The sequence below is a fragment of the Arachis ipaensis genome, chromosome B7 (genome assembly GCF_059453495.1).
Source record: "Arachis ipaensis isolate K30076 ecotype BB chromosome B7, ASM5945349v1, whole genome shotgun sequence".
In the NCBI taxonomy this organism is placed as follows: domain Eukaryota; kingdom Viridiplantae; phylum Streptophyta; class Magnoliopsida; order Fabales; family Fabaceae; genus Arachis; species Arachis ipaensis.
This window is the reverse complement of record NC_142442.1, coordinates 117,689,654-117,748,730: the sequence shown is the minus strand read 5'-3', so window position 1 is coordinate 117,748,730 and position 59,077 is coordinate 117,689,654. Positions and strand designations below refer to the sequence as shown.

At 37.4% G+C, this 59,077-nt stretch overlaps 4 protein-coding genes, 1 non-coding gene and 1 pseudogene across 5 annotated transcripts; 4 read left to right on the top strand and 2 right to left on the bottom strand.

The window, feature by feature from the left end:
- Window positions 1-6,521: 6,521 nt before the first annotated feature.
- LOC148553859 (uncharacterized) lies at window positions 6,522-7,730 on the bottom strand (annotated as a pseudogene).
- Window positions 7,731-13,130: 5,400 nt separating this feature from the next.
- On the top strand, window positions 13,131-13,238 carry LOC148553858 (small nucleolar RNA R71). The gene has a single exon (XR_015893572.1). It is a non-coding gene; the product is annotated as a small nucleolar RNA R71 (small nucleolar RNA).
- Window positions 13,239-27,365: 14,127 nt separating this feature from the next.
- LOC107609881 (uncharacterized) lies at window positions 27,366-28,396 on the top strand. Its single transcript, XM_016311935.3, has one exon. The coding sequence runs from the start codon at window positions 27,510-27,512 to the stop codon at window positions 28,137-28,139; it is 630 nt and encodes a 209-aa protein (XP_016167421.1). The 5' UTR covers window positions 27,366-27,509; the 3' UTR covers window positions 28,140-28,396.
- Window positions 28,397-29,064: 668 nt separating this feature from the next.
- Window positions 29,065-31,497, bottom strand: LOC107609880 (DNA ligase-like protein). The gene is made up of 3 exons (XM_016311934.3): window positions 31,221-31,497; window positions 29,861-30,200; window positions 29,065-29,766 (listed from the first exon to the last, which is right to left on the bottom strand). The coding sequence occupies exons 1-3, from the start codon at window positions 31,299-31,301 to the stop codon at window positions 29,279-29,281; spliced, it is 909 nt and encodes a 302-aa protein (XP_016167420.1). The 5' UTR covers window positions 31,302-31,497; the 3' UTR covers window positions 29,065-29,278.
- A 153-nt stretch (window positions 31,498-31,650) lies between these two features.
- LOC107609879 (uncharacterized) lies at window positions 31,651-33,889 on the top strand. Its single transcript, XM_016311933.3, has 6 exons — window positions 31,651-32,099; window positions 32,215-32,349; window positions 32,462-32,537; window positions 32,693-32,787; window positions 33,191-33,358; window positions 33,449-33,889. Exons 1-6 carry the CDS (start codon window positions 31,757-31,759, stop codon window positions 33,613-33,615), a joined length of 984 nt encoding a protein of 327 aa, XP_016167419.1. The 5' UTR covers window positions 31,651-31,756; the 3' UTR covers window positions 33,616-33,889.
- A 14,712-nt stretch (window positions 33,890-48,601) lies between these two features.
- Window positions 48,602-52,793, top strand: LOC107609878 (RING/FYVE/PHD zinc finger superfamily protein). The gene is made up of 10 exons (XM_016311932.3): window positions 48,602-49,810; window positions 50,230-50,316; window positions 50,415-50,546; window positions 50,964-51,098; window positions 51,424-51,489; window positions 51,575-51,685; window positions 51,870-51,959; window positions 52,089-52,119; window positions 52,250-52,320; window positions 52,412-52,793. Exons 1-10 carry the CDS (start codon window positions 48,803-48,805, stop codon window positions 52,487-52,489), a joined length of 1,809 nt encoding a protein of 602 aa, XP_016167418.1. The 5' UTR covers window positions 48,602-48,802; the 3' UTR covers window positions 52,490-52,793.
- The last annotated feature ends 6,284 nt before the right edge of the window (window positions 52,794-59,077 follow it).

Below are 59,077 nucleotides of genomic sequence, written 5' to 3'. Positions count from 1 at the left end.
TCCACATTTGGCCCCTCCATGGTTTATATAGGCAGTCCCGTTCAGACATACTAAACATAAACTGCTATAGGCTCCAGCAGTTTATGCACGAAAACCAACACACATAAACCACTACTGGCAGTAGCGGTTTATGACCAAGCCAGTTCAAACAGAAACTGTGGCAGGTACTAGCGGTTTCTGTGCATCCAAGTTTGCTCCTAATCCGCGGCAGGTACTAGTGGTTTCTGTTCACTTGTAAACCGCTACTGGCAGTAGCGGTTTATATAGATACATGAAACAATATATTTATGTCTTCATTTTAGAAACAATGTATTTACGTAATTTTGAGGGTGAAACAATGTATTTAAGTAAATTGCCCTAAAAAATGTATAGAAGAGTAAAAACAAATATTGATTCAAAAGAAGGCAAAAATAATAAAAGGACAAGAAAGATAAAAATTAAAACTTGTTTTTTGTTTTTTATTTTTTTAATATATATATATATATATATATATATATATATATATTATTTATTTATTTATTTATTTATTTTTTTGGAGGGTATATATATATAAGAAAGGGGGGTTCGCGGATGGGAAGGGTTGGGGTCACGGTTTTATATATATTTATTAGGGGGTGGGGGATGTTGGTTTGGAGAGGGGAAGTATATATAGATATAAGGAATGAGAGAGGGGTTACATGTGGGGGTGAATGGTATGGAAGGGGGTTCTTTAATCAAAGGTTATTTTGGGAGAGAATATATGGGGAAGGAAAAAAGTATGGATGGGATTGGGGGAATCAAATATTTGGTGAAGGGGGGCCGAATCAATGAGATTTGGTTCAGGAGATGTATGATGCTAATGTTGAATGGGGACAAAAGGAGAAAGTTGGTGTCTAACTTTGTAAATATGGAGTTAGGCGCCATATGCCCCGTAATGAAATGCTTTATTGGCGCCTAACTTGGTGTAGCCCAAGTTAGGCGCTACCTACTCCATTTTTTTTATTATTAAGGGTTGATGCCTAACTTTAGAATGATCAAGTTAGGCGTCACTCTATCAGTATCAAATGGCCAAAAGAAGCTTTATTGGTGGCGCCTAACTCCATGGAGTCAAGTTAGGCGCCACCCACCTAGTGACAACTTCAATTTGTACACACAAATGGCGTCTAACTTCAGAAAATTAAGTTAGGCGCCACTTAATCCGAATCTAACTCCTTTAGAGTGTCTGAAATTCTATATGATTTTACCTGTTTCGTTTTTAAACATTCTGCATGATCAAAATACACATAAAATAAAAGGAAAAATTGTAGAAACTCATATAAAACTAAATAAAACTAAAGCATAAATCAAAATTAAGGATACGAAACATCGGGTTGCCTCCCGACAAGCGCTTCTTTACTGTCACTAACTTGACGGTCAGCTCCACTAGGGAGGAGCGTGATCATAGGGGATTAGCTCTTCACCCCCTCACTGTGAACTTCTTTCCTGTGCTCTCATGGATCAAATCTACATGCTCAAGAGACAGGATCCTATTCACTGTATGAGACAGGATTGGGCTCGTAGTAAATACCACCTTCATTCCTGGAGAGAAGTCTTCAGTGGGAATCTTTTTGTTTCTCCATCCTCAGGGTACTTTCTTCTTTTTGGGAACCTCCTCCTTGGTGGATGATGCATTTTCGACACCAAACTTAGATTTGATGTCAGGAGGAATTTTGTTGATTGTCACCAAAGGAGGTTTGAGCTGCAGATTTTATGGTGCATCATCAGGGGGTGCTTGAAGGTTTGGATCAATAAGCTCAGTCTATATACACCTCTCCTCTTCAGCTGTTGAATGCATATCTTTGAAGACATGAAAGATCAGTTGCTCATCATGCACTCTAAGCACTCATTCACCTTCTTACACATCAATCAAAGCTCTCCCAGTGGCTAGGAATGGTCTTCCTAGGATTATAGAGGCATTTTCATCCTCCACCATGTCAAGAATCACAAAATATGCTGGGAGAAAGAACTTACCCATCTTGACCAAAATGTTCTCCACTATTCCATGTGCATGCTTCAAAGATTTGTCTGCCATTTGTAATGCTATCCTTGTTGGTTGTTCCTCTTTAATTTGTAACTTCTTCATCACAGACAAGGGCATTAAATTAATGCTTGCTCCCAGATCACACAAGGCTTTCTTAAAGGTGGTGCTTCCAATAGTACATGAAATTCGAAAGCTCCCTAGATCTGGCATCTTTCTTGGCAAGTTATTCTGAAATATGGCACTATCTCCCTTTAAAGGCTTCTTCTTTGACAACAACTCCTTCAAGAATTTAACATAGAGAGGCATTTGCTCCAAAACCTCAGCAAAAGGAATATTAATTTGTAACTTTCTGAAAACTTTCAAGAAATTTGAAAACTGCTTGTCCTTGGTCTCCTTTTGAAGTCTCTGAGGATATGGCATCTTAGGCTTGTATTCAGAAGCTTTAGGTAATGTTGGATGCGTGTCAAGAGTGATTGGAAAAGGATTGTCTGCACGCCTAGGTGGGGCGTGTTCAACCTCCTCCTTTTTCTCCTCTAGAACTTCTTTTTCAACTGACTCCTTAGTAACTTGTGCTTCCATACTTGCTACTTGTCCACTTATCAAGGTGATAGCCTTGCACTCTTCCCTTAGATTTGGAATTGTGTTACTAGGAAGGCTATTAGTGATCCTCTGATCAATTTCAACAACTTTTGGGCTATTTGACCCATATGAACTTCCAAGTTCTTGAGTGTTGAGTAAGCATATTGATCTGTTGAGTCATAACCTTGTTCTGAGCAAGAATAGCATCGAAGGTATCCACTTCCAAAACTCCTTTCTTCTGAGGAGCCCCAGAGTTCATAAGATTCCTATCAGAGGAGTAAAGATATTGGTTGTTAGCAACCAACTCAATAAGCTTAGCAGTCTTTTCAGGCGTTTTCTTCATGTACAATGAACCACCTGAAGAGTTGTCTAAACACATTTTGGTCATTTCACAAAGGCCATCATAAAAGATCTCCAGCTTGGTCTATTCAAAAAACATGTCAGGAGGGCATTTCCTGGTTATTAGCTTGTACCTCTCCCAGGCTTCATAGAGGGTCTCATCATCTCTCTGCCTGAAGGTCTGGACATCCACCCTTAGCTTAGTCAGCTTCTGTGGTGGGAAGAATTTGGACAAAAGTCCATTGACTACCTTATTCCAAGTGTTCAGGCTCTTTGATGAGCAGATATTTTATATGCTTTTTGGCATTATTTTCATGGCGTTTTAGTAATGTTTTGTTGAGTTTTAATATGTTTTAGTAGGTTTTAGTGAAAAAATCACTTTTTAGATGCCATTTTGAGTCTTTGTGCTTTTTCTATGATTTTAGGTGATTTTTGGGTAATTCTGGCAAGTTTTGGAAAAGTCTAATTCAGAGACAGAGAAAGGACTGCAGATGTTGTCAAATTCTGACCTCCATGCATTCAAACAAGCATTTCTGGAGCTACAGAGGTTCAAATGATGCTATCTTAACGGCGTTAGCTTTCCAGCAATATATAATAGTCTATACTTATCGTTGGAAATTATGGCCCAAAACGGGCGTTGAACGCCCAAAACACCCCCTTTCTGGCGTTCAATGCCCTAAAGGGAGCAAGCTGGTATTTGGACGCCCACAAGGGATCAAACTCAGCGTCCAATGCCCCAAGAGGAGCACTAGGACGTGGATTCACAAAAAGTTCGGCCCAAACACTCACCAAGTGGGCCCGGAAGTGGATTTTTGCACCCTTTAGGTTAGTTTATCACATTTTTGTAATTTTTAATTAATAGTAACATCTTTTAGGTCTAGTTTTTTTATGATAAATAAGAAACTTCCTTCCTCCTGAGGATCATGCCTCCCAAGAGGGGAGAAGCACATACACATTACTACTATTATTTTCTGTAAGCTATGAGCAACTAAACCTCCTAAATTAGGGTTAGGAGTTTTGCTGATTCTCATGGATTAATAATATTACTGTTTCTATTTCAATATGTCTAATTCTATTCTCTTATGCATTCTCATTCTTCAATCTCAATGAATTGGGGGTGAACCGTGATATTCATCCTTGTTCTACATGGGTTCCGTGCGAGTCCTGACCCGGATAGCATTGAATTAAAGCTAGAGAATGCATTGCGGATTCCAAGAGAGTACCTGGGCAACTTTGGATACGTGACATGAAATCCCATTGACCGTGGCTTACTGAGGTCTGTGTGGCGCTAAGGCTAGAGTCAGAGAAGCAGCACTCTCTGATCCGGAAGAACCGACCTTGTCTGTGGCATTTTGAGTAGGATCGCGAAGGGGAGTGGATTGCTTAGAGCTTCATCTTTGGCTGCAGTGAGAAGCCATGAGTCAACTTGATGAGAGGACATGAGTTACTCAGATATGGTGTACTACTGTGGTTTAGAAGAGATTAACTTGATGAGAGGACATGAGTTAGTCACTTACGGCTGCCATTGAATGAATCATTCGTTATTGAAGTAGACAGTAAGAAAAATTAATCTGGAAAGAAAGAGCATCTCTAAAGCCTTAACTGAATCTTTATCACTGTTTTCATATCAATCTGGTATTTCATTCTTTACTATTTCGTTTATGCTTTCAAACAAACAACCATCTTTTCTAATTGCCTGACTAAGATTTATAAGATAACTATTGCTTGCTCAATCCGACAATCTCTGTAGGATTCGACCCTTACACACCTAAGGTATTACTTGGACGACCCGGTGCACTTGCCGGTTCATCTGTGCGAAGTTTGCGGAGTTCAATTTCGCGCACCAAGTTTTTGGCGTCATTGCTGGAGATTGTTCAAGATTGACAAACTACCGGACTATCTTGTTGCTTAGATTAGGTACTTTTTGAGGTTTTATTTATCTTTTACTTGTGTTTCTTGTTTTCTTTGTCAAAAACTTTTTCAAAACCCTTTCTTTTCTTTATCTTTTGTTTAAGCCTTATGTCAATCTTTAAGTTTGGTGTCTTTTTGGTGTTTCTTGGTATTTTCTTTCCTTTATTTTTTTGAAAAATTACCTTAATTGTTCTTTCTTTGTGTTTGAAATTGTTCTTGCTATTTCTATTTGTTTAATCTCAAAATCTTTAAGTTTTGTGTCTCTTTATGTTTTTCCTTTCCAAAATTTTGAAAATTATAGTCTTTGATTTCAAAATCTCTAAGTTTGGTGTCTTTCTGTGTTTGTCTTTGCAAATTTTTGAAAATTAATGCTTTGATTTCAAAAATTTCTAAGTTTGGTGTCAGTTTGGTTAGTATTCTTCTATCTTTTGGGCTTTAGCTGGTCTGTGTTTTCTTGAGTTTTTGAAAACTTGTTCTTGCTTTTCTTTTTTGGTATTTGAATTGTTCTTAGTGTTTTTCTTTGTTTGATTCCAAAATTTTTAAGTTTAGTGACTTTTAGTGTTTTTCCTTTTTCAAATTTTCGAAATTAGTGTCCTTGATCTTCAAAATTTTTAAGTTTGGTGTCTTTTTGTGTTTCTCCTTTGTTATTTTCGAATTTAATAGGTTTTGAATTTAAAATTTTTAAGTTTGGTGTCCAATTAGTTATCTTTTTGTTTATCTTGTTATCTTTTCAAATCTTTATCTTATCTTTCCTTTCTTTGAATTTCAGAATCTTGTTATCTTATCTTAATTCAAATTCAATTTTCAAAAGTTTAGTGTTTTCTTGACTTCTCTTTATTTCAAAATTAAATTTCAAATCATATCTTGCTTATCTTTCTTGGTCTTTAAATCTTTATCTTTATCATATCTTTTTCCTTAATTTTCAAAATTTTGTTATCTTATCTTATTTAATTTCAAATTTTAAAATCAAATTTTAAAAAGTTTAGTATCTTGTTAGTTTTTCTTTCTTTCAAAATTGAATTTCAAATCTTTAAAAATCTTTTCAAATCTTATCTTATCTTGTTTGACTTATTCTTTCAAAAGTGGTGCTCAAAGTCTTTGGCATACTTTGTTAAATGCATTTGATCTCGACTCTTGGTGCTCTGTCTCAAGGATTACTTGACACATTCGCACCACAAGCATATGACTAGGGAAAAAACTCTTTGAGCTTTTAATCATGTCTGACCTCCCTAGTCATTAATGCTCAGAGCCTTGGACCTTGCTTTTATTTTTCTTTTACTGTTTCTTTTGCTTCAAGGATTAAGCTTTTGTTTACTTAAGAGAATTCATAATAGTTCTCTAAATTCCTGTTCCTTATACATCAACATCCTTTGATTCAAATTCAAGCATGCACGATTCATGTCATGCATTCAGAATCACAAAGAATACCACCACATTAAGCAAACAAGACTACTCTTTGATATAACTCTATTTCTCATGCAATACATATTTTTCTTTTTCTTTTGAATTTAAGCTCAGTGAGTGATACATGAGACACTTTTCAAAATTAAAAGTAAATAACAGAATTAAAATAACAAGTCAAACTAGAACTTAGGAATTGAAATAACAAAGTATCATGCAGAAACTAAGACAAAACAGTAGAAATCGTGAACATAACATAGTAATGGCAAAATAATATAGGAAGTGAAAGAAACTAAGCCGCCTCAGTCTTCCTGGTGGGGATCTCTCTCCTCTGGTGTGATCCATATGGTCCTCTCAGGCGGCTATTATCCTGTCTCAGCTGGGAAACCTCCTGGCGCTGAGAGTCCTGAGCAGCTCTCATCTGATCGAGGGTGGTGGAGAGATACTCCCAACGGTTGTTTTATGTCGCCCTCATCTTCTCAATAGACGCAGTGTACTGCTGCCAGCGGCTATCCTTCGTGATCCTCATCTGCTTAATGGAGGAAGTGAGCTGCTGTCAGTATTCCTGAGGTGGGAAGTAGTGTCCCTGAGGCAATGGTGGCTAGTCCTGTTGAGCTTCCTCCTCAACTTGCTCTTCCCTGAGGGCACTGTGCTGTTCCCTATGAGCCTCCATGGTCTTCTCGGTAATTGGTCTCTCAACAGGAATGGGAAAGTCATTCTCCACCTTTACCTCTGCTGCTTCACACAAGCGGTAAATCAGATGTGAAAAACCAAGCCTAGCCTTTTTAAGAGGATGGGAGGCAATGCTATATATCTATTTTGGAATGATGTCCTCCACCTCAACTACTTCTCCCTTCATGATACAGTAAATCATGACAGCCCGGTCCACAGTGCATTCGGACCAGTTGCTAGTTGGCATGATAGACCTTCGGATGAAGTCTAACCATCCTCTAGCTAAAGGACGAAGATCAGTGCTCTTTAGTTGGTTTGGCGTCCCCTCTGCACCTATCCTCCACTGAGAACCCGGGATGCATATCTCTTCAATAACTAAATCTAGTTCCTGGTCTTTATGTATCCTCTCATTGTAACAGGCAGATATATGATCTGGACCTGGCAGATGGAGGGCCTGTCGGACGCTTCTTGGGCTGAAGTCAATGACCTTGCTTTTCACATAACTCTGATAATTCTTTTCATTGACCCCCTTAACATCTTTGTAAGTAACCCAGAGGTTTCCATAAAATTCTTGGACCATCAGTTGCTCAACCTCAGTGTTCGGGTTGCACAAAAATTGCCATCCTCTTCTATCAATTTGAAATTGAATTTCCAGATATTCATTCGGTTTCAGTGCAAATCTCACCTCTGGAGTCACAGCCTTCTTGTAAGTATAATCATAAAAGTGTTCTTCATGGAGCTTGGATCTAAACCTATATGCATCATAAGAACTGGTGGCTGGCTCTTTGCCTTTCCTTTTCTTTGAGGGTGCACTAGTTTTGGGTGCCATTACAGAAGACAGAGAAAACAAACAAGCAAAGCGACAACACCAAACTTAAAACTTTTGCTCGTCCCCAAGAAAATTAGAAGAATACAAAGGGAAAGACAGAGGAGAGTGAAAGAAGAAAGTGAAAAAGAAGAAAATAAAAATTAATGCTAAATTTTTTTTCTGTTCGTTTTTTTTTTAATTTGAAATAGAATAAAGACAGAAAAGGAATAATAGAAGAAGAGGAGAAGGGGGTACGGGTGAATATAGGAAAGGGGTTGGGGTTGTTGTGGTGGTTGCAAAGGGAATGGGGGGTAAAAGGAGGGATAAGGTTGTTGCTGGTTGAGAAGGGAAGGGGTTTTGGAGATTGTGTTTTTGGGATTTGTTGTGTGGCTAGAAAGGGGAAAGGGGGTAGAGGTTGGTTGTTCTTCGAAGAGAGGGTGAAGTGTGTTGAGGTGTGTGGGATGAAGGGGCTTATATAGAGGGATTGGGTAGGTCTCATTAGGGCAATGTTTGGTCATGGGGTGTTGGGAATGGACTTAGTTCACGGGTTGGTTGGGGATGGGATGGTATCACGGGCAAGCATTGGGGAGGGAAGAGGGTGTCACGGATTGGCTTGGGAAAAGGGTCTTTGAAAAAAGGGAGGTGATCCGGGAATTGATTGGAGAGGTTTTGATGAGAGTGGGAACCAAATCAAAGTGGATTTGCTTAACCAAATAAGGTGGTATGGTTTGGATTTGGTGAGCAATTCGAAGCTGGTGCCTAACTTGGATTAAAAGGCACCTAACTTGGGTGTATATGTATGGCCTGGCGCCTAACTTGAATGCATATGGTGCCTAACTTGATGTTCTCGAACCCTTCATGGGACCTAACTTTAGCAGAATAGTGCCTAACTTCCCTTGGCATATCCACCTGGTGCCTAACTTGAGTGCATATGGCGCCTAACTTCCCTTGCTTTCTTCACACCCGGTGCTTTACTTGAGGTTTGTGGAGTTGGGCACGGGGGTGGCAATGAGTGATTCCAAGTTTCATGCTTCATGTGGTGCCTAACTTGAGAAACTTCAATTTAGGCGCCACCCCTCCAGAGAGAAATCCCAAGTTGTACGCATCACTGGCGCCTAACTTCAAGCGGTGAAGTTAGGCGCCACCCCTCCAGCGAATATAAACCAAATTGAGCATATGTGTGGCGTCTAACTTGAGGTTTTGAAGTTAGGCGCCACCCAATCCAAACCAAGCTATTCCAGGGTGTCCGAAAATCTATCTTCAGGTACCTGTTTCTGTTCTAATTACTCTGCATGATCCACACACACGTAAAATAGAGGAAAAATAGTAGCAACTCAAATAAAACCAAACAAATAACAAAATCAAAGCAATAGAAATCAAACTAGGATACGAAAACATCGGGTTACCTCCCGACAAGCACTTCTTTAACGTCACCAGTTTGACAGTTAGTTCTGCTAGTTCAGCAGATGAGCGGACCTTTGGCGATCAATCTCGCCTCCAAGATAGTGCTTCAACTTCTGGCCATTAACTGTAAACTTTCTGTTAGAATTCTCCTCTTGAATTTCCACATGACCATACAGTGATGCTATGGTAACCACAAACGGTCCTGACCATCGGGATTTCAGCTTCCCGGGAAAGAGTTTGAGCCTTGAATTGAACAGAAGCACCCTCCGACCTGACTCAAAGACTCTGATGGCAATCTTCTTGTCATGCCATATCTTAGTTCTCTCCTTATATAGCTTGGCATTCTCATAGGCCAAATATCTGAATTAATCAAGGTCATTCAACTGAAGCATTCTCCTTATTCTTGCAGCTTGAGCATCAAAGTTTAGAAACTTGATTGCCCAGTAAGCTCTATGCTCCAGCACAACTGGCAAGTGACAAGCTTTACCATAGACCAACTGATAAGGGGACATGCCAATAGGAGTCTTGTATGCTGTCCAGTATGCCCAGAGAGCATTATCAAGCTTCCTAGACCAGTCCTTCCTTGAGATACTGACGGTCTTCTCCAGAATCCTCTTGAGTTCTCTGCTAGAAACCTCAACCTGTCCACTTGTCTGAGGGTGATAAGGGGTTGCCACTTTATGATGGACTCCATACCTCTGCAGATGTGAGTCCAGCTGTCTGTTATAGAAGTGACTTCCGCCATCACTAATGAGTGTCCTTGGGACACCAAACTGGCTAAAAATATATCTCTGAAGAAATCTCATCACCACTTTGGCATTATTGGTGGGTAGAGCCACAGCTTCCACCCACTTGGACATATAATCAACTGCCATCAAGATATAGTTGTTGGAATATGGGGGTGGAAAAGGTCCCATGAAGTCATTACCCCACACATCAAACAACTCAATCTCAAGAATCCCCTGCTGTGGCATTTCATGGTTGGTAAGAAGATTCTTAGCTCTTTCACATCTGTCACAGTTCTTCACAAATGCTCTTTAATTTCGGAAGAGGGTCGGCCAGTAAAAACTGCTCTGAAGGACCTTTGTAGCTGTTCTTTCACCACAAAGTGGCCTCCATAATCAGAGCCATGACAGTGCCAAAGAATCTGTTGTGTTTCCTCATCTGAAACACATCTCTGGATTATACCATCCGAGCATCTTCTAAAAAGGTATGGTTCCTCCCAAAAGTAGTACTTTGCATCAGTCAGTAGCTTCTTCACTTGTTGTTTACTGTACTCTTTTTGGAATGAAATTCATGGCTTTGTAGTTCACAATGTCCGCAAACCATGGAGCCTGCTGAATGACAAAAAGTTGCTCATCCAAAAATGTCTCAGTCACAGCTGTGGGTGGTTGCACACCTTCTTCAGGTTCAACCTTGGAAAGGTGGTCAGCTACTTGATTTTCTGACCCTTTCCTGTCTTTGATCTCAATATCAAATTCTTGAAGGAGTAGCACCCATCTGATTAATCTTGGTTTAGAATCCTGTTTGGTTAGAAGGTACTTCAAAGTAGCATGATCAGTATAAACAATAACCTTAGAACTAATTAAATAGGACCTAAACTTATCAATAGCATACACAATAGCTAATAATTCTTTTTCTGTAGTTGTGTAATTCTTTTGAGCATCATTTAACACACGACTAGCATAGTAAATGACATGCATAAGCTTGCCGTGCCTCTGTCCTAAAACAACTCCTATAGCATAATCACTAGCATCACACATCAATTCAAATGGCAAATCCTAGTCAGGGGGAGCTATGATGGGAGCAGAGGTAAGGTTTACTTTTAGAGTTTCAAAAGCATGCAGACATTCAGTATCAAATACAAAAGGAACATCAGCAACTAGTAGGTTGCTCAATGGCTTAGCAATTTTAGAAAAATCCTTTATAAATCTTCTATAAAATCCTACATGACCCAAGAAACTCCTGACTACCTTAACATTAGTCGGTGGTGATAATTTTTCAATTACCTCCACCTTGGCTCTATCAACCTCAATCCCCTTGCTTGAAATCCGGTGTCCAAGAACAATACCTTCTGTGACCATAAAGTGACATTTTTTCCAATTTAAAACAAGGTATGATTCTTGGCACCGTTTCAAGACCAAAGATAAATGCTTAAGGCAGGATTCAAAAGAATTACCAAAAATAGAAAAGTCATCCATAAATACCTCAATAAACTTTTCAACCATATCAAAAAAAATTAAAAGCATACACCTTAGAAAAGTTGCTGGGGCATTACAGAGTCCAAATTGCATTCTTCTGTAAGCAAATACTCCAAAAGGACATGTGAATGCCATCTTTTCTTGATCTTAAGTGTCCACTGTAACTTGGTTATATCCAGAATATCCATCTTGAAAACAATAAAAAGCATAACCAGCTAACCTCTCAAACTTCTGATCAATGAAAGGCAGGGGGAAGTGATCCTTCCTTGTAGCTAAAAGGGACTTCCAAGAATAATAGAGGACTTTTGATCCTCTTCCATATCCAATATGAAAAATTAGAAGAAAAAATAAATGGCCCCACCTTCACAAGTAAATCCTCAACAACCCCCCATAGAAAATTTAATAGAAAGATCAGCAACTCAGCAAGTTGAAAAGAAATACGAGTGGGTTTTACCTCCTCAATTTGGAGTTTTTTCATCACTAAAAGTGGCATGAGGTTGATGCTAGTCCCAAGATCACACAAAGCCCTCTGAATAGTGACATCTCCAATGGTGCAAGGAATTACAAAGCTTCCTGGATCCTGCATTTTCTCAGGAAGGTTATGTTGAATGATAGCACTACATTCCTTAGTTAACACCACTGTCTCTTTTTCCTTCCAATTCCTCTTGTTATTCAACAGTTCTTTCATGAATTTAGCATAAAGAGGCATTTGCTCAAGAATCTCAGCAAAAGGAATGTTGATTTGAAGCTTCTTGAAGACTTCTAAAAATCTAGAAAATTTCTTGTCTTTGGAAGCCTTCTGAAGTCTCTGAGGATATGGCATCTTAGGCTTATACTCAGGAGCCTTTGGCAATGTAGGATGAGTGTCAAGAGAGACTGGAAATGGGTTATCTGCATGCCTAGGAGGGACGTGCTCCACCTCTTCTTTCTTCTCCTCTGGAGCTTCTTTTTCAACTAGCTCCTCATTGACCTTAGTCTCAGAACCAGCTACTCTACCACTTCTCAATTGAATGGCCTTACAGTCTTCTCTTGGATTCACCATTGTATCACTAGGAAATGTACTTGGAGGCCTCTCAGGTACTTGCTTTCTCAACTGGCCTACTTGCACCTCCAAGTTTCTAAGGGAAGCTCTAGTTTCCTGCATAAAATTATTCAATAGTGCTTCCAAATCAGTGTTCTTCTGGGGCCGAGAATTTGCCTGTTGAGGTGGTTATTGTTGATGAGACTGAAACTGGCGGTTATTATAATTATTCTGCTGAAAACCACTCTGAGAATTATTGTTAAAATTCTGTGATCTCTGAGGTTGCTCTCTCCACCCCAAATTTGGGTGATTTCTCCATCCCTGATTATAGGTCTTAGCATATGGATCATTATTGGGGTTTCTAGGAGGATTTCCCATGTAATTGACCTGTTAAGAAGAAGATTGGGCATAATCATAATTCTCACCTTGCATAAAGCTACCAGTCATGTTATAAGGAGCCTCTTGAGGTGTGTTCTGAGTATTGACAGCTGAAACCTGCATCCCACTCAATTATTGAGTAATCAAATTCATCTGCTGAGACAAAATTTTGTTATGAGTAAGAAGAGCATCAAAAGCTTCTACTTCAAAAACGCCCTTCTTTTGAGGGGTCTCAGAGTTCACAGGATTCCTATTAGATATGTAGAGATATTGGTTGTTAGCAACCAACTCAATAAGCTCAGTAATCTCCTCTGGTGTCTTCTTCATGTACAATGAACCACCTGCAGAATTATCTAAACACATTTTGGACATTTTACATAAGCCCTCATAAAAGATATCCAGCTGAGCCCATTTAGAAAACATGTTCGGAGAGCATTGTCTGGTCAGTAGCTTGAATCTCTCCCAGGCCTCATAGAGGGTTTCACCATCTTTTTGCCTGAAGGTCTGAACCTCCACCCTTAGCTTAGTCAGCTTTTGTGGTGAGAAAAATTTAGTCAGAAATCCAGTGACCACCTTATCCTAAGTGTCCAGGCTCTCCTTGGGTTGAGAATCTAGCCACAACGTTGCTCTATCCCTCACAGCAAATGGGAAGAGCATGAGTTTGTAAACCTCAGGATTCACTCCATTCGTCTTCACAGTATCACAAATCTGCAAGAAATTAGAAATAAACTGATTTGGGTCTTCTTGAGGAAGTCTATGATACTGACAATTTTGTTGCACAAGAGTGACTAGCTGAGGCTTCAGTTCAAAGTTGTTTGCAGCTATAGAAGGCACCACAATACTTTTCCCATAAAGATCTAGATTGGGGGTAGTGTATGAGCCAAGCACTATTCTAGGTTGTTCATTCTCATTCAGATTTGCCACATTGGCATCGACAGCACGATTCTAATCCATGGTGGACTCTGCAACTTCCTTTTCAAAAGTATCACTCAGATTTTTACTAGCCTTGTAAAGTCTAGCTTGTTGCAAGCGCCGCCTCAAAGTCCTTTCAGGGCCAGGATCAAAATCTGTAAAAGGTTCCTTGTCTTTATTCCTGCTTATAAATAGACCAAAAATAAGAAAAGTGGGATTCCCTACGTCAGAGTGTAGAGAATTCTTAGTGAGGTAACATGTGTAAAGAACTAAAATAAAACACTAAACAATTAACACTAGGAATTTTTGAAAATTATAAATAAACTTAAGCTAAAAATTTGAAATTTATAAAGAAAATTAAGCAATAAAGTTAAAATAAAATTAACTAGGTAACACCAAACTTAATTTCAAAAATCAAGAAAAAATACTAAGTAAAATTTTCGAAAAGTAAGGAGCAACAAGTAAATAAAATTAAAACTAAAATGCCTAATCTAAGCAATCAGACAACTCGTAGTTGTGAATCATAGTCAATCCCCACGGCACCAAAAACTTGGTGCAGAATTTATAACCCACAAACTAACCGGGAAGTGCACCGGGTCGTACAAAGTAGTACCTCAAGTGAATGAGGGTCGATTCCACGAGGATTGATGGATTAAGCAACAATGGTTAAGTGATTTACTTAGTTAGACAAACAGAAAAGAGTGTTGAGAGTTCAATAGTATTAAACAGTAATTCAGAGAATCAGAAAGCGAACAGTAAATTGATGTGAATAATATATGGAAAAAACAGTTAAGGCTTCAGATATATCTATCTTCCGTATTGACTTTTCTTACTAACTATTTTAATCATACAATTCAGTTCATGGCAAACTATATGTGACTAAACCCTAATTTCTTAGATCTTTTTAGTCTACTCTAACCTTCATTAACCGCCAATTTCTTGGTCACTTAATTCCAATTAGAGGGTGAAGTTCAATTCTAGTGTATATGCCACAGAAATCCTAATTACCCAAATATAAGAGGATTATATGTCACGTATCCCGTTAAGTCCAGATAATTAGAAATTTAGGAGAAATTATTTTTAAGCTGTTGTTCAAGCAAAGAGCATTTTCAAGTTTTACAAGAACTCAATTAGAACAAGGGTCATACTTTCGTTGCACCCAAATTCATAAGATAAAGAACAAAAATAATTCTTGAAATAGAAATTAGTACATGAATTAAAATAGAAAAATAATACTATCAATCCATACAATAGACAGAGCTCCTAACCTTAACAGTGGAGGTTTAGTTGCTCATGGTTCAGAGAGAAAACAAGGATTCTGAAAAACTGTAAAAGTGCGGAATGAGGTAAGAGAGAAGAGAGGAGCCCGAAGGGCTGATTCTTTTCCCTTTTATATCTAATCGTAATTAATGTAAAATATATTTTCTAAAACTAAATAATATCTTTTCCTATTTTTAAATAAAATAAAGTTTAATCAGAATTAAAGATGATCTTCATGCAATAGCTTGATTGAGATGTGGGGACCATTGCCTTCCCTAAGAGTGGTGCCTAACTTGAGAAACCTCAAGTTAGACTTGGAGGAGGCAGCATGGATTGGGCAAGTTGCGTGTGCCTTGGCACCTAACTTCACCCACTTGGCGCCTAACTTGGGCATGGCATCAAGGAATGAGTGTTGTTGTTGTGTCTGGCGCCTAACTTGGAAGGGAGTGGCACCTAACTTCATGCTAGCCGAATCCCATTGTGTGTGCTTGTTGTGCATGGCACCTAACTTGAGAAACCTCAAGTTAGGCGCCACCTTGGAAGTAACCTTGGAGCCTTTTGCCTTGTCTTGGTGCCTAACTTGGTAAAACCCAAGTTAGGCGCCACCTATGCAGCCTTGGTTTGATGGATTAAGTTTGTCTTGGCGCCTAACTTGGAAAATCCCAAGTTAGGCGCCACCCTTGCCAAATTGCTGGAGAAGAAGTATGAAATATTATATATTGTTGGAAAGTTTTGGAAGTTAGCTTTCCAACACCACTGGAACCATGTCAATTGAATTTCTGTAGCTCGAGTTATTCATATTAGAATGCAGGGAGGTCATGGTTGACAGCATTCTTCGCTTTCTTCTCTTTTTCTACAGAAACTCCATCAAATCTATCCGAGTGCTACCTGAAATAAACAGAATTGCACGCGACTCAAAGTAGCATCCAGAGTGGCTAGAAGATAATTAATTCTTGATTAAACTCAACAGTTTGAATACAAAATCACTAGGAAAAGATAGGAAAGATGCTCATGCATCACATGCTAATGAAACTGTGGGGATGGACGTGCTTCTCACAAAAAGCCACAGTATCAAAGCCCTATTTATACACACTTCTTGACTTGGAAGTCTTATGTTTCTTAGACTTCGACTTGGAAAAAGGGGGCACGAGGGGAATTGTTTGGTTACCATGATGAAGAAGGAGCCAAGTTCGACTTGGAAATAAAGGGGAGGTCACCCGATTTACCGACCTCTTTCAGTTGAATAAGTCGGGCAACAACATTCTTTTTGTCTTGACGGAGAGTTTTCAGGGCGTCTGACCCATTAGTCATCCTTACTGCAAATCCAAACATCAAAAAATTGATAGAAACTATTGCCATTTTTTCACACAACCATTAAAATTGACGGTGCCAGAAACGCATTATCCAACAAACATACAAGGATATAGAAAATAAATGAGAAAATGACGGTACGCACACAGCAGAAAAACACACGAACATTCCAAGCACCTTCAAAGCACGAACGAAAAATTCCAAGTAGAAATTCAAGATAGAAAAATCTTGAAAAGAAAATGGGGGTACCTTGAGAGAGAATGAAAAACAAAAAGACTCAGAAGAAGAAGCAAAAAAGAAGAAAGAGAAAAGGGGTTCAGTATTTATAAGACCCAATAAAAAGGTAAGTTCACCCCCTCATTTATGACGTGTACATTTATTAAAGTAACCGTAGAGAAACGTGTAAATGACGAAAAGACGCAACGCTTCAGGTTCATAAAAAACATGTCGAGTACTCAACTTAACTCCTAGAAAGGAGGTGTCCGACATGATGAACCCACACCATAAAAGGTCAAGGCTGACCTACAAATGCTTAAGTCCAACCTAATGGAGCTCGATCTCAAGTAGGGGTACTGTTCATACCCTGACCCAAAAACACAGTTAAGCCCAAAATGAATAAAGTCCAATTAAGAGATATTTACCTGACCTCATAGAGATCGAACACGGCGACATGGGTCTAACCCTACTTATCTAAATAAGTAACTGACTCCTAAGATATCTCCTAATAATTTAGAAGGGAGATCTCAAAAACTTCCCTAACAAAATGAAACGGTTATCTATCATCAAAAGGTGGAACTACTCTAAAAGATGGTTATTGAATCTACTATAAATACACTGACACCCTCAGGTATATTCATAACCCATTTTACTAAAAAAACCTGCTTAAATCCTTGCTAACTTAAGCATCGGAATCCCTTACAGGTCCCACCCCCTCCCCACCTCTTCACGAGAAACTCAGACGGCGGCACCTTCTCATCAACAGAAGTCGGACGCTACCCGAAAAGAAGTCTATACCTCACATTCAGGCCCAAAAAAAACCCAGTTTCAGGTAACCCTTAGAATAGAAACCTAAATCGAATCCGTTCAGGATCTGACTCACCAATTTTTCGGTTGAATCAATTAGTTCGGTCCAAATTTGATAATTATTTCAGATGTTACGAAATGTGTATTAAATTATCTAAAAGTCACTATATTTTAAATATGAAGAAAAATAAAAAAATATATTAATTTCCAATTTTTTTAAATTCAAGACAAACAAATCTTTTCATCAAATTATTCTATTTTTTAGAAGTTATTTTATTTAACAGAGATGGCTTGCCGTTATCTGCCATTAGAATTTGTAGTTTTGTACACACTTACTTAGACAACATAGTGTAAAAAAAAATGGGGATGCGCTAGTAAGTAATAATTATTGTTGCCCATTGAAAACCTTTTTTATTTTTCTTTTAATGTGAGTGTTTATATGTATAAGTGATAAACCATTATTTCGTAGTTTATCTTATGCTCATTTGAGTGGTTTTTATCAACTCTTTACCCACTTATTCGTACTATTTGTATGGTTTTACATTTGCCTTCCTAATTATGTGCTTTGATTGAAAACATGCTTCTTTGGACTTATATTTGCTAATATTAATCCTCTCTTATTACCATTAGATGCCATGATATGTGTGTTAAGTGATTTTAGAGATTACAGGGCAGGAATGGCTCAGAGGATGGAAAGGAAGCATGCAAAAGTGGAAGGAATACAAGAAGTTGGAGAAATTGCTAAGCTGTCCAACCTGACCTCTTCGCACTCAAACGACTATAACTTTAGTTACAGAGGTCCAAATGACACGGTTCCAGTTGCGTTGGAAAGCTAACGTCTGGGGCTTCGATTTGATATATAATGTGCCATAGTTTCCCTGAAGCTAGGCGACGCGACCGCGTGCTCCATGCGGCCGCGTCGCAGTGACGGAAATTCAGCATGTTTGAATTCACAACCAGCGAATTCTGGGTTGTTTCTGACCCAGTTCTTGGCCCAGAAAATACAGATTAGAGGCTATAAAGTGGAAGAATGCATCCATTCATAATAAACTTTCACATTCACAATTTTAGGAGTAGATGTAGTTTTTAGAGAGAGAGGTTCTCTCCTCTCTCTTAGGATTTAGGATTAGGATTCCTCTTAAAGGAATTAGGATTTCTTCTTCTCAATTTCCAGGTTTAATATTCTTTTTATATTTTTATTCTACTGCTTTTATTCGTATCTATACTTTATGTTGCCAAATTAGCTTATGAACTCTTCATGTTAGATTATAATTTCTCTTATTAATGTTATTTGAGGTATTTCAGTTTATGATTGCTTTCTTTAATTTATGTTATTGTTGCTTTACATCTGAAGGCATTTTTATTCCAGCAAATTTACTTTTTCCCTTTTGGTCTTGGTTAAGAAAGCAGTAACTCAGGAGTTATCTTAGCTCAACATAATTGATAACTGTTATCTTTGCTAATTGAACTGAACTTCAATAATCCCAACCTTTTCTTAGGAAATAAATAGGATTCGAAGATCAAACTAATTAGTCCCTTGACTTTCCTTTGCTTTCATAAAGGTCAACTAAGTGGAATTAAGGTTCAACTTTCATTATTATTGATAAAGATAACTAAGTCTGGACTTCCAATTTCTCATACCTTGCCAAAAGTTTATTTTACAGTTATTTATTTAATTTTAATTGCTATTTAAATTATTTGTCATATTTGTTCCTCATTCTTGAAACCCCAAATTTACAATCTCCATAACCAATAATAAGAACATACCTCCCTGCAATTCCTTGAGAAGACGACCCGAGGTTTAAATACTTCGGTTATCAATTTTAAAAGGGGTTTGTTACTTGTGACAACCAAAACGTTTGTATGAAAGGACTTTTGAAGGTTTAGAAACTATACTTGCAACGAGGATTGATCTGCAAATTTCTAGACCACGCAAAAGTTCTCTCTTCAAAATGGCGCCGTTACCGGGGAATTGCAAATGTGTGCTTTATTATTGGTTATTGTAAATATTTGCTTTTTACTTGTTTATTTGTTTTTATTTTTGCTTTTTCATAAATTAAGAGGTTATTGGTTTTTATTTTAAAATTTTTTTATCTTATCTTATCTTATTTCAAAAATCAAATTTCAAAATTCAATATTTAAATTTCAATTTTCAAAATTTAATTTTCAAAATTTCAAAATTTAATTTTCAAATTTAAAAATTTAAATAACCTTTTAATTTAAAATTTTTTTTTGTTTTTAATTTTTATTTACTATCATGAGTTCTCACCCCATCGCTACGAGTCTGGTTACAATTATGTTGCAGGAAGAAGAAATTACAATGAGAACAGGCATCAAGGTTGGAACAATCAAAGATGGGAGAAGCCACAAGGATTTGATCAACCCTCTTGGCAACAACCACCTCCAATGGATTATCAACAACCACCACCATATGCCTATAAACTCTTTCCTCAACATGACTTTGAACCACCACACTCACAAGCCAACTACAACTATTCACCTCCATATGACCCTAACCCTCAACCACCATACCAACCACCTTATGAGTCATATGAACCATATATAGAACCACCCCAATTCCAACCCAATTACTCACAAGAACCACCACTTCAATATTCACCATCTCCATACCCCTCAATCCAAGAGCACTATAATCCTATTTATGAAAGTCGAGTGCATCACGAGACAAAGGATCGTTTCAAGGAAACAGTGGATCGATTTCAGGCAACCATTCGTCAATTAGAGCAAGCGATAAATCAATTAGCTTCCCGACGTTCGGACACTCAAAGAACCCCCATGGCTTCATGTGGACAATCTAATGAAGAGCGTAGCATGAAGGAGATACTAGAAACTCCAGTGGACAGTACGGAGCATGACTTTGTACTGGAACAAGTAGAGGAAGTCGGAATTATTGAAGAAGAAGAAGTGGTTGAAGAATTAGGAGATGCAGAACCTCCATGGGAAGGTCCAGTCATAGAACCCCCTTCCAAGACGTTTGAAATTGATGTTGAGGAGGGTGTACAACCTCCAAGGCATATCACAGTTGAAGACTTGAAAGAGGTTGATCAAGAGGTTGAAATTGAAGAAGCTTGCAAAGAAGTGGTAATTATCAGAGAAAAGCACAAGGGAGTGGAGCTTGCAATTTCATTAAAAATACCTCCCCCTAAGTTGACATCATCCTTCACAACATTTAAGTGGGTAAAATTCATATCCCTTAGCTTTCTAATTCCACTTGAACATGGGCTACTGGAGACGGATGGTCAACTTAGAGCTCTTTGTAACATTAAGAGTAAGAGGAAGATGATCAGTGGTAAGAATTGTCCTGCAAGGTTCATCATGGTTGGAAGCTTTAAGTTTAAACGCAAAGGTTGGTGTAGAGCTCAACTGAATAGGTCTAGGAAGTTGTTTGGCCGCTTTAGTGAGAATTCAGATTGCTTGCTACCCGGATGGAATCATGATGATCAACACAAAGATGGGTGTAAAAGTAAGATTTAGGATCCTGGAATCTGCTCTGACACTTGTTACCCCGGGAGCCTAAGAATCTGTTTGAAGCTTCTTAAGGGCTTTACATGCTTAGTTTGGGACCCCGGAGGTTACTGGAGATACAAACATTGGTGGAGATTCTTGGATGAGTTCAAACACAAGCCACCATAACAGGGAGCTCACCAAATGTCCAACTTAAGGACTTTAACTAAAAGTGCTAGGTGGGAGACAACCCACCATGGTATAATCATTCCTTTCTCAATTTTAATTTTATTTCGTTTTGTTTATTTTTTTTTATATTATTTTTTTATTCTATTTTTATTGAACCTGAAATTATTCATAACATCCATATCAGCACTGCATTTGCATCTGCATATTGCATAAAAAAAAAAGCACGCACGCGACGCGACAGCGTCGCTGACTCGTCCGCGTCGCAGGTGTGGGAGAGAATAATAAAATGAACAGAGAGTCACGCGAGAGCGTGGCTGGAGGCGTGCCAATGGCACAAATCGTCCCACGCGACCGTGTCATATGGGAATAATGGCCTCCCACGCGACTGCGTGCCCCACACGGCCGCGTGACCAGGATTTCGACGTAATAATGGTGCACAGCCGAAGGTTGTGCTAGAGTGGTGCTGGACTGGCGCTGGACGCGCAGTCCATCTCACACGACCGCGTGCCCCACGCGGCCGCGTCACATCCTACTAAGTGGCCACTCACGCGATCACATGCCCCATGCGATCGCGTCACCCAATATTTGGCAATTAATGATTTTTTTTTAACAGAGAGTTGTGTGAGAGCGAGGCTGCCCTCGCGCCAGTAGCATAAAACGGGTCACACGACCGCGTGACTGACGCGACTGCGTCAATCAGTTTAAGCGCAAGCCGCGCAACCGCGTGCCCACGCAACCGCGTCGCTTGCGCCGCACAGCTTATCCTAATTTACCAAATATCTTATCTTTTCTCCCCCAATCCTAATTTTTCCTCCCTCCTTTCTTACTTACTTCTTCTTCCCTTCTTTCCCTTCTCATTCTTCCTATCTTTTATTTTATTTTACTTAATTTATTTGCATATTTCATTCACTGCATCTTACTTTTATGCATATTTTTATTTTCTTTTCTAAATTAATTAATTTTTCTTTCTTTGGTGTTAAAATTTTCTTATTTAACTGTTGCATCTTCTCTTGAATTATTTTGGGTGCTTAGTGACTTGTTTTATTTTGGATAGGTAATATTATTTATATCAATGCCAATCTTTTATACCTATATTACTTTTGCATTAACATGAATTTATATTATCTCTCCTTACCCACACTCCTCCCCTATGTTGCATATTCTGCACCACTGGTATGCCATGGCTTCTATTGTTTTCTCACGTACATGTTGAAGCTTCCATGATGGCCACCTGAAAGGGAACCGGAAGACGTTTACATAGGGAGACAGGCAAGTCAATCTACACAATCTATAGAAAAAAGCATCAGTTGAAGCCACCCGTCCACCTGCACATCTCAGCATGCATCGAAGACGGTGAAGTCTTTAAGTGTGGGGAGGTCGATACCGATCTCCATGGGTTATTTATTCTCTTCTCAACACCAATATCTTATTTTCTTCATTAGTTCATTGTTGCATTGCATAATAGATTGCATGTGTAGTTGATTGTTTGCATTTAAATACTACTTGGTTGAAAAATAATAAGTTTCTTTTAAAGACCCTATTTTTGAAAATTTTCACTAATTTAAATTGAAAATTTTTATGTTAAAACTTGTTGAAGTTGTATTTGGAACATGGTTTTTGAGCCAAAGAACACACAACATGTGAGATTTAAGCTTATTTATATGGTTACATTATTTAACCATAAATTTTTATTCTTGTGTGTTTTCTTCCCTGATTGCAATCTTAGCTTTGTTCCATTCTATATGTCCATTATTTAGTGTATTTACATGCTTGCATATGATTGAGGCCATTACTTGTTTTAAGCTCACTTATCTCAAATAAGCCTACCCTTTAAATCATCCTTGTCAGCCACTTTGAGCCTTGTAAACCCCCATTTGTTCTATATTTTACCACATCACTAGCTTTAAGCGGAAAACAAATTAATTATCCCAATTGAATCTTTGGTTAACTTAAGATAGAGATTGTGCATCAACTAAGTGTGGAGAAACTGTGGGAACATGGGTTAATAAGGGAATGTAACATGTTTCTAATTTATTTGAATATTAGGAATTTGGGAACCTACTCATGAAAAACCAAAATAGAAAAATAATAGAAAATCCATGTGCATTGATAAGTTATGTTTATTTCTCTACACAAAAAAAAGAAAAAAATTATATATATATATATATATATATATATATATATATATATATATATATATATATATATATATTCAATAAGTAAATAAATAAGGGGACAAAATCACCCCAATGTTAAGTTAATGAAAAATCAATGCACATGTGATAAAAGTAAAGAAATATCAAAATTTTGGTACATGAGTATGGGAATCATACAAAAGTAAGAATTTTGGATAGCTAGGCATGATTCTAGAGTTATATAGAGTATATGTATATTAGGTGAGAGCTTAGGTTAGTCAAAGATTCAAAATTATAGCTCACTTAGCCATATATATATCCTTACCTTTACCTTAGCCCCATTACAACCCTGAAAAGACCTCATGATGTTTGCATTTGTATGCTAAATATTTGTTGATTGGTTAGATGAAGAACAAAGTTTTAAAAAGTATGACTAGAGAAGAGTAGAGTGATTGACCCTAGACACTTGAGAGTTAGAATGATATACACTACCAGTGAGGGTTCAGTGCTTAATTCTATGTTCCCTGCTTTCATGAGCTATCTTCTTACAAGTTTACTTGCTTTTTATTGTATGATTTAAATTAGTGGAATTTGAATTACTTTCGTCTTGAAAAACTTATTTACTCTTAACCAAGTAAAAGCATTTAGCATGTAGTTGCATTCATAGGTTGCATTTCATGCATTCTACCATTTCTCTTCATCTTTATAGCTTCTCTTGAACTTAACACGAGGACATGCTAATGTTTAAGTGTGGGGAGGTTGATAAACCACTATTTCATGTTTTATCTTGTGCTCATTTGAGTGGTTTTTATCAACTCTTTACCCACTTATTCATACTATTTGCATGGTTTTACATTTGCCTTCCTAATTATGTGCTTTGATTGAAAACATGCTTCTTTGGACTTATATTTGCTAATATTAATCCTCTCTTATTACCATTAGATGCCTTGATATGTGTGTTAAGTGATTTCAGAGATTACAGGACAGGAATGGCTCAGAGGATGGAAAGGAAGCATGCAAAAGTGGAAGGAATACAAGAAGTTGGAGAAATTGCTAAGCTGTCCAACCTGACCTCTTCGCACTCAAACGGCTATAACTTTAGTTACAGAGGTCCAAATGACGCGGTTCCAGTTGCGTTCGAAAGCTAACGTTCGGGGCTTCGATTTGATATATAATATACCATAGTTGCCTTGACGCTAGGTGACGCGACCGCGTGCTCCATGCGGCCGCGTCGCAGTGACGAAAATTCAGCATGTTTGAATTCGCAACCAGCGAATTCTGGGTTGTTTCTGACCCAGTTCTCAGCCCAGAAAATACATATTAGAGGCTATAAAGTGGAGGAATGCATCCATTCATAATAAGCTTTCACATTCACAATTTTAGGAGTAGATATAGTTTTTAGAGAAAGAGGTTCTCTCCTCTCTCTTAGGATTTAGGATTAGGATTCCTCTTAAAGGAATTAGGATTTCTTCTTCTCAATTTCCAGGTTTAATATTCCTTTTATATTTTTATTCTACTGCTTTTATTCGTATCTATACTTTATGTTACCGAATTGGCTTATGAACGCTTCATGTTAGATTATAATTTCTCTTATTAATGTTATTTGAGGTATTTCAGTTTATGATTGCTTTCTTTAATTTATGTTATTGTTGCTTTACATCTGAAGGCATTTTTATTCCAGCAAATTTACTTTTTTCCTTTTGGTCTTGGTTAAGAAAGCAGTAACTCAGGAGTTATCTTAGCTCAACATAATTGATAACTGTTATCTTTGCTAATTGAACTGAATTTCAATAATCCCAACCTTTTCTTAGGAAATAAATAGGATTCGAAGATCAAACTAATTAGTCCCTTGACTTTCCTTTGCTTTCGTAAAGGTCAACTAAGTGGAATTAAGGTTCAACTTTCATTATTATTGATAAAGATAACTAAGTATGGACTTCCAATTTTTCATACCTTGCCAAAAGTTTATTTTACAGTTATTTATTTAATTTTAATTGCTATTTAAATTATTTGTCATATTTGTTCCTCATTCTTGAAACCCCAAATTTACAATCTCCATAACCAATAATAAGAACATACCTCCCTGCAATTCCTTGAGAAGACGACCCGATATTTAAATACTTAGGTTATCAATTTTAAAAGGGGTTTGTTACTTGTGACAACCAAAACGTTTGTATGAAAGGACTTTTGAAAGTTTAAAAACTATACTTACAACGAAGATTTATCCACAAATTTTTAGACCACGCAAAAGTTCTCTCATCAATAAGCTCTTAAATTTTTGTTCATACAAAGTTTCTCTTTTGCGCTTCTAATATACAAGCACTTAACCCTTAAAAAATATCGTTTATTGTATGTCCCTATTCGAGAAGATCAATTTCTTCCTATATATATATGCCTTGCCTCACAAAATGTAGAGTGCTTGAGAGTGATGCCATAGGTCAAGGAACCAACCTCGCATCAAAAACCATTGAATCATTGATAGTAGACAAAGGATTGAAGCTTTCGTGTTTCATAAACTATGAGTGATTAAGACAGGCTCTCAGTTGTTGTTGTTGGTTTTTTTTTTTTTTTTTTTCAGTAGCCAGCAGAAGAAACGCAAGAAAGGAAGATAAACTTCAAATATAGTTTTATCTTCTTTTTTTTTTTGTGACTAAATATAGTTTTATCTTAAAACAATAAAATATGTCTATTTAAATTTATTTACTTCATATTTCAAATTGACAAATAATATTTTATGTTAGAAAAAATTATGGTGAATGCATTATGCAGGTGTGTTAAGAATAATATCATTATTGAGATATTACGTAAGAAAGGGACTACGAGTCTACGACTCATATTTTTCACGATTACTTATATTTACGGCGATTTATGAATTAATGTATTAAACAACGAAATATGACGTGCGAAGTTTTCAGATATTTATTCTAAGAATAATATTTAACAATCATGTTACATATTAAAATAAAAGTAATATTATATAACTAATAAATATTATTATTTTTAATCAATACTTAATTAATAATAATTTGTATTTATATTTATACAAATTTTATATACAATAAATATATAATTTATATTTATATTTGTCAAAATTTTATATATACATATAAATTAATACAGTTTATATTTATTTTTTAAAATTTATATACATAAATTAATAAAATTTTTTTATTAAAAATAATTTAATATTTATACTGACTAAATAATAACTAAAATTATTAAAAATTAGTGACTAAAAGAATTTTTTTTAAATAATACAACTGCTCAAATAAAATTATGAGGCTAATCAAGTTACAATATAAAGATGGGAAAAGATATGGTTTAGTAGGCAGAGTAGCGTGATATGCGATTGGAGTTTGGAGATTACTCACCTAAGCTTAAAAATAAAATAAGAACCACAAGTTGATTAAAAAATTAAAATAAAATAAAATTATGAAGCCCAAGGTTATTCCCAGTGCATGAGGTCACTGGACAATAAAAAAATATCGAAAGGTTGGGACCAACCAAAATGAAGACGTGTATGGCCAGGATTGTATTATTTTGTCTAACTCAGTCCAATTTCGAGCAACCCGATAAGGCAAATCTACGGTCACTTTCTTCTCAACGGCTATTTTATAAAGACAAAATCTAACGGTTCTCAATGCTTTGGCGGTTGCCGCCCTACAGTTAGTATTTCCACGGTGCCAAAAAATAACATGTATGGTAACCGACCAAAATGGTTGTCGGTAATTTACGAGTAATCGCGACATTATTGTTTTCTTAATAGTAATTACAAATTAAATATTTGCAATCATGACGTTATATTATAGGTAATTCTATCTTCTCCTTTAAATGGAAAACATATTGAATATTCTCATACATTGTTTAGATGAATTATGTCCTAATCAATAATAATTGAGTGATGTATTTGACAATATGAATATTTTTGTTGAGCGTCTAAGAATGAATTGTTTGATATATGAATAAATAATAATTTTACATATAATATAATAACTGAAGGAAGTATACACCCAAATGTTTTGAGGCAAAAAAAAAAAAAAACCTACAAAGATAGCCGTTGAGGGCATTGATCTTCATCTTGCTTTATATATAAAAAGGTGTACGAGCATCGACCCTTTGCACGCTAACAAATTAATGAAGGGGAAGAAAACCCATCTCTTTTGAAAAGCAGGGTCCCTTTGATCCATTATATTATAGTTCTAACTTATGATCCTTCTTCATCTTGTTACGTTTCATTGATAATTAAGTTAGTTAAAGTCTTGTTCTGCTGATCTGCTTATTTCATAAGATCACAATCAATCTAAGCTTAGTATATATCATCTTAGAGATTGTATCTTGTTCATTTCTTTAACTTCAATTACACCTTTGTTCATAATATTTGTATAAAATTTTCATCACAGGCAGCTACTGAGCTGTTTTATTTTTTGTATTGCACTCATCAACAATCCACACATATATTTTCTTTGTTTGATTACTGTTTGATCCTTCTTGATTTAATTTAATGGAAGCTTTCTGCCAACAATCATCATCACTACTTTCTCCAAACAAGAACAAGCAGATCAGAATAATCAAAACCGCCAGCAGCAGCAACAAGAGAATCGGAGGAGGAAGAGTAGGTAATCACGTTACTCCTCTTGACAATACATATGCGTATGCTGCTGCAGCTGCAGGTCTCTTGAATCCTCCGTCACGCGCCAACTCTTTAGTTCATTATCAACATCAACAACAACAACCACCGCTCCTTCCTCTGCCAAATGCTTCATCAATTCATAATCAACATCAACATCACCAGCCTTTGCTTTCTAGAAGCCAGAGCCTCATGATCTCATCTCCAAAGAAATCCAACAAAGCATCAACGAAGAAGAGATCCTCCTCTGAACATGATAATAGTAGCCACCGCCGGGGACCCGACCCAAAGGACCTTCCCAAACATCTTCCTCTTTCAAAAGTGTTGATGATGGGAGGGAATAATAATAAGGGGAACATGAAAGACATGATTATGTCTCCGCCGCCGAGCAGCTTGCCGCTGCCAAAGTTTTCTCTGAGGTCCAAACTCAGTTGCAACGCCGAAGCCGCCGGTGTTGACGACGGAGCAACAAACAATCTCCGCAGACTTCTACGCCTCCGATGAGGTTGTTCATTCCCGTTATCGTATATGCTTCGTTTGACGATGCGCGTTACGTTACTTAGTATCATTATGGTAGTCTAATGTTAAGATTATAATATAATTATATGTGTGAAAAAAGATCGGCGAGGGTAGATTGCCGATTGTAGAGACCGATGAATGTCTTTTGTTTTCATCTGGTTTTAACTTCTTTTCCTTTTTCTTTTCTGTGGTGGGGTGGTGTTCGCTTTGCTGAATTTTGTGTGTACCACTATGGTTTTTTTGAATGGGGTGCACACATACAAGCGTGGTTGTTCAGTGTGTATGTATAAGCCACCATTTGTTGTGAATGAGAATAGTTATCATGACAAGATGAATTTATATCAGATTTATGGTGGAAAGGAAGACATTGCAAGTTCTTACCCACACCCACACCTAAAAAGAAAAAAAAAAGGGAAGAAAATACCGAGCTACGAGTAAAAGCTAAAATGTTTCGCGGTGGCTAGCAGAATAGGAAGAAAACTAGGAGGTACTGTTAAAAGAGAGTTAAATTCATCTTATTGTACTATGCAGATAATTATTTAGGTTAGCATCTCTATGGAGAAAACCGAGGGAAAATCATAGAACCGTGACTTAAAATCAGTGTTACGAGAGTTATGACTTCATTTACAAGAAAATTGAGGTGGTGAGAGAAATTTCCTAAAGCTCGTAATCAGCAGCTAATACCACATTTATGAGAATAATAATCTTGGCTAGAAGAGAACTTTCAGATTGTTTTACTGTCATCGGGTTAAAATCTAGTACAACATAATGTCTTCATATTTTGGATGTTTGCCACCCTCTTTCCGTCCCCATGCAATTCCGCTTTACTTTTGTTACTTCACTAATACGATTCAGATGTTCTTACAAACTTTCACTTAGCATCGAAATGGGAATCAACAATACGAAAGAGTGAATAGAATCATTATATGTATGTATATGTTAAAAAAGAATAATACATAATCCGCTCCCTCTCTCGTTAGAGTGCCGTAGTTAAACTTCAAAAACCAAATACCGCACTCCGTGCTTTCAAATTTCTCAACAAGACAACTACCTAACAAAATTTATCTACAAGTTGTGTATTGAGATTCTCAGGCACCAAGACCACCAAACTTTCAGAATTCGAATCAAAACGGAACTGTGTAAGGCAATGCATATATTTCAACCTCTGGTACGTATTGAGCCCGAGGCCACAAAGATGTGCTTGAACACCTCATGGCACCAGAAATAGGTTTTACTCTTTTGGTATCAGACCTTCCATCCTTAAGTTCCGAACCAAACAGCCAGTCTTCGTCAGAAGATAATCCATCAACAGTTAGTGGAGGAGGAACCCAATTCTGAAATAGGGCATCATAAACAGATAGCACCGGCGCATCTGATTTTGGAGCAGCTCCGTTGTGTGAACTCTGCAATTTTCCTTTCAGCTTAAAATCAGAATTTCCAGCACATGTATCTCTCTCTGCACTACTGAAACATCTTACTTGATGATGGCTTTCATTGGCATTTTGAACAGAAGAATACACAGTTACAGCACTTCTGGAAGTAGAGCCAAATTGATCATCTTGTTTCTGTTCTTCAGGTTTTTTCAGTGCAAGTCTTAATTTTATGCCAGTTGCTGGTTTAACAAACAGTCCAACAACACAGTTAAACATTGGGGTCAGGACAAAATGATTAATAAATATAAGCAATTTTATAGTTTTCTTACTCACCTCCATTTTGACTAGATGGTGATACACTCCTTTTCCTTTTGTTGCCGCTTTGGATACTGTCCGAGCTGCAAGGTTCTAACCAAGAGACTGGTTGGTCATGTTCCACGGTTATGTCACTCTTGTTCTGCTGTTCATTTTCGGAGTCATCTAGCTTTTGCACACAGACCCCCTTACTTCTCTCTGTCGTGCTTTTCCCTGCTTCAATGTGCTTCTGGTCTTTAGCATCACTGAAATTGGAGGTTTTTTCTTTCCTCTCTCTCCTTTCTTTCCTTTTTTCCTTCTTTTCCCTTCTCCTCTCTTTCTTGAGATCTTTCTTGACCTTAGCATCCTCCCTCTGGATCTTTATGTCACCAGAGTAATATTTTCAAATAGATGATATGAAAGACCAAAGAAGCTAACAAGCTAATACAAGCATGTTCACAGTTTGGCCAGCACAAGATTTATGCATCCACATTGTTTTGGAACAATAGCTACAAATGTTGGAACAACTATCCACCAATAGTATAGTACTTCACAAAGAAAGGGTTTAACTAAAATTGATTATAACCAATGTTAAAAGGCAATTTACCCCAAGAATAAGCAATTTCCCATTCCAAGAAACAAATTCACGTTATAAACATCTTTTGAGGGTGACAAAGTAGTCGACAATAACTACTAGTGCAAAAGTTTGAGACATCATTGCAAAGTGCAAACCATCTTATATCATATGCTTGTAAAACGTTTCTTAGCAAAAGGGATACAATGATCTAGAAAGCATGATAGAAACTAACCCTGGTTTTAATAACAAGGCATAAAGAACTACCACAATATTAGATATTCAAACAACCATTTTTATATTGATTTAACTAGAACTAGAAAGAATTTGCACTTTCTTGAAAATATTTTTCAAAAGGAGAAACCTGTACAACCATGCAGGGTAGAATCTGTGAATAATACTATCTAGGGCATTAATTTACACGGCCATAAAACGCTTATATTTTCAAGGTGAAAAAAACCCATAAGCATTCTTGTTGGATTAATAATTGCAAAACCTAAAAGTCTAGAATCATTGCACATTAATATTTCAGAACCCGAAGTATCCAATTTCAAACCCTAGACGAATTACCAGCAAAGCTCAAAGAACGTGAATTCTTCTGTTATCGGTGAATCAAAAGGGTTCTCAAACAACTTTTAAACCTATGTTCATCAGGAATTAGCGCGGTTAAGTAATTCCTAGAAACAAACATGAACACAGAAAGATCCAGTTCATCAAGAATCCAACAAGTCATAACACGACAGGGTCTATGCAGAAACAGAGGCCTTGTGCCTATTCACATATTTCAGTTGAGCACAAACGGAAATACAAAACCGCTCAACGAACCTTAATTGATTCGATCAAGGCCTCGCTACATGACCCATTGCTCGTATACCCTGTAGGTCTGAAGGGAAAGCATCGCGACATCTTCGATTAAACGAAAAGTTTCCTCAAATCCCAAACAAAATCAACAGAGAAAGCAAGAGATTCTGATAGATCCACACCAGATAGTGGCAGCTAGTACGATTGGAAAAAGTTTGCAAAAAATCGAAGATAAAACCAGAACTAGGGTTTCGCTAGATCTGAAATCCCAAATCTCAAAGCGACTAAATGGATGCGTAACATAATCGTGAGGCCAAGGGTTGTATTTATAGTGGCAGCATACGCGTAACGTAATGACCACGCCGACTTGCTGTTTGTTTCCTATTTTTATTATTTATTAATAGGCCCAGCCCAAATAGCTTATTATCGGTCAAACTGAAGCCCGAAGTAATTTGGGCCTGGCCCTGTATCATTGTAATGAAAAATTGAAAACCCTAAACCCTGAAGAATCTGTACTGAGGATTTTTCCTTCCAAGTTCCAAGAATAGCGAGTAGCGACCATGCGACGTGTCGTTAATCGAGCCATATTTCTAGGCAGAGCCTTAAGGAGCAACTCCACCGCCGTCTACGGTGGCTTTACCGGTGGTTCCACTGTTTGCCAGGTGGCTCCCTACGACACGTGCTCGAGTTCCAGCTCTAAGTGGCTGTCTCAGAATTTCGTTGATCGCTTGAGCCTCTCAAATCCCTACTCAGCTCACAGTGTTAGGTTCGGTTCTGCAGCTGCCACGTCTCTCGCTCAAGATGTGCAATCGAATGCTTCGCTTCGCTCAGAAGAGGGTTTCAAGTCCAAAGACGTGGTTCTGTTTCAGTATGAGGCCTGTCCTTTCTGCAACAAAGTTAAAGGTGAGTTCCATTTTCATCTTCAATAACATCCTCTTTGATCTGCATGTATAATTATATTTCGTTTTAGTCCTTGTTCATTGAATTTTGAAATTTCTTGTGTTTGTTTTTTTGTTAGCGTTTCTGGACTACTATGATATTCCATATAAAGTGGTGGAAGTAAATCCAATGAACAAGAAGGAGATCAAATGGTCTGATTACAAGAAGGTGCCTATTTTGACAGTCGATGGTCAACAAATGGTTGATTCTTCAGGTTCATGCCATTCCTGTTTAGTACTTTCATTTGTTTGTGTGTATAAGTGATTCATAATTTATATGTTGTAACCGACATTGTGATTGTGAATTCCCAATTTTATATATGGCAGAGATAATTGATAAGTTGGTGAAACGGATACGTCCCGATTATGATTTAGATGCAGCTGAGGAGAAGAAGTGGCGCGAGTATGTTTGTTATTTATCTAGTCTATTCTTTTGGATTAGTTCTTGGTTTCTTACTACTGCCTCTACTTGTTTTCCATATCTCTATCGAGTATTGATTGCCCGGCTTTTAGCCTCTGATGCGTAACACTAACATTATATTCCGACTTCTTGTGTAGGTGGGTGGACAATCACTTGGTTCATGTATTGTCACCCAACATATATCGAACTGTTTCCGAGGCTCTTGAATCATTTGAGTATATCACCACTCAAGGTATGATTTCACTTCTAGACTCTGTTGCAGACGGCCACTCTTACGAATCTAGAAGATTATTAATATAGAAGCTTAAATTATGTTCTGTTGTAATGGTTTTAATTGTAGGGGGCACAACAATCAAATGAACTAGTAGTTTATTTGTTTTATAATTATCACAATTTTTTTACACTAATCTAAATTCAAAATATTGCAACACTTCCAAGCATATTTCATTTCCTTGAAATACTTCCATCAAACCTATTTCCTTTACTACGAACTTCAAATTGCATGGAAATTATATGAGATTGGACATTTTAGTAGATCTAAAAGTTCTTTACATTCAGTTATTATTCTATATTGACCTTGTAATGCACACAGTGGGACGGATATGCATGCAAATAAACCTCTGATTTATATGTAGGTAATTTCAGTTTATCTGAGAGGTTAGTGGCGAAGTATGGCGGTGCTGCTGCTATGTATTTTGTGTCAAAGAAATTAAAGAAGAAACATAATATCACTGATGAGCGAGCAGCACTGTATGGAGCTGCAGAACAATGGGTTGATGCTTTGAAGGGCCGAAAGTTTCTTGGTATGTCCAACTACTACGATTTATAAATGCTAAGAAAAATATTTGCTACTGCCAGACTTATAAGTACCTTTGTATTCTTGATTTTGGCAGGTGGAATGGATCCTAATTTAGCAGATCTTGCTGTCTTTGGTGTTCTACGACCCATCCGTCACCTCAAGTCAGGTAAAGATATGGTAGAGCACACCCAGATTGGGAAATGGTACTCTGATATGGATCAGGCTGTAGGACAGTCTTGCAGAGTCAATTCAGATAGTTAAAGTATAGTGAGTCTCAACTTATAAATTGATATCAGACTGCTGTATGGAAATTGAAATAAGTTTGCAGCTACAAAGTTTTGAACGGCATGCGAATTGCTCTAGCTGCCCCCTTTTGGTTGTAGTAATGATATATGATAACTGATAACAAGATGTTTAGTCTGGTTTTGTGAAGACTGACGAGCACAATGATCTTACTACCTTAACTTGTGTGATTATACACTTATGCTGTAATGCAATCAATAAGAGGAGCTTCAGCAAGGGTGTTTTGGGGTAATAATATTAGTTTATTCAATATTCCCTATATAATTGGTCATTTACTTCTTGACTTCAGTCAAGCAATGCTATTTTGTGTGAAAGCACAAGTAGCATACAAAGGTGGAACAATGAACAATCAATAGATTGAATTCTTTCTTAGAGCAGTGTTATACGTGGAGGTGGTTGGATCAGATGTCCTTTTATAATGGTTTTCAGTTCAATACTGCCATATTACTTTTTAGGAAATAATTTTTGGCTTTTCTTTATCTTGTTCCTTTTATGTGATAAATAAATAGTTTTTTGGTTTTGTCATCATTTGATGAGCAGATGAATCATTGTGAAATTTGCAATTCGACCATTTGATGAGGATTATTTATCCTCCGGGGTTCTTTCATTGTGTGTATGCATGTTTCTTTAATTCTTGAGTAAAGTAATAAATAAACCTTTTAAGATTTACACTTCGGATAGATTTGTACTTAAAGAAAAACAGTACCAATAAAGTTTTCTAAGATAGCAAATGTGGACACATTACTTTCAAATTAGCCCTTATGATTAGGGTAGAAGGTCTTATTTGAACTAATTTGTCCATATTTGTTATTCCGGAAGATTCTCTTAATACTTTTTTTTCTTTAGAAATTAATCGGTCCGAAATTTAAATCTTCAAGGATTTATTTAAGGATTTATTTGTCACTTTACTCTTAATTCTTTCCCATTTCTTTTTCTTTTTCTGTTTTTGCTATGCTTTTATTGTGTTTAAAGGTGATTATATCTAACAACATAAATTGTTTAAAGTATGGCTTATGAACATCGAGGATAATTCTATTAGATTTTGGATTCAAATTTTAAAATTGATCCAAATAAAATGTTATTATGCAATTTTTTATTGTTAGATTTATATTTTAACTTGCATTTGTTTTTATTATTTTAGGGTTAAATAAATTGTAACTTTATCTAAAATCTGTGTTTTTTTTAAGTCTCTATAAATCAAATTGCAAATTTTTAAGAGAATAAAGTAACCATAGCAACCCAAATAGAAACTTCAAATTCTTTTATGAATAAAAAATAGAAAAAAAATTAGAAATTACATCAAAAAACATGTATTTTACAAAGTTTTTGTTTAGCTCTTTATATTAATTTTAGATTTGTAATTACATTTTTGGCATTCTAAAAATATTTAACTTATCAGAATATATTGAGACATATTTGCTACTAGTTTGAAATGGATGAAAATATTTTTATAATTTATTGCTAAAAAAATCTAATTATAAATTTAAAACAAATATAAAAATTTAATAATCTTGTTAGGTAACTGTTCATACCCTGACCCAATAATAAAGGCCCAGAACCAAGCGAAAGGTCTAATCCAAAGGGTTGGGCCTCACCCAGTACCAATCTTCGTCTTAAGAAGTCGGTACTTGTCACGACTTACTCTAAAGAAATCGGGAACGAGGGTTAGCTGGCAGATAAGCACTCATTTGAATGCATAACTGCCCCTAGAATCTCTCTAACCACTTCCACAAGCCATATCTTAACTTCCTTAAGATAAAGGGACGGTTAACACCGTAAAAAGGTGGCACTACTCCAACGGTGGTTATTGGTTCACCACTATAAATACACTGACACTTCTCAGGTATCTCTAAGTCCCAATACTCTCTAGACCTGCTAACACTCTTGCTGACTTAGGCATCGGAGTGTCTTTGCAGGTACCACCCCCCATTCATTTATACGCACAAGTCGGACGTAGGCCCCCAAGGCGTAGTAGACCCTCTCAAAGGCTTCCCTCCTCCATACGTTTGGGCCAACCAACGTCGTCCAGCCCACTAATCTCCGGTTACCCATCGTAACATTGGCGCCGTTGCCGGGGACCCGAGAGATCAACCAGTGATGGCGGATAGATCCCCTGAAGAAGGTCATGTGGAGTCAGATTCTGAACAAGAGAATCTGGACACCGGAAACAAGGATGAAGACTTGACCCTTCACCAGGAAACCAATGACCAACACAGGAAAGATACCTCCGGAATAAAAAATCTGAAGGTGAACTCTTCAGAAGGGCGCGAATCAGAGAAAGAGGGACCCTCCCATGCAACTGAGCTCATGGGATTAGTCCACAGTCGCCTCGAACAGTTAGAGCAGGAACGAGAGCGACAAAAGGAAACTAAAAAGAACCTAAAAGAGGAGATGGAGCGGCGAAAAGAGTTAGAAAGAAAACTCTTAAAGTTAGAATCCTCCCTCAAAGGTCGGAACTCCCGAGACGAACGAGAAGAACCATCACTAGGAGGGGAGGATCCTTTCAGTGAGGACATAATGAGTGCAAAAGTTCCGAGAAACTTTAGAAGCCCCGATATGGACCTCTACGACGGAACCACTGATCCGAAGCATCATTTGAGCCATTTTAAAAGTCGAATGTATCTGGCTGACGCTTCCGATGCTACGCGATGCAAAGCTTTTCCGACAACCTTGTCGAAAGCGGCAATGAAGTGGTTCGACAGCCTCCCCCCGAGGTCGGTTACCAGTTTTGAAGACCTCTCAAGGAAGTTCTTGATGAGGTTCTCTATCCAGAAAGACAAAGTAAAACATGCACCAAGCCTCCTGGGAATAAAGTAGGAGGTCGGAGAATCCTTACGAGCCTATATGGAAAGGTTCAATAAAGCATGTTTAGAGATTCAAGACCTGCCCACAAAGGCAGTCATAATGGGGTTAGTCAATGGGCTTAGAGAAGGTCCCTTCTCACAGTCCATATCCAAAAGACACCCCATCTCTTTAAGTGATGTACAGGAAAGAGCCGAAAAGTACATCAACATGGAGGAAAATGCTAAGCTGAGAGACCTGAGTTGGCGACCTGGGCACCCTCCCTCAACAAAAGAGAGGGAGAGGGAAACCAAGAAGAAGGAAGAACTCGGTCTCGACAGACCAAGGAAATATCACTCTTATACTCCTCTAAAGGTCTCCATAGTGGATGTATACAGAGAGATTTGTAATACTGAAAGGCTGCCACCCCCAGACCCATTAAAAATAAAAAGGGGGGGGGGAGCCGCAACGACTACTGTGAGTACCATAAAATATATGGCCACTCCACAAACGACTGCTACGACCTTAAAAATGTGATAGAAAAGCTGGCTAGAGAAGGTCGGCTTGACAGATATCTCATAGAAAGGTCGGACAGTCACGGCAAGAGAAAGCGAGACAATATGGATAGAAGAGACCCACCACCGTAGACTCCGGAGAGACATGTCCATATGATCTCAGGGGGATTCGCGGGAGGGGGACTCACCAAATCCTCTCGCAAAAGGCATCTCAAGAGAGTCTACCAGGTCGGAGGAGAGTCATCCGACCTCCTTACCATTTCATTCACAAAAGAAGATGGGCAAGGAATAATCCCTGGACACGATGATCCAGTGGTAATAACTATGATCCTAGCAAATGCCCATCTCCATAGAACCCTAGTAGACCAAGGAAGCTTAGCGGACATTCTTTTCAAGCCCGCTTTCGACAAGCTAGGGTTGGATGAAAAAGAGTTAAGAGCCTACCCCGACACCTTGTATGGATTAGGTGACACGCCAATAAAGCCACTGGGATTTTTGCCCCTCCACACCACTTTTGGAAAAGGGAAAAAATCAAAAACTCTGAGTATAGACTTCATAGTCATCGATGTAGGGTCAGCATATAATGCTTTAATCGGCAGAGCTACCCTCAATCGACTCGGAGCGGTGGTATCCACTCCCCACCTTTGTATGAAATTCCCGACTTCAGCAGGAATAGCAACAGTGAGGGGAGATCAGAAATTGGCAAGGAAATGCTACAATGAAAGCCTAAACCTGAGAGGAAAAGGTAGAGAGGTCCACACAATAGAACTTGGTGGGGCAAAAGCTAGAGAAGAGCTGCGACCACAGCCGGGAGGAAAAACCGAGGAGATACAGGTCGGCGAAGAGGAAGGAAAAAATACTCACATAGGAGCCAACCTAGGGAAAACCCTAAAACAAGGGTTGACCAAGCTCCTAAGAGACAATACCGACCTTTTTGCCTGGAAGGCCTCCGATATGCCTGGGATAGATCCCGAGCTCATGACCCATAAGCTTTCGGTATACTCGGGTTCCCGACCTGTACAACAAAGGAGACGCAAGCTCGGCCCAGAACGAGCCCTAATAGTAGAAGAGCAAGTACGAGCGCTCCTAGAAGCTGGCTTCATCAGAGAAGTCAAGTATCCAACATGGCTAGCCAATGTAGTGCTAGTAAAAAAAAAATGGCAAATGGAGAATGTGTGTCGACTATACCGACCTAAATAAGGCATGTCCCAAGGATCCCTATCCATTGCCAAGCATTGATACCCTAGTAGACTCCAGCTCGGGGTATCAATACTTATCATTCATGGACGCCTACTCGGGGTATAACCAAATCCCGATGTATGAGCCAGACCAAGAGAAGACATCATTCATCACACCCAGAGCTAATTTCTACTACGTGGTCATGCCATTTGGACTGAAAAATGCAGGGGCCACATATCAGAGGTTGATGAATAAGGTGTTTGCCTCTCACCTAGGGAGCCTAATGGAAGTATACGTCGACGACATGCTGGTAAAGACCAAGAAAGAAGTCGACCTCTTAACTGACCTCTCACAAGTCTTCGACACCATAAGCTTGCATGGGATGAGACTAAATCCCTCAAAGTGCGCCTTCGCGGTAGAGGCAGGAAAATTCCTAGGGTTTATGCTAACACAAAGAGGGATTGAAGCTAACCCCGATAAGTGTAGGGCTATCCTGGAGATGAAAAGCCCGACTTGCTTGAGAGAGGTCCAGCAACTGAATGGCCGACTTACAGCCCTCTCCAGATTTTTGGCAGGATCAGCGCTAAAATCCCTTCCGCTGTTCTCCTTATTGAGAAAGGGATGTCAGTTCGAATGGACTCCTGAATGTGAGGAGGCGTTCCAGGAGTTCAAGAGATTCTTGAGCCAACCTCCTATTCTAACTCGACCTGTAGCTGGAGAAGACCTCGTCCTATACCCATCTGTAGCAGACAAGGCCGTCTCATCGGCCCTGATAAGAGAAGACGAGGCCGGTCAGCACCCAGTATATTTCATCAGTAAAGTTCTACAAGGCCCTGAGCTAAGGTACCACAAACTAGAGAAGTTTGCCTACTCCTTAGTAGTAGCCTCACGAAGACTACGGCCTTACTTTCAAGCTCACACAATAAGAGTCCGCACGAACCAACCCATGAAGCAAATCCTCCAAAAGACGGATATTGCAGGGAGAATGGTTCAATGGGCAATAGAGCTTTCCGAGTTCGACTTGAAGTATGAAACTCGGATGGCGATTAAAGCCCAATGCCTCACCGACTTCATTGCAGAATACGCAGGAGACCAAGAGGAAAAGCCAACTACATGGGAACTCTATGTAGATGGATCCTCAAACAAAACAGGAAGCGGTGCAGGCATAATATTGGTGGACGAAAGAGGAACCCAAATAGAGGTTTCCCTCAAATTTGAATTCTCAGCTTCAAATAATCAAGTAGAGTATGAAGCCTTGATTGCTGGATTGAAGCTGGCGGAAGAAGTCGGTGCTACAAAGGTGATGATATACAGCGACTCGCAAGTGGTGACCTCCCAGATAAGTGGAGAGTATCAGGCAAAAGACCCAAATATGAAGAGGTACTTGGAAAAAACTCTGGAACACCTTGGACACTTTGCAGAAACCGAGCTCAAACACATAACTCGGGATCTCAATTGCAGGGCAGACGCCCTATCCAAGTTAGCAAGTACCAAGCCAGGAGGGAATAACAGAAGCCTGATCGAGGAAACTCTCCAGGAACCCTCCGTAGTAAAAGAAAAAGACAAGCAAGAGGTCCTTGAGGTAGTCGGATTAAGCCTCGGATGGATGAACCCCTTGGTCGAATACATAAAATTCGACATCCTCCCGAAGGAGGAAAAAGAGGCTAAGAAAATCCGTAGGGAAGCACAATACTACACCTTGGTGAAAAATATTCTCTACAGGAGGGGGATATCAACACCATTGTTAAAGTGCGTACCGACCTCAAAAACCACCGAGGTGTTAGAAGAAGTCCATAGTGGGATCTGCGGAAATCTTCTCGGAGCAAGGTCATTAACTAGGAAAGTGATCCGAGCTGGATTCTACTGGCCGACCTTGCAGAAAGATGCGATCGAATTTGTGAAAAAGTATCAACCGTGCCAAATGCATGCAAATTTCCACGTGACTCCCCCAGAGGAACTCATCAGTATCACTTCTCCATGGCCCTTTGCAAAATAGGAAATGGATTTGTTAGGTCCTTTTCCCCAGGCGCCAAGACAAGTCAAATACCTGATAGTGGGAATAGATTACTTCACAAAATGGATAGAAGAAGAACCATTGGCCACCATCACCGCACAGAGAAGTCGGAGGTTCCTCTACAAAAATATCATCACAAGATATGGGATACCCCATTCCATTACTACAGATAATGGAACCCAGTTCACCGACTCTACCTTTAGAAGCCTAGTGGCCAGTATGAAAATCAAGCACCAGTTCACCTCGGTGGAACACCCGCAAGCCAATGGGCAAGCCGAGGCAGCCAACAAAGTCATATTGGCAGGGCTAAAGAAGAGATTACAAGATGCAAAAGGAGCCTGGGCTGAAGAGCTCCCACAAGTGCTATGGGCTTACAGGACGACCCCCCAATCCACCACTGGAGAAACACCCTTCCGACTAGTTTATGAGGTAGAAGCCATGATCCCAATAGAAGTCAACGAGTAAAGCCCAAGAGTGATTCTCCATGACGAGATCGGAAATATACAGGGGCACAAAAAGGAGCTCGACTTGCTCCCCGAAGTCCGAGAAGAAGCCCAGATAAGAGAAGCAGCGTTGAAGCAAAGGATGGCTACAAGATACAACAAAAAAGTCATTCGAAGAGCATTCACCCTAAGTGACTTGGTCTTGATCAGAAACGACATTGGAGTCAACAGATCAGGGGAAGGAAAGCTCGCTGCAAATTGGAAGGGACCATACAAAATTAATGAGGTCTTAGGAAAAGGCTATTATAAAGTGACCGACCTGGACGGCACCGAGTTACCAAGGTCGTGGCATGCTTGTAATATGAAAAGGTACTATAGCTAAAAGCGAACTCTACTCCCTGATGTACTCTTTTTCCAACTTCATGATTTTTTCCCAAAACCAAAGGGTTTTTTCTGGAGAAGGGTTTTTAACGAGGCATCATAGTAGGGGCTAAGGGAAATAGACTGTCAAAAATCCTTAGCAGTAATAGAGTACCTCCCCAATTAATAAAGATCTTTTTTACAAATATCTCTTAAATTCCTTTGTTGTTTTCTCTTTCTATGAAACGCGCCGACTTAAGCTCGACAAAACGTGAAAATCCCATGAACCGACCTAGATGGTCGTCAGGATAAAATGACGAGGTACAAGTCGGTGTAAAGAGGTTATAAAAGGTGATCGTAAGAAACTCGGAAACATTCTGACTCATAAGTCGCAATGAAAAGACCGAGTAGAAATAGAAAACGAATCGCAAAAATAACCTAAGTCATGAAAACTCAATAAAACAAAATTGAGTACTAGGAATAACGAAAGAGATAGGAAAAAAACCAAGAAAAATTAAAGGGCTGTCCTAAAGATCCTTGAAACTAAAAGGTTCAGAAAGACAGACAAGCCAAAGAAAAGGTTTTCCAGAAAAGATCAAGGAGAATTCGAAAAAAATCGCAATCAGAAAAGCATGCACGCATAAGGTAACTTAAAACCCTTATCCAAAAAGGGTATTTATTTTTGTTAACTTAAACCCTTATTAAAAAAGGGTATTTTAAATGTTTTGTTTACGGCCTTATAAGGCCAAAAACAAATTGTTCAGAACATCACCACCAACACAAATAAAGAAGTTTAAAAAGGGGGGACCCACAGGCCGGGCCCCTAAAATAGCCAACAAATTACTTTTTAGGAAGAAGAATAGACGGATCACCACCACCAGAGTCAGGAAGAACGCCGCCAGGACCAGGAAGAGAGGCATCCATAGGAGATGAAGAGGAAGTCGGAGGAACAGTAGAAGAACTCGGAGCATCCTTAGGGCGAGGAGGGGACTCTATGATCCTCTGCCTCCGAGTCTTCAATTCTGACTCGGAAATAATTACGGGGACAGGGGGATCCACAATGACACCATCAATGACAACTTTATCAGGATCTAAAGGAGAAAGGTCCAAGTCAGGAGCAATGACTCCGACCTGCTCCTTAAAGATCCTCCAAGCCTCCTCAGCTCCATCAGCAATAGAGTCCTCCAACTCGGTATAGGCCTTCTGAGAATTCAGCAGATCATTTTTCACAGACACAAGATCGTCAAATAAACTTTGGTAGCTGTCCTGTGCTGTCTTCCTCAAGCCCACCTCCATGTTGCATTGGGCTTGCAACTTCCTCTCCTTCTCCCGGAGGCTATCTCTCCCCTCCTTCAACTTGGCGACTTCCTCCTTCAACTCCCTCTCCTGCTCTTGATACATAAGAAGCCTTCTTTCCAGCTCCTCGACCCTCGAGGTCATCCCTAAAGAGCTGAGAGGAGTCTCCTCAAAAATATCTAAGAGTTTGCTGCAAACTCCCGCCGCCTTGAGACTCTCCTCAACCAGAGTGGTAAGGTAGTGCCGAACAGAAGCATCATCCATGCTTATACGAGCATGGGGGTAGATGTTCTTTCGGACGAATGCAAGAGCATCCGCCTTAACCTCACCAGAAGAGCCAGACTCTAAGGTCTTATGCTTCCTCTTCTCTGGCTCAGGAGAAGGTCGGGCAGAGGGGGGCGGCTGAGAGGAAGCAGAAGAAGAAATCACAATGGGTTGGGAAGGAGTCCCAACATTTCGAGGAGGAGGAGGAGGAGAGATAACCGCCCTGGCGCCACCAGTCTTGGCGCGAGACCTTGCTTTAGCCTCCTGGACTCTCTGGAAAGACTCCTGAGCGTTTGCCTTCGTCATCTCTGAAAAAACAATAGATAATAGATTAAGACAAGTCGGGAAGGTCAATCAGACAAGTCGGTAATCTAACAAAAGCTACCTAGCTGTGCCTGGACAAAGGTCGGGGACCCCTGGAGAAACTTTTTAGTGTCCAAATACGGGGCCCTCCCCCACACTTCTCGGAGGAACCCCACAACGACTGCTTCTACCTCATCCAGGTCATCTAGACCATATTTCTCGCAGGGGAGGCCTCCAGCCAGTACAAAGGAAAGCGGGGAGAAGAATTATCATCCAGAAAAAAGGGGTGGTGACCCTCTACAGCTTGAACTTTGAAAAAATAATTTTTAAAGTCATGGAAGGATTCGTCAAAAAGGGTAAAAACTCTCCGACCCTGTATGGCTTGGAAAGACACCCACTGTTGCTTATTGTTCAGCCCACTGAAGGGTTTGGTCATATGAAAGAGATAGAAAAAAATCTTCAAAAAGGTCGGGAACTCCAAAGCTTGGCTAATAAATTGATAAATTTTCAAAAAACCCCAAGAGTTGGGGTGAAGCTGGGTAGGGGCAACTCGACAGTGATGCAAAACAGACATCTCAAAGTTTGAAAAAGGAAGAAAAACACCCAAACGGGTGATCATACACTCATACATAAAGAAAAAATGAGGGGCCGCCTCATTGGCCCTCCCAAAGCAAACCCGGTCTTCAGGACCCGGGACTACCAACTCATACTTCGGCTCGTCCTCCTTAGAAGTACAAATTCTATGGTGAGTACGAAGGTGGGTGATAAAATCAGTATCGACCGAGGGTTCCTCCCCTAGGACCATGACATCAACCCACTGAGAAAGGACATCTACGGAAGCCATTTCTTTTTCTTAAAAAGGTAACAAAAACCTACAAGGGAAAAAAGAAAAGAAAAATCAAAAACACGGTCTCTAAAGGGAGGGAATACGGAACTAAAGTCTACAAACCAACCTATCTACAAAATAAAGGCATGCAAATAGAAAAGCATGTTCCAAAAAGAACTAACCTTTATCTGGAAATGAGGGTTGGAGGAAACGAAAGCCTTCGAAGATACAAGAATGCAGCACGAACGAATGAAGGGGAAATTTGAAAAATCGCAGAAACGAAACAATGAAAGAAAGGGAAAGTATTTATAAGTACGTTAGGGGCACGATGGTAAAAACGGGGCAGTCATTAAAGACGCACCGTTACCAAGGCCATTAATCCCTACGCACATCCCTAACGGACACGACGCTTGATTAGACGTAACTGTCAGAACCAAAAGGTCACGAAAAGTCACGTCGGTTTTCAGACCATCACGTCGGTCCTCCAACAAATCGGCTACAACCCCGAGTAGAATACTCGAATCCAAATCTTAAAAAGGAATTGGGCTCGAGTAGGGGCACTGTTCATACCCTGGCCCAATAATAAAGGCCCAGAACCAAGCGAAAGGCCTAATCCAAAAGGTTGGGCCTCACCCAGTACCAATCTTCGTCTTAAGAAGTCGGTACTCGTCACGACTTACTCTAAAGAAGTCGGGAACGAGAGTTAGCTGGCAGATAAGCACTCATTTGAATGCATAACTGCCCATAGAATCTCTCTAACCACTTCCACAAGCCATATCTTAATTTCCCTAAGATAAAGGGACGGTTAACACCCTAAAAAGGTGGAACTACTCCAACGGTGGTTATTGGTTCACCACTATAAATACACTGACACTTCTCAGGTATCTCTAAGTCCCAATACTCTCTAGACCTGCTAACACTCTTGCTGACTTAGGCATCGGAGTGTCTTTGCAAGTACCACCCCCCCATTCATTCATACGCACAAGTCGGATGTAGGCCCCCAAGGCGTAGACCCTCTCAAAGGCTTCCCTCCTCCATACGTTTGGGCCAACCAACGCCGTCCAGCCCACTAATCTCCGGTTACCCATCGTAACATTGGCGCCGTTGCCGGGGACCCGAGAGATCAACCAGTGATGGCGGATAGATCCCCTGAAGAGGGTCATGTGGAGTCAGATTCTAAACAAGAGAATCTGGACACCGGAAACAAGGATGCAGACTTGACCCTTCACCAGGAAACCAATGACCAACACAGGAAAGATACCTTCGGAATAAAAAATTCGAAGGTGAACTCTTCAGAAGGGCGCGAATCAGAGAAAGAGGGACCCCTCCCATGCAACTGAGCTTATGGGATTAGTCCACAGTCGCCTCGAACAGTTAGAGCAGGAATATCCCAAATTTAATAAAAGAAACATTTCAAATTAAACAAAAGGAATATCCCACAGTTAATTTAATAACAGAAACATCTGAATTTTAATAAAAAAAATCCCACATTTACTTTATTAGGATATTCGTTTGCAATCAATGACAAGGGTATTTTTTGAAGGTCCGATCGCGACACAATACACGAGCGCACGCAACGCTGCACGTCGCGGTGATGGTGTTCGTCTGCAGGAGCCAGGAAGAATTGCGGCGCAAAGAAGCGCCTACCTCGGCGACTTAGGATGGACAGGACTCGCGGGAAAAGCTCGATGTAGAGGAACCATCCACGCTGCAGAAGACATTGCATGCAGATCGTGTGTCGCGGCAAAGAATATCACCAACATTGCGCATATGACAACTGGGGTGGAGGATGGGATAGGGTCGACACTGTTTGCGGGGGCGGCACGAACTAGGGCTGGCAATGGGTAGGATAGAGTCCAAACCCTACCCTACCCTACCCGCGGGTTGAAAACTTTTTTAAAACTCTACCCTACTCTACCATAACCCTACCCGCGGGTTGAAAACTTTTTTAAAACTCTACCCTACTCTACTCGCGGGTTAAGAATCTCTCAACCCTAACCCTACCCGCACTCTAAAGTTCTAAATCCTACCCTACCCAATCCTACCCGCAGAAAAATAAAAAATTTTCAAGCAAATATAAAATTCAACCATTCCAAATTTTATAGATATTAATAAAATAGAAAATAAAAAACTAAGTTCAAATTAAAATTAAAAACAATAAAATCTTAAAGAAATCCAACATAAAATTACAAATAATGTGATCATCAACTAACTTAGTGGTTATTTCAAGTTTTTATAAGAGAAAGATTGTGAGTTCAACACTTACTTTTTTCACTACATACATAACTTATATATATATATATATATTAGGGGTGCGGGTAGAGTAGAATAGGGTATATCCTAAATCCGTATCCAGTGACGGATCCAGAAAATTTTGGTAGTGGGGGCAAAATTTATATAACATCATAATAATTTTTATAATAAAAATAATATGTGTATATAAAAAATTAAATATTAAATTATCTATTAACCATTATATATATGTGTAAATATATGTATTGTTTAACTTATTTTTAATGTGTATTTTATATTTTAATATATATTTTATACAAATAATTATTTTTTATGTACATATAATAAGATTATTGTTATGATTATATTTTATTATTGTAAAATATGATTAGCCTTCAAAATATCTAATATATAAATTACAATACTAAAATAGTAATTTAAATAATAATATATAATTTAAAATTTTATTGTTTTAGGTTTTCTATTTTAAAAAATTAAATAATTTTTTTCTTAACACTACCATCAAAATTTCTCTCTTTTTATATATATTACTAAATAATTATATAGAAATCCACTTCTCAACGCAATTAGAAGTCGACTCTTATTGATATTTATAATTAAAAAAGTTCTTTCAATTAATTAAGTTGCTATGCAAAAATTAAAGCTAATTTAAGAAGAAGATAAATAATATTCTTTTGAGTTGATTTTAAAAAAGGAACACTAATTTCGTTTAAATTTGAGAATTAATCATTCTAACGAATTTCTAATATAAAATTTTTAAATTGAAGATTAAGTACCAAAAGTTGAGTAAAAAATTATTGTGGAGTCAAATTTAATAATCTAATGGAGGCAAATAAATATTATTATCATATACTACTCAAAAAAATTTCAAATCGTAGTGGGGGCGCTTGCCCCCACACCATTGTACATAGAACCGTCCCTGTCCGTATCCTACCCTATCTGCAGACAAATTCGTATCCTACTTTATTCTATCCGTAGTGGGTAAGATTGACAATCCTATCCAAATAGATTGGTCCGGATTGGATACTCAGGAGTAAAGTATATATTGCCAGCCCTAAGCACGACAGCGTAAGTGGAGCGGGAGATGAAAATGACACCATAAACAACATAATGGAAGTGGAAGGAAAAGATAGAGTGTGCAATTTTTTTTCACGGTGAGTAACAATGAGAAATCAAATTAGAGTTAGATTTGAGTAATGTTATCGAATATATATATATTTTGGTATTATTGGACTTTCTTTATTACAGTCCACATTATAGTTGGCCGATATTTCGCAATCTAGTTAATTTTTTAGATTTTCTCAAAATTGAATTAGGATGTTTGAAATGTTAGTACATTAATAATTAAATTAAAATTTGACTTAAATATTAAAGATTAAAATAATATTTTAATCTAATTATATATGAAAAATAATATTTATCCAATAATCATTCTATTTTTAAATATTCTTTTAATCTAACTACTCTATTATATTATTTCTTAATTAGTTACATTTCCTATTTTTAAAGAATCATTTTAAATTTTATTTAACTTAAATTAAAATAAATATAATAGTTACCTAATAATCTAACCACCTCTCCATTCAATATTTTTTTAAGAAGGATACAAAATAATTTATCTTTTTTACTCATTTTTCTTTAGTAACTAAACAAAACAAGAAAAGGAAAACTAGCCAAACTAAATGGCAGATGTTATGTCTAAGTTAATCCAAAATTAAAAATTTTAACAAAGTTGAAATCACTTTAAATAAAATTTTGCGCTAAAAATAACTGTTTTAGCCATACAGTTCACTGTATTATAAAAATATTTTATCCCATTTTTTTAATCTACACCCTCCACAGTTAAATTCAAGAAGGTTCAACAAATATAATTAAGAAAACACTTTCTAAACTAGCCAGTTTACAAATTAATTAATTCTCTTACATTAGGCATCAAAATACTATTTGATAAGTCTCTTTTAATGATTTTACTTATTATTTATCATGTAAAGTTATATTGTGTTTGAATATTATTTTATTTCTTTTTTTATATTATTTTATTAGTATTTTTTATTATTTTACATATTTGATAATACATCCAAAATAAAAAGATAACACATAATGATTTTGGTACATATCCAAAATTATTTAAATTTGTACTTAAATTTTATTTTTAGCACATCTAAATAATAAGATAATACACAAAATATTTTTGGTATACATCTAAAATTCGTTGAACTTCATGCTTGTATGTTTTTTAACCTAAATAATTTTTTAACACATCTAAAATTATGAATTACTCACTAAATAATTTCTTAACATATATGAAATTCATCTAAAAATAATTGTGTTTATTATTCTTGTTAACTAATTATATACCAGACTTAGAATAAAACAAAATTGTTTTTAATAGCATTATTTTAATTTTAATTTTGTTAGAATTTAATTTTAATTTGTTATTTTTATTTTATTAAGTTTAAATTTAAATTTAAATATTTTAATTTTAAGAAGATATAATTTTAAATTTTTTAAATATATAAAAAAATCTAAGACATAGTATTTTAAATTAATTATTAATTATTATAATTATTTTATTAAATTTTTATAAATAAAATCTGATTAAAAGATAAATTATAATAGATATCTAATTCCACTGGTTATAAATTTGAAAAGATTATATTGAGTAACAGAATAATTTATCTTTAACTTAATTATTATATACTGGACGCTCAAGGCTCAACAATCAAAGTGACAAGTTAATGCTCTCCTCAATAATATTTGACACCTTGGTAATGCTCAAGAAGTTTCGCGTAATCGTAACCATTCTTCCACTCTGCTGTTCTTCGTTGTCTCTTTCCTAACGATATTGCACAGCGACATATAGTGGTTTTCTTAGAGAGATCAACTTCTAGAAACTTGCTTTCCCATTTGCATGTCCTCTGATTCTGAATTCACAATTCACAATTCCCAATCCAACAATATTCCTTACTCCAATTCTTCATCATATCATCAAAACTCCAACCCTAGGGTGATCTCTTCTTCGCCGTGCTGCTTACAATCAGAATCAGCAATGCATCAAGGAGATTACACCTCCGCTCCATATTATCAATTCCCACACCTCCAAAACCCTAATCCCAACCCCTCCAATCTATACGCTTCCGCACCCCCCGTCACACCCGATTACACCCAATACGCCACCGCCACCACCACCACGTATTCCCCATACCCCCCAAACCCCGAGCCTCTTCCACCACCCTCCACCGCCGCACCCACCGCTCCTTCCTACCCTCCAACCTCCGTTAACCCTAACCTCCCCTCATTCAATTCCACCTTCGATTCTCACCCTTCGTACCATCAACCACCTTCGCAGAACCAGCCCTATTTCCCGCCCTATGATCAGCATCAAACCACTCCGAATTACGCCCCTCCTCCAATCTCCTCAATTCCCTCCGAGTCCAATCCCAGTTCCTCGTACTCCTCTTTGTACAATTCGGCACCGTACACTCACGCCGGAGCCTCCGTTCCTCCGGTTCCCTCATACGATAGCCCCTACCAGAATCCAGTGAAAGCCGATCACGGCGGTGCATATTTTGACGATTTCGGAGGCCTTAATCGGAGCCGTTCAGAATTGGGATCAGTTTCGAGCTACGATGAAGGCTATGGTGATGGTGTGTATGCTTATGAAGGGGGCAAGGTGGAGCCCTACGGTGCGCGTGGCACAGCTCCTAAATCTTCGACGTGGTCCTCAACCACGTTCGATGATTATGGAAGGTCCATCAGTTTTCCCTCTCAGAATGAATCTTCTTCTGTCTCAAGTAAGATCGTGAAAGCGGTGCCAAAAGCTGATGCCCAAGAAGATGGAAAAACTGGGGTGCAAAAGTTCAGGGTCAAGTTGCTGGCAGAAAGTGGTGGCCAGAGCGCTACAGATGTTCTATGCCAGGTGAACAATTCTTCGTGATAGTGTGTAACTCGGCTAGTTTATTAAATTTGTTTATGTATAACTGCATTGTTTATAGCCTTTTATTCTGGATGTATTTATGATCATCAACCTGAATTTGAAGTAATTTTGGTTTAGCTAGCTAGGTCCGCTGATAAATATTTGAATAGTATATATGTTGTGTGTTTGTAAAAGTTCAAATCTTTGTAATCCCCATGTTCATTTATTTTTCCAGTTTTAATTTTTATTTTTTATGTAGCAAACTACAATGTCACTTTGAATAAATTATTTTTCCCTTGATACTCTCAACCTTAGAATGTTCAGCATGTTGTATTTTATGCATTCATGACTCCCTTTCTGTTTTTTGCCCGTAATTGATTCATGATCTGAATTGATAGCTTAATTAATTATTATCCTTTCAGATTGGTTTGGATGGAATCCGCATGCTAGATCCAGATACAAGTCGGACATTGAGAATATATCCACTTGAGAACATAACAGGATGTGATGTAAGCTTGTTCATTTCTTTGATGAAACTATACTATATATACAGAATTGAATTTCCGAGACTATGGCAGCATAATATTTTGCTAACTGGATTGTGCAGAGACTTGACTCAGCTACCTTTGCATTTTGGTCAAAGAGCCCAGTAGACATTGAACCAAGACGAATCAGATTGCAATCCAATAGCTACACTACAAACACACTTTTGGATACAGTGATTGCTGCAACCATACAGGTATTTTAGGAAAATGATATCTTGCTGATGAGTTAGGTTGGAGGTGGCTTTTTTTTTTAATTAAATATATCTGTTAGAAGATAGTCGGTACCTTGAATAATTGCACAATTGCATTTTTTAGAATTATGATTATGTGATGCAAAATTTTAGTCTCATTGAAATTTACGTTATTGTACTAATCTTGATTTCTAAGAATTGAAGTCAAAAGTTACTTCAGATATGGTGAAAATTATAATCCCATTAGTTCATGCTCCTTAAAAGCTTTCAAATATTTTCTACATGTGTGTTGAACTGAAATAAGATCTCTTCTGTTGATGTTATCTGTGACCAGTTACTAATCTTCAAGGTCCTGCTCAATTGTTTTTCCAATATTAAGTATTTTCTATGTCTTGTTTCTCCCTCGATGTTATAATGTAGTTCAAGGAAATGAATGGAAGCAGCAGGAGGCCTCCTGAGCCATTGAAAGCAAATGAACAGCCTACAGAAAGAAAGAAAGGCTTTGGCGATTGGATGAATCTGATAAAGCCTGCCAATGAAGAGAAGGATCACTGGGTAATGTTAGATGCAACTTTGGGTTTTTCTTACACTTTTTCATTCCTTCAAACCTCGTGTTTTTACTGGGTTGAGATGCTGACTATGATTGTTTAAACATGTATTTGTTGCCGCAATTAACTTTGTCATTTAATTTCTGAAATTTTATTGTGCTGTTCCCATGATTAACACTGGGAAAATATTTTAAGTGCTAGTTGATTTTAGTGAAAATGTTGTTGATAGATCAACTATATTAACCTACATCATCAGTATATATCTCTAATAAATAGGATTGGTTCGTCTTTGTTGTATGCAACTGGAGTTCTTATAGGTTCTTTATATATAGGTCCCAGATGAAGCAGTTTCAAAATGCAAAGATTGTCAGACTGATTTTGGGGCTTTTAATCGCAAGGTTGATCTTCCTGTTTCTTTTCTTAATCTATGATATTTCTGTTGTGTTCCCAATTGTTAATTTCATGATCCTCTTCTTCCAACAGCATCATTGTAGGAACTGTGGTGATATTTTCTGTGACAAATGTACACAAGGTAGAATTGCTTTAACTGCCGATGCGAATGCTCAGCCAGTACGAGTTTGTGATCGATGCATGGTATGTGTACCATCTCTTGGCTTTTCTCTGCATTAGTTTGGGCATAATGATAACTAATTGTATTTATTTTGGAATGCATTTGCATTTGTAATTCCTTCAGGGTTTAATGCTTTTAAATAGGAAGATCCTTATAAACTATGGAAGCAATGTAATTATGATTCTTAATATTCCTGTTGTTGTTCAGGCGGAAGTGACCCAAAGGCTGAGTAGTGCTAAAGAGTCATCAAGTAAACCCGTGTTACAGAGTCACGAGGATCTTGCCAGGAAGCTTCAGGTGAATAATTGGAGTATTTTATACCGTCTGTTTGCGTTGCTTCAATTGCCCATGTTATTCTTCTTTGTTTGTTGGTTTATGGTTAAGAACGCTTCAGAAGCTTATTTGTGTTTTTGAATATGTTGGCAGGAGGAGCTGCAGAGAAACCAAAAGACATCAGGTAATGATGAGTTCAATTTTAGGAGTTTCACTTGTAAAATTGCTTCTGTGGCAGGCTTCATTCACTTTGTTCTGAGTTTATTTAGCTGAAATAATTTTATCCAACTTAATTATGTGTTGCCCCATTGCAGGTTCGACCTCTGGAGGATCTGGAAGACGGACAAGGGAAGTTGCATGTCCCATTTGCACTGTCTATCTGCAGGTTGACTTCTAGTAATTTTGTCCCCACTTCTCACTCAATACACGTCATAGTTGATCATGGCTTATTTATTTTTTTTGTGGGATTATTTCAGGTTCAGGTGCCAAGCTCAGGTTCAGAAACCATTGAATGTGGAGTTTGCCAGCACCCATTTCTTGTGAGTGCGCATTGAGTTTGATGACATGGATGCAAAAGAAGCCAAGAATATACCAAAATCATAAATTCAGTATACTGACCGACACACCTCATGCACATTAGTAATTATTGATTCGGATTGTCTCGCGAATATCGTCCACTTGCCTTTTCTATTTTCTGTTATTTATTCGTCCTCTCGTAGCTTGGTTTATAATTTATATGTTCATTAGCTCAGTAATTTTTTCTGAAAGGACAAATAAATCATTAGCTCTGTGAATATTATCGATGATTGTGATTTGGTTCGGTGAATATATTTAGCATCAACAAGCACTTCTATACAATTATTCAGTTTTACCGAGCGTAAATCCACACCTCTCTATCCAAGCGAAATGATGATCCTCTTGTAAAATTAAAGCTCATCCAACGTGTCGAATTTAAAACGAAATCCCAATATGCATTATTTCACTGAAATCTTTCATTTCAAATGAGTTAGATCGATTAAGTGAAACAAAAAAGAATTCAGGATAAGATGAAAATCAAAAGTTTAGCTACTTTAATTTGATTTTTTGATGTAAGAGTTAAGAAAATTATTTTATTTTTTCTATATACATTCAAGTTTTTCAAAAAATTTAAAAAAATTTCAATCATCAAAATTGAAAAAAATGACTACAAGATTTAGAGGTTTTTATACTTCTTAGTTTCAAAATTCTAATTCATAAGTTTACTAAAACAAAAATGGGTCAGAAGAAAAAACATTATAGTTAGGCCTAAAACAAAAATGGGTCAAAAAAATATCATAGTTAGGCCTAAAACAATAAAAACAAAATAAGTAAACTAAACATAAAATAAGTCCTAAACTAAATCCTAATAAGGTGATACATATTTGATTCGATTTGATTTATTAGAGTCTTCAATGTAACTTGAAAATAGTAAGATGTTTGATTTTCTATAATCGTTAATCAATGTCTTGGCCAACTCTTGATACATATATTGTGATGGTTATCAGTGGCTAAGAGAAAGGGAGGGGGGGAGGGAGGAGGAGTAAATCTTAGCTTCTTTTTCTGTTGAAAAGTACTTTTGCTTTTTCAAAGGAACTTAGGAGATATTTTTACTTTTGTCTCGTAACGAGTTGAGAGACATTTTTATTTTGTCTTCTAAATAACAGAAACAGAAATGAAGTAGAGAAGAAAAAGTAACACCCAGATGTATCCTGGTTTAGCTACTTAGTGCAATGTAGTCTACATCTATTCTCCATCACAACAGTGACGGAATTTCACTATCTTTCAATAAGATTACATTCACCAATTCTCTCTAGGATCTACCCAATCCTATCTGGGACAAATCCAGATTCTAACTCCAATCTTAATTTGACTAGACCTCAATCTAGCTTTCAACAACAAACTGCTAACCCAACTTACAAGGGAATTCCCACAGGATCATGAAACAAAACAGAAAGATGTACAAAGAACCTCTGAGACATCTTATGACTTTTTCTCACAATTTATCTCATTGTCTTTTATCTCTCATTGGCTTTTTCTTACAAACTTCACCATGTTTGCCTTTTTCAATGAGACTCAGACAGACTAAACTAAGAAAAAGAAAATACTAAATGAACTACATGAAGGAGAAGGACTCTAACAACTTCGGTAGCTATGAGAGTGAATTCTGTGCTTTTCACTTACTCTCCTTGCCTTCAACCCTTGGCCGTTCACCCTTAATATAGAAGAGTGAAGCTTCTAAGGTTGAATCAGGTTCAACCCTAACACTGTCTTTTTCTCCAACATCAGAGACTTGCAGTGGCTTCAGCAGAGAAGAAAGAGAAATTTGAATCTGTTGCATGCAACTCACCTATTCTCTCTCATCCTTTTTCTTCAAACTCCTTCAATCTTGACCATTGAGCTTGACTTTAGCCCCAAGTTTTAATTTTGAGCGTTGATGAGCTTTTGAACCAAGTTGACTTCACATTCTCCATTGTTGCTTGTTCCGTTCTTGAGACCTTATGGCTTTCTTCTTGGTTCCTTGGTGTAGCACAAATGAGGGAAGATGTATTTTGACCGAGTGAGATTAGCTACTTGGTTGTAGCCCCTTTTCTTTGCTTTGATTTGGTAATACTCCTTTTGCCTTTCTTCATGACCTTTCTTCTGTGGTTTCCATTTTCTTCTTTCTTCTTCTTTGATTGACGTGACCGAAGTAAGAGAGAGAGGAGAGAGAAGAGAGAAATGTTGGCTTTCGATGGAAGCTTCAAGGAGTTTAATCAAAATGAGTTTGGGGTTCACGTTCCTGATGGTGGGAAGTGTAAGTTACCACATGGGCCTTGATTACTTTATTGAATAGGCTTGGATCTTTGGGCCTTCTTGGTTTTCTTTCTCAAAGTTCAGCCACTAGTTTTTGGATCATTTTGGTATAAGGCTGAATTCGTTTATTGATCAAGATGGGCTTGTTTGATTAGGCCAACATGAAAATTAATTTGTTTTCCTGCACACTAAACCAAATACATTAAACAACCAATTAGTAGCAATATAATAATGTTTGTTCATCATATTAGTTTTTCAAACTCAACAATCTCGTCCTTGATGACAAACATTACTAAAATGAATTTAAAATAAAAAGATTAGAAGAGAAAACTTTCCTTTGATGATTCACGGACTGCTTCCCCTTTCTCTTGATCAACATGCTCCCCCTTAATGTGTGCTTTGATTAACCTGATTAGAACACAGAAATAATCCCTATATACAAGCACCAATCCGTTATACACATGATCCTGAGGGATTTCCTTGTTAAGTTGGGTGAATACTTAGTGGTTGAAAGTCTAGGGAATAAACTTAGCTAAATCTAGCTTGGGTAGAAGCTGGGTTTGTTCCAGATAGGATTGGAATCATAGAAAAATTCGTATTTGTAATCTTTGAAAAGTATAGTGAAAATTCTATCACTGTTGTGGTGGAGACTGGATGTAGATCACATTGTACATGGTAGTTGAACCAGGATACATAACTGTGTGATTCTCTCTTCTCTACTCTTCTTCTGTTTTCCTTCGATATGAGATAAAATAAAATTGTCTTCTACTTTATCAATATCTCAAAAGTCACAGCAACCAAAAGAAAAGAGGTTGCTCTGTTCCTGATCAATCGTGAAGAGACAAAATAAAAATCTCTCCTGAAATATCAACTTGACAGACTCGCCAACAAATAAGTTCCACATCCAGTTTGAAACTAAAGTGAACAAGTTTAAAAAAGGAGGCCATAAAGAAAATAGGATCACATTACCTAATATACTATCTAATTATCTATTAAGTGTCTTTATATCCTAGATGACTACATAAAAAAATATCTATAAAGAAACTTCCTTACTCAATCATTAGTCTCTCTACTTTTAGTCTTTATACTTCTTTACATACACATAAATAATAATCAATTCTTTTTTTGTAATAATTTATCCCAATGGGACAATAAAAAATGATGACGAAGGTGTCGTATTAGAGTATAGGAAAACTGTAATGTTGCGTATTCGGTGTGTTGATCCTCTAGATGTGCTAAAGAATGCCACACTGAGCAACATGGGTATAATAGATTTCAAAGAGGTTGAAAGAGTTGCACATAAATTTTTATTAGCATTGCCAAGTGGAGGGTTTACTAACAGGGTATTTTGGCTCAAAGTTGATCAGCATGTGAGGGTAGTGTTTGGCATACATACTAGGCTAATACCACAACATGTGATGGAGTGGTATGCGATGGTTTGTGACATTGGTGGTGGTTGAGTCATCCTTTTCTATCTGGTAGGTAGTCCTAGTGGAGACAATATTGTTTCACCAGCCTCGAGATAGCGTCAAAGAGGACGATAGTGACTCAAATTTAGATTATGTTGTTGATATCGGGTCGTCCAATGAGAATGGTTCTTCTGAAGAGTATGTGTCGAAAACTCCAACTAGTGGGGGTATTCCATTTCTTCTTCCTTTTTCTTTTGGCCATTCCGCAGTTATCAAAAATTCCTAGCCATTAAAAAGTACTAAAACTAAAGATGTTAAAAAGTTACCAAAGTTTAAAAAAATTTCACAAATGAGTTAATATTTCGACTGCACTCATTATATATTGTCGTCTGTGTATATCTTGAATATTGTGATCACGTTCTTTTAATACATGTATCTCGGGCAATGTGTACCTATTTTTGATTTTGTACCATATCTCAAATGTATCTGGAATATATTCAGATTTTCTTGTATCATATTTTGGATTTTTAGTTATCGAAATATATTTAATGAACAGCACCTGTAACATATTATGTATATCAATAAATATTCTCTACTTTACGAATTTTTAATAAATAATATATTTAATTAATTTAAATAAAAAAATCCTTAAGTAAAAGTTATGCTAATATGCATAAAAACCATGTAAATTATTTTTAGTAACAAATTATTCACCTCTCCCCGTGTATCATGATGTATATACAATTTTCTTTGTAATTTATTGTATAATTGAAGGGAGTTATATCAACTTGGAGCATGAATACAAGTACAGCGAATGGTGAAAGTTGTTATCTTACTTATTCTACAACAAATTGTCTAAGGAGTTTTCCCTATATAACTAGAAACTTTCTTGGTAGCAGGATCGGATACATTGATAGATGTTTACCATGCTCTGTTTGCTACCAAAGTATGGTTATCTTAGACCTGTATTTAACTTAAGAGATTAGCGCACTAATTTCCTATTCTTGATTGTAAAATACTTGGTAAACGATGTTGTAAGTTGCTTTTTTTTTTTCAAATTTAAACTTTTTATTTCAAATAATTGTTTATGCAGTAATTATGCATTGCATAGTATCAACGCATTTAAATAAACATAGTATTGGAAGAGTTTTTAGTATGACAAGTCCTTTATTGAAATTCCAATCTTCTATGGACCAGTGATAGATTTACGTTTTGTTTTTAAGGAGCAGTAAAATTACCAAAATGTATGTCTACTAGGTTTTGAAAGACAAAAAAAGGCAGCCAATATCACGTGTTGGTTGCTGGCTTTAGTTGCAACATGAGTAGATTGAATAATAAAAAGGGAGTTCTTTGGTGCTGATAGCAAAAATCAACATGTGATGATGACTGTGCGTAGCGCAGTGGGCGTGTGACGCATGTACGTGAAGCATGGCTGCTTCCGTTTTCCATTCTAGGCAGAGAACATGATTAGACATGATTTTGTATTTAGTTTAATAAAATCTTTGGACTGGATATGTGGATGGGCCATGACTATTGGACCACACAATTTGTTGATTTATTGTTTTTAATTTGGAATGAAAAAATTTTAGATAACATGACGTTTAAAAAAACTGTGAACCTTACAAAAAGTTTTGCATCAGTTAATATTACATGTTTTAAGCTTAAAAAGTATATTTACATTACCCAAATTTAATTTATTTTGAAAATAAATAATACCTATTAAAACTCTTATGTTATTTGTAAATATTTACTAAATGTAGTTATGGTTTGGCACATAGTTATGTTTTAATCTATTGATAAAAAAATAATTTAAATTTTTTAAAAATAAGTGGGGATAAAAATTTTGGGAGCATATTACAAATTTTTAAGAAGTATGTTTTACGTAATTATTGACTAAGAATGGGAAAAAACAATATTCATGTGAAGGGAATATAATTTATATTTGGAAGAGATAAATGTTCGATTAAAGTTGAATTAATAATTAACTTGATAAGAAATTCTAAGGTGTTTAGTAAAGAAAAAAGCATGAGCCACTATACTTCCATTGTTAAGTTTAGGAGCTCTGTTTACTCTGATGGATTAATAATTATTTATTTTTCTACTCTTGATTTGTGCATTGATTTATGTTTAAGAAGTGGTTTCATTCTTCATCCTACGGATTAGTGTGTATTGAAAAATAATCCTAATCTAAATTGAATTCTTTTGAATCTTAGAAAAGTTACATCACTATAATTAAAGTTTGAAATTCTATTCTCACAACTCCTTAATTGTCTGGATTTAATGTGATACATGACATATAGTCGAATTATTTTTGGATTCTTAGGGATTGTGTAGCTTATAAATCAGATTTTGAACTTAACTTTCTAACACAATTAATTGATCAAGAAATTGACAGTTAGTTGGGTTAGAGGAAATTGAATTATCTAGGAATAGGAATTTAATCACCCAATATTTGCCATAAATTCAATCTTTGCATAATCAAGATAGTTGACATTGAATGTTACTTCCAATCTAAACATCTTTAAAGCTTTAACTCTTTTTTTTTATAGAATTTTGGTGGGCGTCACACTATTTCGTACAACAGCAGCAGTACCAGCAAGTGCACTGGGTCGTCCAAGTAATACCTGAACGAGTCATGGTCGATCTCACGAGGATTGTGACTTGAAGTAAGCTTATGATTGTCTTGCAGGTCTTAGTCAGGCAGAATCAGAAGGTTGTAGATGTGATTATGTTTAGAATTTTGTATAAGTACTTGTTATTCTAATTGGAAAGCAACAATAGAAATAGAGTTGAGAGTTGGAGTTGTTTTGTCTTTCTGAACTAACTTTGGTACTACTGCCTTCTTTGCTTGTGAATGATCTTCTTCAATGGCAGAATGTAAATGATCTTCTTCTATAATCAAGATAGTTGACAAAATAAAAT

What these genes read in the sequence shown, in the direction of transcription:
- LOC107609879 (XM_016311933.3), top strand. Translation starts at nt 31,757, where the DNA reads ATGCGACGTGTCGTTAATCGAGCCATATTTCTAGGCAGAGCCTTAAGG. An exon ending in ACAAATGGTTGATTCTTCAG is followed by an intron (nt 32,350 to 32,461) that starts GTTCATGCCATT and finishes TATATATGGCAG; the next exon opens with AGATAATTGATAAGTTGGTG. An exon ending in GAAGGGCCGAAAGTTTCTTG is followed by an intron (nt 33,359 to 33,448) that starts GTATGTCCAACT and finishes TGATTTTGGCAG; the next exon opens with GTGGAATGGATCCTAATTTA.
- LOC107609878 (XM_016311932.3), top strand. Translation starts at nt 48,803, where the DNA reads ATGTCCTCTGATTCTGAATTCACAATTCACAATTCCCAATCCAACAAT. An exon ending in CTACAGATGTTCTATGCCAG is followed by an intron (nt 49,811 to 50,229) that starts GTGAACAATTCT and finishes TTATCCTTTCAG; the next exon opens with ATTGGTTTGGATGGAATCCG. An exon ending in TGATTGCTGCAACCATACAG is followed by an intron (nt 50,547 to 50,963) that starts GTATTTTAGGAA and finishes GTTATAATGTAG; the next exon opens with TTCAAGGAAATGAATGGAAG.
- LOC107609880 (XM_016311934.3), bottom strand. Translation starts at nt 31,301, where the DNA reads ATGTCGCGATGCTTTCCCTTCAGACCTACAGGGTATACGAGCAATGGG. An exon ending in CCTTGATCGAATCAATTAAG is followed by an intron (nt 30,201 to 31,220) that starts GTTCGTTGAGCG and finishes GGTGACATAAAG; the next exon opens with ATCCAGAGGGAGGATGCTAA. An exon ending in ACCATCTAGTCAAAATGGAG is followed by an intron (nt 29,767 to 29,860) that starts GTGAGTAAGAAA and finishes TTGTTAAACCAG; the next exon opens with CAACTGGCATAAAATTAAGA.
- LOC107609881 (XM_016311935.3), top strand. Translation starts at nt 27,510, where the DNA reads ATGGAAGCTTTCTGCCAACAATCATCATCACTACTTTCTCCAAACAAG.